The following is a 70,889-nucleotide window of genomic DNA, read 5'->3' as shown; positions in this document are numbered from 1 at the left end:
TTGACAAGCGTGAAATGAAAATTATTGCTATGTTTTGCACACAAGTGGAAAAAATAAAGATTTAAACTATATTCCAATCAAAGCTAGTTAAAATAAACATCTTTCATTCAAAGAAATTAAGTTGTTTTTAACTTTTTTCTTTTCCATTAATCAATTAGCCACCAACCCCTCAATCAAGTAAACAAAGTAGTACCCCTTGCCTCAAATCTTAGCTCTAAATAACTAACAAAACTTATACTTTTAGTCGCCTTCCAACCAATCTTCCAATGTAAGATAATTTTCCATGCGCATGTAAACAATATAGTTGTATGTCAATGGGTGATTCACCTTTGCATGCAGCTCTTTATCAAAATTAGTCATCAAATTTATTTGAAGCAGCCAACTAGAGTTAGGGTTGTTCACATTTATTGAACTGAGCTGAACTATATAGATTGGAGCTGAGCTAAGTTGAACTCAGCTGAAATGAATATTTTATAAGAGAAGCAAATTAAGAGCTGAACTGAACTAAACTAAACTGAGAAATAAACTGAAATTAAGCTGAAGTGAACAGGCCCTTAATTCAAGTGGTAAGCAACTTGATGCCGCATAAGACTATTTTGACCATTGACTCAATTGGTAAGCAATTTCATATAAAAAAATTGTTGTGAATACTAGGGTGGAGATTAGCGGATATCCACATACCCGCTGTGGGCACTGTCCAACAAAGTCGTTGCCATACCCGCTCCAACATAAACGAACGCAAGGCAAAATAAGCAAACAAATGAAACAATGCCTGCTTGGCATCCCTAAACCATAGTTGCTAGTTCATCTAACTTTTATACCTTAGTCAACCAAGTCTTCTTCAAATCAACGCAAGTAAAAGAACATTGTACATGGATATACTATGTTTGTGTACACTTTTTCGCAACCTATCTAAGACGAGTGGAAATCTGATGAAATCTTCTTCAAACTCATTCTCACATAAGCAGAGTTGCACAACAAATCCTTGGAACCCTTGTTTTTTAAACCCAACTTGCCATTAATGGAAGAATCCATTGAACTTTAGTAGGGAATCAACTGTTTTGACGGCAGTGATCGAAATCCTTGCCCATAGAATTGGATACCCAAATTTAGTAGTGGAGCTTTTTTTTTAAAAAGTTAACTTGGTACATTATGCTTCAAAAGTTCAATGAAGATTGAAAAAAAATAAGAAAGTATAGAAAGCTCGACAATTACTAGGCCCGTTCTTTTGGACTAAATGCATTCTAATTGAACTGGACTACAAAAAAGTGAGGAAACCAACTAAATTGAGCTGAAAAACAGAATAATAAGTCCAAAAGAACAGAGCCTTCGACCAACAGATGTACCTGAAAGTGTTATATTCCCATAAATTGTGAGAAACAAAGGTCTGCGTATAAGCGTATACATTGGATGGATTCAGGTTTCCAACAAGTCTAAATTTAGTCCATACTTTGGAATATTGGCAATTGTGGCTAATTAGCATAAGTTACATTGTAACCACTCAACTAATACCCATTTTAAATACACAGTTGTCTTGAAAATTATTAATGAACTATAAAGCTGATATACATACAGGATACAAGGAAAAGAAAACAACAAATGAAAAAAAAGATGAAATTTTACCAAAGACTTACAACAAGTGACGGAGGATGAAGTGGGTCATGACTGATGCTCAACTTCAAACCAGAAAAGGACAGAAGTACGACCATAAATGACTCGTACACTCTGCAACACAAGAGTGCCACTGGTCAAAACAGCCTTGGCACCACCTTCAATCCTAGTACGAGAAACAGTAACACCATCTCCGCGGGAGTTTGAAGAAAGAGATGGTAACTTCTTTGGCCCCGTGGCTGTGCTCACTATTGGGCATGAAAGATAATCCAGAGGATCGGTTTCACATTGGAGGAGACAACTGTCTATAATCAACCTCCCACTCCTATGAAGCAAGCAGCAGCCGAGCTCAGCCTTCACTGTCAAGTTTGTAATTTTGCAGGTGGAAAGGAGCTCCAGAGCACTGTTTAACAAAAAGAAACAATGCACAGACGATACTGTCATTTGCATCCAAAAAGAATATAGGGTCACTACCCATAAGCCCAAATGCCCAACCAATCAAGCCTAAAATAAAAAAATTTCCGATCACTTAATCTCTCTAGCATGAAGGTTTATCTCAATTGTCTGGCTGGCACCAATGAGTGGGAAAATGAGAAAATATCTCAATCAGATTGGTGAAAGGCTTCAACCCCACAGGTTTAGTAGCAATGCTTGTACTTAAAATGCTCAAGTTTGGCAGAGATTCATCATTTAGAAAGGCCCATTCAATAAAGCCCAACAGTAGAAGGCACAGCAAAGAAATTTTGCGAACCTGTCAGTGCCCCGGGAACAAAGAAGAGTGGTTTCTTCAGGAAGCTCACCTCCACCAATCTGAGCAAAAATAATCAAATTAGAATATTGAAAAGGCAACAATAATGCGCACAAAATTATGAGATAGCAAGGATACACCTGACCTATTCCTCAACTGAGAAAAGCATGCTTTAAAGACATGTTTAATTTGCTGTATTACTTAAATAAGATACAAATGGATGTGAAGTGGTGAAAAGACCAAAAACAAAAGATCAATCTATTGCACCATTACCATCTAAATCTAAAATTATGTGCTGCACAAACACTACTTAGAGCACGTATTTTGGGGTTCTACAAGTAATTCTTCAAGTAGTACTTAGAGAAAAGAACTCAAGAGCCAACTCTACCACAACAGTGGGGCTCATGAGTAAGCCCTAAGGTGGGTCTCCACGAAGAGTCACTTCAGAATGGCTAAAGTCATCAAAAAAAATCGGAGAGCTGCTTCTATCCCTTCATTAAATGACATGAGTCCATGGTTCTTTGAATTTTGTTGGTCTACACTTAGGTGTATCCACATAAAGACACACTTACCATTGCTGGGGTTTTTTTGGGTAGAGATCTTGAGAGTGTCTTGAAGCGAGAGAGTGGAGATCTAGTTCTACCAATGTACCTGCTCTAAGTGCACAGTTGTGCACGCATAAAAGTGTAATTTACCCGTCCATATGATTCTCAGGTAATTTTGAGAAACATTCAGATTCTCCTAGGACTTGCTCTAAGTCATTGAGATTTTTTTTTCCTATATGGTCTAACATTATTGATTTACCCCACAGGCCCACAACTAATAAAAGAACCCACCTCCTAAGGAATGCTAGCGAGTTTAATCATATACGATTATACGAGTCTTTGACCAACAATACTCAACAAAAAAATAAGACGATACTTGAGGCTATTAAGCAAAGTGTGCCTGATTAGATATACTTTTTCAATAATCACTTTTACATAGGCCAATATCAAAAAGAAAAAACCAGATAAATAATCAGTGGTAACATAAAAGAAAGAAAATGTGCATGTGGACAAGTATACCAACATCCAACCTGTACTAAAAGGAAGAGATAAAAGGTGAGGGATTGAAGCAAACTAAATTATACATCTACACTGACACTGACACTGACACTGACACCGAACTCCCTATGCATATGCATATGGCTATACAGAGGGACACTCACACAGTCACACCAAGTTGGACACAAAGCACAAATAAGAATCATCAAAACATTTGAAAAGGGCAGAGGCTCTGGCCTCTGGGGGTGTGGAAAAACTGTTACAAGAGCTCAATGGTTTCTCTTAATAAGTAAAACAACAGTAAATATGAAATGAAGAATATAATTTGGAGAGATTATTAATATTACCAGGCAGAGAGGCTTCTTGATCTGAATGTTAGAGGTAAAATGGACCCCTCCAGCAGCAATCAAGATGGTATCACCAGGCCTAAAAGACAAGAAGCCTGTGAGATTAATTGATTTGTATTAAGAACATATGACAGCCACTCGGGCAATTTATTTTGTACTCACTTTGCAGCGGATACCGCAGCATCAATACAAGAGAATACACCAGGTTCTGAAAAATCCTTAATAGTTCGGTCAACTCTCAACCATAGGCGTGGGTGGCATGCCAAGAATCGCCATCTGTGGCAAACGAGGGCGGTGTTATAACGATCTGCAAACTCAAAAGTAATAAGTGACAAAAGCTGATACCCACAATAATACGCTGAAGCAAACTAATAAGACAATAAGTCCATACACCATCAACACAAAACCTCATCCACCTGAACTATAGCACTACCAATAAAGATAATTAACTACTATATGATTTATAAAGTCCTATACAATCTAAACAAAAAATGTTCAGCAAATTAAAGGGAAAAGACGAATAAGAGGAAAGACAAGCAAATATCAAGCACTTCTTTCACAGCCATAAGCCAAAACAACCCCCTAAGTCCCAAATTTGAATGTAAAAGCGAGCAAACATATCAGGCACGGCTTCCAGAACCTATTGGCCCCATCATTTCTATAGTATTACTTCTTCGATAGACTAAATCAATGACAAGAATTCATGGAGGAAACTCTTGAAGCAGACCAATACAATGACAGAAGTCAGTGCCACGAAATCCATTCAACTTAACAAAAACTGATAGATGTATATCCCATCACATTCAAATTTCAGCTCAATCAATGTTTAAAGGCAGCAATAACCCCCACAAAGGCAAGCATTTTGTTTCTCATACTATTTTTAAAAGTCTCAAGATGCCACCTTTCAATTCGTAGCGTAAACAATTCATCCAGAAATTAATCATTTCACAACAATTTGACAAACCCTAAACCAGCAAAAGAATCCAGTAAAACCCAATTACCAAAATCAAAACTTTCAACCTTCTATAACCTCAATTTCACAATTAAGCTCAATTAAACAATCAAATTCCACAAAATACGATATGGGTCTACCTCCAATCAGAATAAAATGATCCAAAATCACATCAAGAGGGTAAACAACCACCAAATTGAACAACAAATTAGGGTTTCAAAATCAAATTGAAAATTGCAAATTGGGGAAAATGAAAATAGGGTAAAGTAACAAACCAGGAAGAGGAGAGAGAAAGCTGAAAATGTGCATGAGGCAATTATCATCCAAAGAGTTGATTAGGGAATCTGAGGTAGTGGATAAATGCTTCGAAAGCCGCCTCCATTTGTTCTTACTCCTCTGTTTTCCCCCAAATTTAGATATAGAATTAGCTTCAGAAGCAGGGTTTGCTTGCTCCTGATCAGCTATAGACGCCATAGAAATCAATTTTCATGAAAAAAAAAAAAATTCTGGGATTTTTTGGGTGCTGCAATTCTGGGGGTTGAAGAAACGTTGATTTGCAGAATTTTGTGCACCTCAAACCGACGACATCAACGATAAATTAAAAAGTTTGCGTGTATATACTCTTTTCATTCAAGCCCCGGTCCACTAATGTCTAATCAGTAAACAGTAATCAGTAATCAGTAATCACTTATCATAGACTCATACAGAGTGAGGGGTAACAAGTGATTTAGGCTCTGTTTTAATTTAATGAATTGAGCTGAGCTGAATTGAATTGAACTAAACCGATTGGAGCTAAACTGAACTGAATTGAACTGAACTGAACTGAAATAAATAGTTTATATGAGAGAAGGAAATTAAGAGCTGGACTGATTAGAGCTGAACTGACTGAACTGAAGTCGATTCTCATCTTTGTTGTTGTTGCTCTCTAAACACCATTTATATATATGTATGTATACATATATGTTTTTGGAGGAAATTGACCAAACCTTGACCCAATTATATGGAATTTTTTAAATTTGTGGGATAGATATTTATAGAAGTAAAAATAAGTTAAGTTTAGTAAAATAAGTTCAATTTAGTAAGAATAAGTTTTGCAAAAATAATAATACTTTAGTAAAAAGAAATCTCAATTTTGGCAAATATAATTTCATTTCAACATAAAAAGGGTGAAGAGGATAAGGTTGGAGTAAGGGTCTATTCTCTTCAGATTATTTTCAGTTCAGTTCAGTTCTTAATTTCCTTCTCTCATAAAATATTCAATTCAGTTCAGTTTAGTTCAACTCAGTTCAGTCAATCAGAACAGGCCTTAAGATCTATGGAGAAAGTAATATACAAAATAATAACCCAAATAAAGTAAAGATGATCTTTTTTTTTTCATAACATGAACAAAGAGGTTGTAAATGCACAACATTGACCATTAATATTTGCACTATATATTAAAAGGCGTTCCTTTTTAAGAAATGGTGCCACGTGGTCCTCTTCAAATTATATGTGCCATGTCACAATGCCACATCACATCCAAAGTACATGCGCCACGTAAGCTTGTCAGCTCATTCAACAAAATAAAATATGCTTTGCACAAGATTCGAACCCATAACCTGCGATGCATATATTTAATACATTTACCATCTCAACTAACCTCTATTAATGTTTCAAATTTCACATAATATTAAATTATATATATTCCTTTAATTTACTTAATAAATTATATATATTAAATTATATATATATATAACATATTCCTTTAATTTATTAAATAAATTAAAGGTAATATAATTCATTATTTTTAACAAGATTATAATATAAATACATATTGTAATCCCCCGTATTTTTAAATATTTTATAAATGAAAATTTATTTTATTTATAATATTTATTTGTTATTTTTCATAATTTAATTTCAAAAGTTTCAAATTATTAATCTGGGTCGAAAATTATTTGAACAAATTATTTTATGCACCTTTATTCTACAATTTATGTCCAATCACACAAGCCTAACCCATTTGTTTACTTAATCGACCCATTATTTTTATGAGGCCCAATCTTTCTTTTTACCCTACAATAATTCTCTCCTATAAATACCCCATGAATCTCCAAAAATTTCCCACACAAAAAGGTTAATTATTAGTCTTATTTTCATCTTTCTTTGTTTCATTATTTTGCTTAATGTTAATTTAATTGTTTTGGGTTTTGATTTTAGTATAAAGATTATATTTTTAGCATCAAATTATATTTTAATGGTATAAAGATTATAAATTTCAGATTATATTTATGTTATAAATTTCATATTTTATGAATTATAAACCTAGGGTTTCAATTTATTGAAAATCATGATTTTAGGGTTTTTATGAACAATTGATTTAGGACTTTTATAGTAATGATGTTTTGAAATTTTGGTGATTATAACTACTGATTAGTTTAACTTGATTCCAGATTATTTTGAACACATAGATTCGTGTTTTAATTTTTAGATTTCCGTTCGTTAATATTAATCCCGTTTTAATCCCGATCAGGTTTTAAACTCATCCGATTTTGACAAAAAAAGTAGTGTTTTCCATGTGGAAACAACGTTTTAAGAAAGGCTCACTACCTTTGGTAGTGAGCACCACCCTTTCGTGGCCAAATTCAGCCTCTAAATATGATTTTCGGGCAATTTTTGGTTTTTAACGAAGTTTTTTTTAAAATTTTATCCTTGAGTTTAGAGGGTAAGAGATAATTTAATTTTTCTATGGATAACTTAAGTATAAAGATGTATTTTGATGAAGTTTTGAAGTGGTTTTCGATTACTTTAAAATGCTGGAATTTTATTTAAAGTAGTATAATTGTGATTTTAAAACAAGGGTGTGACTACCTATTAAAAGGGAGATTTTTAGGGGTTTTTTATATAATTTTTAGATTTTTATTTGACTTTGAACTTGCTGTAATTTCATGTATAAGAGTGTATTTTAAGGTTTTTATGAAGAAAAATTTAAAGAACTATATATAAGCCTTTAATTTTAACTAAAGGGAAGATTTTAAAGTGTTGTTTGATTTGGATTTTGAAGGTTTTAAAGTAAGTTAGTATTGCTGTAAATTTGATTGATTGGGTATTGATTGAGATGTTATTATTTGGCTTAGGAGAGGAGTTTATTGAAGGTGATTTCTAGTTAGTAAAGTGGCATACCAATTTGTTTGCTCAAGGTACGTACAAGTTACGAAACCTTTCTTTTAGGTGCATGTTTAAGGACGACGGATCGAGAACTTAGTACCATGTATAGGGATGACTGAGTTAAATTGTTTGGTTATACATTGTGAATTTCGTATGACGTGCACTTTTTTATATTGCAAGTATTACTTGTGCTCTAATTATGCAAGGTGCGCTTAGAGGCAAAGGTATATGATTGGTGTAATGATTAATTTATTACTCATTCATGATTATGCAAGCAGGATGAGTAAAGGAAGAATTTAAGTCTTCTAAGACGAGGTTGAGGTTTTGGGGTGCCGAATAAATAATAGGTGTTGCTTGCCACTAATAAATCAAGAATTGAAATTGAAAAGTTGTTTTACTTGATTGAATTAATATTGGATTGATTGTATTGTTATGCATATGAGTCATCACCAAGTCTAAACCTGTAAATCACGTAAAGTGCAAGATGGATGAGCAATAAAACTCTGGATTGGTGCACTTCTGGAGTAATGACAATTAGGGGTTGGGGTACATGGGGTATTGGCCGTGTACTTTTCTCGAGGCCGTTTGATCTACGAGTCTCTTATTTCAAATATTTTTCAAAACTAGGAGTTAGGTGAGATCTCATACTAACTACGGTCACGGAGTCGCGCCCGTGGTCGTTGGATGTTTATTGATGTTTTCGAAAGGAGGCATGGGGTTTTTCTTTAATTTTATTGATGTTCCAATCAAATGGAGCATGGGTTGGACAACCTTGTCTATTGCGTAATCCAATGAATAAAAATAATAATTTACCTATTCTTAATTAATGGAGTCTTAGTAATATAAATAGTTGAGTCGTGTGTTGAGTCTATAATTTAATGATGCATGATGATTGATTATTAGTAGCATGTTATGGATTTCTTAATTTATTTTGCAGCTTGTATGTACTCAGCTTTGCTGATTGCGTGCTTTGTGTGTCTTTCTTTGGTCATGGTCTTCGCCTTTTAATGACCCTGTGACGATCCAAGTTTTACACTTGTAATATTGGGGAGCAGAATTATCACAGGTTCTTACACATGCAGCATTCATCAGGGTTGTGGGATCTTGAGTAGAGAGTTGGTTGTTTGCATTTTATTTCTTTTGCAAGTTTGAATTTATTTTAATTTGATTTTATTCGACACTATTTCTTTTGGGTTTGAATTTATTTGAACACTTAATTTAATCACTTACTACTTTTATTGGGTTTTGAATAAGGGCCTTAATGGTTCCAAGTTGTATGACGTAATTTGGTTTCATTCGTTGGTTTTAAAACTTATTTACAACTGATTTAGTTTTTCCGTTGCTATTTTCTGATAAAGCCTTAATGTTTGAACACGTGGCGGTAGCTGACAGGCTAAAGTCGTATCACCTAATCAAAAATAATTACCTAAGTCCACTAACTTATGCAGATAGGGAAGTAGGGTCGAATCCACAGGGAAACTGGTCTTTCTATTCCTAATTAATTATTATAATCTAAATTATTAAAGTAACCAATATTTTTGTGAATAAAAGTCAATACTACGAAGAATATAAGTAGGGAGAATAAAGGATAGAGAAAATCAATGAATTAAATACCTAGGGTATAGGTTCACCAATAAATAATACTCCAGGGTAAAACATAATAATCAATCATCAATGCATCAATTAACCAGATTATAAAGGGCTCTCGCTACGTATTACAATCACAGAATTAATCTACCGGTATTAAATCTCATCTCTCGAATCTCGACTTAACCATTTATAAATTAACCTGCCTATTGAAACTAAACCTAAACATCAATTCTCATCTCTCGAATCTTGAATTGATATTGTCAAACTCATGCATAAAAGATCAGGCCTAATCTAGTCACAGAGCATTAAATCAATCAATAGGAAATCAATCTAGCATTGACAATCAATAATAATAAATTACCCCTTCATGTTATTTATGGATCCCCATAAACCCTAGAAGGAAAACTATTCAGACATAATTAAATATAAACTAAACATAATAATTAAACAAGACATGAAGGAAAATGGAAAGAAATAAATACTGAGATTAATTAAGAGAGAAATCGTACCAAGACGGCGGAATTACAATAGTGTTAAGGAACAAGAAAGAAAATAAAATCTAGAGAGAGAAAGTTGAGTAGAGAGAAGGAAGAGAAAATAAAACTAGAGTAATAATAACAAAGAAGAGATGTGTCTAATCTTGCCTAATAATAACATATTAATACTAAGCAAGTATTAAACGCTAAAACAAAACTAATCGGAAAGCCAAAATCCTAAGCTACACTCGCGCCCGGTCGGGCAGTGGCTCGCCCGACCGGGCCCGCCTTTTTTTGACTCAGGTGACTTCTCGCGCCCGGCCGGGCGCGTGCTCCGGGCGAAAACTCCTTTGGCCCGCCCGGCTGGGCGCGCCTCCGGGCGGAGAGGAAAGCTCTTGGGCGATGCTTTTAGGCCTCGAATCTTCAACACTTGGGCCTCCGAACTTGGATCTTCATAACCGAGCCCTTAATCACCGATTTGATCCCTCCAATCGGCCTTGGGCTATCAAACGCGGTCGCGGTCTTCCAATACTTGTAGATGCTCCTCGAAAAGCCCGGGAAATTGCTCCAAGTACGCAAATTCCTACAAAACTCAAGCAAAACTACCAAAGCACTGGAAAACACAAATTAGTAATAAAAGTGGCTCGTAGGAGCCAAAAACACTACTAATTACGACAAAGGGACGGGGATAAATATATATATAAAATGAACACATCAGTAGCACGCCAGTAATTCTCTTGAATATTGTTCAGGGTCCTCACAGGTTTAAAGAGAGAATTATTGGGGTGTTACACATATGATGTTAAAAAAAAGTGATACCCGAGGCAACGCCTAAACCACTACATACAACTATGTACAAGTAGTCGAACATAGTTATTAAATTAAAGAAGTACACAAACTAACAATCAAGGGTATCACCCGGGGTATACACTAGTTATGTATTAGTAAGGACTAAGGAGTATCCGAATATTAAAAGTTAGGAAAAATTGCTCGGAATAATCCGACCTTTTGCCCGTCCGCTGAAAATAATCCCACCTATCGATTATTTTTTAATAATCCGACCTTTAATGTCAATCCGATTCAAATGGTCCCAAGTGACCGGTAACCTGTTAAATAAGTTTTTTTTTTTTTGGGTTTAAACTACACGTGTCACTCTATGATTTGTCTAAAATTTTAAATTAAAGAATTGATTTAAAAAAAATAAACAAAGTTACAAAAACTGCCCCAACCACCAGTGAATTGCATCTTCAACCACCGCCAAATTGCAGCCCAGCAACCGGCAAATTACAGCGCCAGCCACCATCGCTGAAAGGAAGCCCCAACCACCGCAGTCGATTTGCAGCCCCGACCACCACAGTTCAAGCTTCGCTCAACTCTTCCTTCCCCTGCTTTTCTTTTCGATGTAATCGAGGTTCTCTCGCCAAAAAACACTTCTTCACTTTCTTTCTCTCTCTTCTCTAATCACACTCAAAAAAACAGAGCATGAATTACAGAGCTTTCAACAATGGCGAACATCCTAAACCTCAAAGCCACAACATTCCTCCTATCATCCCATTCTCTTTGCCACACTCAACGCCTTCCCATCCACCTCCTCACAACCCGACCCACAACCCGAATCCGGGCCAAAATCCGCGAAATCTTTATTTGTTCGCTCTACAATTCACACCCGAAATCTAGGTGGGGAAGGTGAGGGAGGACGAACTGGAGGCGGGGGAAGGGGAGGGAAATCGGTATCGGGATTAGGGAAGAAGGGGGCCGAGATCGGGATGGGGAAGGGGATTTCGACGGTGATTTAAGTGGGATTTCGTGGGAGAGGGAAGGGAGTTGGTGTTTCGAGGGAGGTGGAGGGGGCGCCGACGCTGGGAAAGGAGCCACCGGCGACCGGATCTGCGGCGGTGGGGAGTCAAGCAGACTGGCCGGCGGGATGGACAGAGGTGGCTGATGGTTTTTTCAATAATTAATTTTTTAAAACTTTTTTCTTAAAAAAAAACTTTTTTTTTTAATTTTTTGGCCAATTATAGGCCGACACGTGTCATCTAACCTGCTATAACAAGTTAGGTAACCGGTTGGGACTAGTTAAAGCGAATTAACATTAAAGGTCGGATTATTTAAAAATAATCGAAAGGTGGGATTATTTTGGGCGGATGAGCCAAAGGTCGGATTATTCCGGACAATTTTTCCTAAAAGTTAATATAATGAAAATGTACATGAAATAAATTCAGAAATAGATACGTTTGTTAATTTTTATGAGTTATTAGTAAAAATAATATAATTTAACTTTCCCTTCGTTTTTTTTATGTAAGTGAAATATTTTAACTTTTGAAACTATTCACATAATTCACGTTAAACTTTGACTAATGTTAGTGATTTATACATAGAAAAAATATAAGTCTTGTAGGTATGTGCTGGAATCTTCTCAATGAATGGATTATCGATAGTCAATTGTTATGGTTTCACTTGTTGATTTAAAGATATTATTGGTCAGAATTTTGCATTGGTATATGTGCACAAAAGAAACATTCCACTTAAAAAAATTGAGGGAGTTAAAAAGTCAAACTATGGCGACTAATATGAAACGGAGGTAGTGCTTTGTAATGAAATACGGAGTATATTAAAAAATTATTGTAATTAGTGTGATGCCTTTATTCTAAAACGCGTTAAATTCAAGAGGGAAAAAAACCTTTAAAATTTAGAGTGACTTTGATACCATGTTAAACTCAAGAGAGATTGGAAAAAACAACTTAAAATTGTACTCTCTCCGTCCCTTAATACAATGTCTCTTTCTCTTTATTATGTGAGTAATAAATGATCGAAAGAGACTTTGTATTAAGACGAAGGGATTATTATATTCACGATATAATATATATATATATATATATATATATATATATATATATATATATATATATGTTAATACAAGGAAACCTAATTTGCCTAAAGCTTGATAAACTTCCTAAATGATAAATATACCCCCTCCGTTATTTTTTTTTTTGTAAAAAAATCACTTTGACAATTGCACTATTCATATACCATGGTTGACTTAATTTTTTCACCTCTAAAAAATGAATAAATGTTATTATGTTATATATCATTAGATTCGTCATAATGTCTAGTTTCATAATATAATTTTGTTACAATTTTACTAATACACAATTGAAGATATTTTTGGTCAAAATTAGAGTTGTTCATGGACGGGACGACCCGCTAAGCCCGCCCAACCCGGCCCACAAAAAAGGCGGGCTTGGACAACCTTTTTTTAAAAATTGGATTTTGGGCGGGCTAGGCCCGGCCCGTTAATATAAATGGGCGGGTATGGACAAGAAAATATGTGTCGTGGGCTAGCCCGTCCGGCCCGTTTATAATAATAATAATAATTTAATAATTTTATTTAGTTAGTGTGATATTTAATAATAAAAATAATATTTTGTGTATTTAAGAAAATAAAATAATTAGTACAAAGAGACTATAATGAACTATAAGCTTTTATTAGTTACAATTATTTATTTTAATTTTATATAATGACATACTTTGTGTGTTTTTAATTTCTACTATCATTATTTGTGGATAAAATAATTTAAGACAACTCTACCAAAATAATTTTAGCACATGTAAATAATGAATAGATTAATTAGTGTTATAAAATAAAACAAAAAATTAAGGCCCGTTAGCCCGCGAGCTAGCTAGCCCGGCCCGTTTAGTAAGCGGGCATGGAAAAAGTATCAAGCCCGCATAAAAGGGTTTGGACTTGTTACATGAAATCCGTTGGACAAAAAAATAAGCATAAGCCCGGCCCGCAACCTGCCCAAACCCGCAAATGATCACCTCTAGTCACTCAAAATAGCGTTTCGGCAAATGTGCCGGTCAAACTGAGGCATATAAAAAAAAAAAAAACAGAGGGAGTACAATTTTATATAAACCAACCGACTTTTAATACAACGATCAAATATAATGCATTTACTCCATAAGTATTTATTACTTCATCCACTTTCCTTTTGCAACCTAATTTTATTATTCCAGACTTGCTTCATTTCTTTTTAGAAAACTTTTAAGAAGATTTTATTATTTTCCTTCCCAATAATGGTCTCCTCATAATATAAAATAATATTGTTTACTCCGTACTATTTACTCTTAAAACTTCGTGTCCGTGTCCAAAAACTACGGAGTAAATAAAAAAACTCCTTGTCCAAAAACTAAAATAATCAATAAAATACGGAAAAGTATTTAGCTATATAAACGTTTAAAAACCATTTCAACTAACCAAGCTAGTTGTCATCCAATCGTAATACTGTATAATGAATGAGGTACCTAGGGCCCACCTCACAACCTTAGCGTGCTAAATACAGCTCCCACAGTCCTACAACTACACTACTAGCGTACGTCCCTTCTTCTTCTTCCATACCTTATAAACCTCCTCTTTTCCCCCTTTTTTCATCCCACACCAAAAACAGCAGCAAATTTACACTGAAAAACCACCAAAAATGGCTGATAACAATGGCGAATTCAGCAACTGCTTAACCCACTTTGTAGAAACTGGAAGCGTCGAAAGTCACAGGTATTATCTGGCACGTAAAACCCTCTTCGAACTTCTCAATGACAGGGGTTATGCTGTTCCTAACTCCGAGTTAACTCGCTCTCTTCCCGAGTTTCGTGCCGAGTTTGGCCAGAAACCTGACCCTCTTTCCCTTCGCATTTGTGTTCCTCTCCGAGTTGACTCGTCTTCTAAGGTACCCTAATCATTGTTATACTCTGTTTTTATAATAATCCCACCATTTTTATGGGGTTGGAATTATGTTGGTAATGGTTGATTTTGATTATATGTATGTTTGATTTAGTGTATTGGGATTGGTAAAGTATGCAAAAAATGTGATTTTTTGGGGTACCACATTGTATGGGGGTTGTGGGTGCTTATTATTTTTAAATTATTCTGTAAAAGAATTATGCAAAATTGCTTGTATTACTTCCTTGTTTACTAGTTATTTGATTTTTGGTTTTTATTTATGGTTAAATGAAAATATGGTTTTGGGTTTTGAATATTGAGTATGCTACGTTTGGAACCCTAAGTTGCTGAATTTTGGTTTTGAATGAGATGACGTTGGCTGTGTTTTGAAGTAGGATAATCATTATATTTTTATTACTATTCATTTTTCGGTTTGATAATGCACGAGAAAAATGCGTAGATTGTTATACCATCATGTTGGGGGTCATTCTTTTGCTTTTGATTTTTGAGTATGTTATGGTTGATTATTTGGAATGGGGTGTGGCCGAGTCAGTGGTTGTGAGGGTGGCGAGGTTGCAAAGATGGGGTGGTAAAGGTTTATCTTAGTTCCAATAGGGGTGTAGTGAATGACAAAGGCTATGTTCGATTCATCTTATCTAATCCGATCTAATTTCTACGTTAGGTCCAACTCTGATCTCTTGATTTGACTAAAATTTGATTCTAATTGTGCCTTAATCCATAAGAAAAGAATGTGTCATATACTCATATGAGATGTTGTAAATTCGTGTTAACACTTAATTTCCAAGTATGAAAGTTCCTTAACTTCTTTTCTTACAAAGTCAGATAAAAGCAAATGAAAATATTTGGTGTGCTTAATTTTGAAATTAGCAACTATTTGATTAAATAAGTTGTACTATACTAGCGAAAAATGAGTTATGGGAACATGGAGTAAAAAAAGATAAATAGATTTTAAATAGCTCACCCAAACAATCAGCAGGGGATAGAGTGGTTTTAATTCCCTTTCCATCACTTCATTTCCCCCAACCAAACGCCCCCTTAAATTTATCCTTTGAAATCATGTTTTTTGTTGACATGTCTTGGCTGATTTGTTTACACTCTATGGTTTTATGTTATGCATTTGGAGGAGGAGGATCTTTGTCGATGATTATACGGAATAATAAAATTTGGTTTATGTAGCCGACCCTACTTATGGGATTAAGGCTTGGATTGATTGATTTGTAGAGAATTTACATTTTCAAGCATGCAACAATCAATGAGTTGCTTGCAAAATCCTGAAATGAGACATCCATGACTAAGAAGAGTGTTTTTGAAAATTTACATTAGGTGGAAGTGTGCAAATAATGTGTTGGCATCGGCTTAATACCACATTGTGCAGCCATTCTGTGTTGTATTGAGAGTTTGAGACCCAAAGACCCTTAAACATGTGTCTCATACTATAAATGTCATGTGGTCATTGTGTGCTATTTCAACCTGTAGAGGCATATATTTCCCATTTTGTTGATAAAAAAAGAAAAAACATAAATTACATTTAGTTTTGGTCTTTGAGGTTATATACTAGGGGGCACTGGTCTGGAGAGTGGTTGTATCTGAATATCTTAAGAAACTATCTTTGCTAGCCTGTGCTATGTCCTAGGGTAATTTTACACTGCTATTGGAAAGGGCATATGTTGTCCATCACTCCACCCCGTTTTGCTCCGAATCATTAGGGTAGCACGAGAGTTGGTATACTGTGTTTAAACTAAATTTGTTTGGTATACCTATAAAGACTTTGTACTCATTGTATTATTAATGACTTGGCTTATTTGAGACGTAGTTAGCAATCAGAACCATTTGTCGTCAACTTTTGCTGTAGCATTATATGGACAAGTAGTACTTTCTTGAGCATTTTTTCTGGTCAGTCATGGTCAGCAATGTTTACTTGTATATTGTCAGCCCCCCATGAATAAAAAGACCCTGCTTTTATGTTATTTGCTTGTTCATTCCCTATGTAATGGATTCTGATTCCTGAAATAACAAGGATGCCTGAAACTGAGTAAGCCTATTGTTCTGTCATCTAGTTTTATAGCATCCATGTGAAACTATTCTTGAGCATTCTTAAGATTCTTTTGGTGGAAGAGAGGTTAACATATTTACAGTTAGGAACTCTAAGGCAAGTTGTTATGGACATATGGTTGACATAAAAATTTCAAGTTCAGGCACTTGAGAATGGCAATAAATTATTTTCTTTATTTTTGAGCTGTTTTTTTTAGTCTCATTATATCTAATACAGTACCACTAATTTCTTGTCCTGCAGATTTTGGTCATCTTTTGTGGAACCGAGGAAATTAAAAAAGGCAACATCCTTACAATTTTCAGCCAAGTCATCAACAAAGAGAGCTTGCACCGGATTATTTTAGTCCTGCAAAGCAAAATGAATCACCATGCTCGAAAAGTTGTGGATGAATACCCAGTCAAAACAGAGATTTTTCAGGTCATATTTATAGGCAATTTCAAGCCTTTGTTTCAAACTTCTTATGCAATTTTCCCCCTTTAATCTCTCCTACATGTTCTGTTAAATACATCTGTGGCTGTTGAATGCTCTAATTTTCCTGGAAAATCCACCTTATCTTCTTTGGGTATATCTCTTATCTGTGCTGTGACTCTGTGAGGGATTTTTTTCCCTCTGAAGGTTTTTTTTTTGTTTTGGGTGTTGGGGGGGGGGGGGGGGGGTTGTTCTTTCGAATGTCTGTGCCAGACTTTATATCTTTGTTTCCAACAACATCACTAGGTTTACATGCTTGGTTGAAGAAATTTTGTACTACACTGTTTCTTCAAAAGCAATTGATATAGTACTTCTATTGTCGGCATGAATGGATTTTTTCTGTTGGATTCCTATCATGATAGCTTATCTTCTGTGCTTATCTTGTTATTCAATTATGTATAAGCTGCTTAGATTCAGAGTTAGGAAGAACTTTGATAAAATATAGGCTGATCCCTGCTCTAAGTGGCATGCATTTTCCTTTTAAATATCCACTTGTGTTTTTATTTAGAATTGCATTTTAGGTTTTCTTTAACAGGGTTAGATCATAAATAAACTATATAGTCAGTTGAACCGTCAATTTTGCTGTTACCTTGATGGTTTGATGTATGCTTGGTGCCAGCTTCATTGTAGTCGCTCATCGAATGGCCTAATTGAGGTGCTTGTGTCAAGATGTGACATTGCGCTACTGTCTTTCTTTGGTTATCATCCTCAATTCAACTTCTTTCAAAGTTTAAACCTTTATCTTCTTTTCCTTGTAGATCAGTGACTTGTTGGTCAACATCACAAAGCATGTCCTAACACCAAAGCATGAAAAGCTGACTACTCAGGAGAAGGAACGTCTACTACAGAAGTATCAGGTTAATAAACACCAGGTAATTCGTTATTTCCCCCCTTGCAAGATGCTTTGCACTCCCATCCTGGTGCACTTGAACTTGCAATTCCTGTCTATACACACGAGCTAGAAGGTATAAAGTTAGGTTGTTTGGGCCTTTACTGAACTAATCCACATGTCTATTCTTTGGCTGTATATTTTCGTTACTAATGCTGGTTTTTGGTGCATGCGATATACTCATTATTAAGTTCACATTCGTTATACAAAGTACATTCATAGTCATAATGCAGTCAGTATGGCCTAAAGGAGCAGATCTATCTATAGATTGCATTAGATGTGTCTCTCTTCTGCTGTAGGTTGCATAAATTAGAGGCTTCCCGATTCTAATTTTTTCTTGTCACTTGCAAGCATGTGTTACACCTGAATTCATGCATATCTACAGCAAACAAACTTTTTAGAACTTGACTCACTAATCATAAAGCTTTGATCCTTATCGGTCCATTTAATGGCTGTAGATATTGTGACTGGACAGTTACTATGGAATTTGAATGATATGATTACCTTGAGAAAATTTATTTACTGCTATCATCTTCAGAAGCATGAAAAAGCCAGCGTTTAGTAGTATCATTTTATAACTATTATATTGTGATTTTCTTGAGCACAATCTATGATTTTGTCCTTTGAGAATTTTGTGTTTCTCAGGCTCACATATGCAGGACATTGTTTACGCACCATAATAATTTTATTGTTGATTGTGACTAGTGAAACAATAAGCATGCCCCATAATTCTTGGATTCTATAACTCAAGTTATATAACATGGTTACATGTTTATTTTCAGTTGCCACGCATGCAGGAGAATGATGCGATTGCACGCTACCATGGACATGAGAAGGGGGAAGTCATGAAAGTTAGCTACACTGCTGGACTACCAAGTTCCCTGGTTACTTATCGGTGTGTTCTGTGATGACTGGAGCTACAAATTCGATCAAAATTCACTAAAACAGTTAAAATCAGACTTCTTTATAATATTATGACATGAAAATTCTCATCTTATGCCACAAATTTTTGATTGTTTTGCTGCAAGATGCATGCATGAAACATGTAAATTTGGTGCTGGTGATATGAAGTACATAAACAACAGAGGATTTGATGCGTTCTGATTGGATTCGTTGCTTTTGTCGATTTCACTTATAATAGAAGGTTCAATTACTTCCGAATATTAATTCTCAATTCACATTATAGCTTATATTCATTTACCATATCAATTTGTATTATAATGCTAACACTTGTAGCTGCTTTTAAGGACATGCATACATACTTCCTATTATATGTCTTTTTAAAATATAATTCAATTATATATCAGAACATAACCTAAAAACAATTTTGCTCAAAAAGTCAGGAAAAAAAACCTTAGGAATGTAAGTTTCTTGTAAAGAGAATAGCAAACCTTGTCAATAAAAATAATAGGACTTTTATTGAATACAGGTCTCACTCTTGATCATTGTTTCATTATTGTTGTAGTTTTACACCCACTTTACCATATTTGTTGTCCATTCTCCTTGTTTAAGAGTTTGTGATAAAACATATTCCATAATCCCATATAAAAATGTACTCCTTACAAAACTAATTACAATGATTAACTTTGTTATCATAAATTTTATTGAGAAAAGAGGTGATTTATTATTGTTATTGTTATTATTATTATAATATTCAAGCAGGTTTTTAACTAACAGATATTTGAATAAGAAAAATACTTAAATAACGAAAAAGAAGTAGATATAGCTTAAATGTATCAAAAAAATACTTAAATATCAAAGTAAAATGTATCCAAAACTACATAAAATGATAAAAGATATAACTTCAACATGTATCTCAGTAGTAAATAACACACTCTAATGACAAATTAAACTCGAGTGGAGATGCCTTGAACAATTTGCTTGAATAGGTCTTTGGCCATGACTCTGTAGGCGTGTTGAGTCATGTGAACTCCATCCCAGCTCACTAGTTTAGAGGGATCACGACAAACTGGTACTCCATTGTTTCCACACATTCGAGTAAGGTTAAAGTTATACTCGTTGTCACCAATTCCACAACATGTCTTTTGTACATCATTCTTTTCAAATCCTGCATACATTGATAAGTACATGTATCAGTACTTACTCTAAACAAAAGAATATAATCAAATACTTCGTATTAAGAATTGATAAAAACTAACCATGTGAAGCAGCATTTTGAACGAGTCCCTTCAATGCGTTGAAGTAATCAGCATAGACAATTGCAACATTTGGATACTGTCCTTGAAGCTCCTTTAGAACTTCTTGTAATCGATCATTTTGAAACGTTGCGAATTCGTTCAAACCCTTTAAACAATGGAGTTCATCATACATATTCGAGTCATTCACCTTGAAAGTGCTTAGATAAATTGGCATACAACCAATTGCAAAGTTGCCAGGAACTACAACTTTAGTGGCACCAAGATTAATAACATCCTGCATTATTATGTATGTAATTAGTAATCCATAATTATTTTATGAACAATCTAAAAACTGTAATTAATAATACGTTAGAAAAACAAACCTTCACAGAGTTAATAATGGCTTGAATTACTTGATCCACCATTTGTTGCACTTCTTCCATTGTTTTTCTTCCAAAAAAAGCGTAGTTAAAGTCGTTCCCTCCGGTTTCAATGATAAACAATGCGTTTGCAAGTTTAGTCTTACAATCTGCATACACATATATGAATAAGAATGATAAGTAACTATAATCTTGATCGTTAATAAAATCCTTCATGATCATTAAAACATAATGATAGTCATATTTCAAACAACTAATATAAATTTTCATTAATATATAATACTAAAATTTATTTGATAGTTTCATGAGAATTTATATTTAAACAAGTCCAATAATATTTTGCGTGATATATATCATCTTTTTTTTTTTTTTTTGATGTAAAATATCATCTATTTTGTATTAGTACAATAATTTAATTAGTATAGAGTAAGATGGGAAGTATAAGTACCTTTTGGGTCGTTAGGGCAGAGTGATTGAAGGTGAGACCTAAACCAACCAAGTTGAACGGATAATGAACTTTGGGTGACCGGCGATGTAATATTTTTAGCAGCTAAGGTTGAAGAGTCTAGAGCCGTTGAACCCGCGACAGCAAAGTTCACACCATGAGCGAAGTTGCCAGCTTCATTAAGATACGCATCAAGAAAAGGTAACTTGAAGTATTTGGCTGCAAGTTATACAACACAACAAAATTAGTTACTAGGGTTACATACATATATTATACTGACTTATACAAAAAAAAAAAAAAAAAAAAAAAAGAAAAAAAAGAAAAAAAAAAAGAAAAGAAAGAAAGTACTAGGGTTACATAATTAAATTAGTTGACTAGTTATACTAGTCCATACTACGTTGCACCAAAAAAAAAAAAAAAAAAAAAAAAAAAAAAAAAAAAAAAAATCCATACTACGTAGTACTTAATTATGTATCATTGTAATAGTTTTTTGGCATCGGTTTTTAATTAGAGGTTTAAATTATAAAAAACTGATGATGTTTTAAAAATATACTTCGTACAAAATAAAACTAATTCAACTACGATTCTTTATATACGTTATTAGTTTAATCTATGATCAAAGAATACAAAATATAAAACAACTAATGCAAAATCGTTGCAATTTTTTTGAAATAATGGAGAAAAATATAAGTGGATATATATAAAAGTTAAAACATTAAAAGATTGTATATTTAACATAAAGATGATTAGGAAGTCTAGCAAAGTGACACATACCAATAAAATCGATCATAAGAAGACCATTGGAACAACGACCGGTTGGCTTATGGAAGAAAGTTTGTCCATAAGGAAGTCTTGCAAAGGTTGTATGTTCTCCAATGGGGGATTCACGTACTAGGTTACCGGTATCTGATATCGAATCACCAAACTGATAGATTGCATCTACTTTCGGTATTTGTTGAGGGAGTGCATTGAGGCGAGGAAGGGAAGAACAAAGAGCAAGAACAACAAAGAATACTAGTTTTAGGGAAGCCATAATTTTCTTATTACTACGCACTTTTTTTTTGTTTTTTTTTTGGTTGTGTTGTGAATGAAATTGAGAGGGGAAGTGAATATGAATTTATAGGCTTAATGATCTAGTCGGCTTAACTTTCTAAGAAGATTAAGTTCTACTAGGAATAAAATTTCCTAAATTAACGTGTTGTACTAAATCTTAGATTATCTGGAGTAACTAATTAGGATTAAGGTTGTACTAATTAACTTGCATCAGAAGAAAAACTATTGCTAATAATTAACTATTGTATATATTCGTAGGATATTAGGATTAATGTTTCCTAAATTAACATATATATTGTACTAATTAGGATTATAAGGTCTTGCTAGTAAAGTTGACTTGCATCATAAGAAAAACTATTGCTAATTTGCTTTTGTATATAATTCGCATGATATTAGGATTAATGTTTCCTAAATTATCGTATTACACTAGCTTCTTTCAAATTTTGCTAAATTGGTCATCTAATAGAGAATGTTTAATGTTACAAAATTGGTTCTAATAATTCTAGTTTTACTACATTTAATTTAATAAACCCAAATTTGCAATAGGTCTTAGGTGCATACTTATGCATATTATAGCTGGAACAAGGGAAGACCCAAAACATGCGGCTCGATTCAATAACCTAGACAACATATCCGCGATCCGCCAAAATCAACGCTACACTCTACAAAATGAACATTTAGTAAAAAAAAATATGAACATGAAAAATAAATAACATTTAATAATAAAAAATAAACACGTAAAAAAAATGAACATTATTTAATACTTATAATGCATATGTTTCATAATCATATTATTATCATTTCTATCATTTTTATGTTCATAATTAAATTCATTTTATTCATAATAATATTTTATACGAAGTATGTTCATAGATAATTTCAAATATTCATAATGTAAATATGTGTTGTTCATGAATTATTTTAATTTAATCTGTTTATACTTATGTTGTCTTTCTTAAATGTTTATGCTCGTATTTTTTTATGCATATGTTCACCTTTTAAATGCTTATATTCACTTTAAGGAAACCAATGCTTACGTTCATATTTTGAATTGTTATGTTCACTTTCTGAAATTCATATGTTCATATTTTTATGCCTATGTTCACTTTCTGAAAAGCTAATGTTCACATTTAGGGGAACCTATGCATATGTTCATATTTTGCATGATTATGTTCATTGATAAAAAAAACAGAAAATCAGATGAAATTCATACACATATGAAATTGATCGAAGCTAAAAAAATTCAATTCATATGAATTTAAAAAATCAGATAAACTTAATCAATCAAAATTAAGCACAAATTCACCACATGATAAATTCAATTGAAAAAATTGAAACCAAAGAGAGAGAGAGAAAGAAAAAAAACCCTCAGGAGAGAGAAATTAAAGAAGGAAGGAGAAAAAACAAAGGAAAAGAAAATCATAATGAAATTTTTATCGAAAATTTTGATGAGAATTAGGAAAGAAAAGAGAAGAGAGAGAATTGGAAAGAAGGAAACCAAAAACTTTTTTTAATAAAAGAAACAAAATAACGAGGGAAGAACGTTAGAGTTGCGCTGCGTTTCATGCAAGATGTGCGTTTCATCTTGTTGCATCTATCTTACATGCATGTATGAGGATGCATGTAAGAATATGCACATAACTTGAAAAAATTTAAATTATACAAACCAACTTAAAAATAGAATGGATCGATTACTTTAGGTCCAGTCTCCAGTCCATAAAATAACATTTACTCTGGTTTTTCTATCAAGTCCGGTCCAAGTACTTAAATCCAAATTGGAGGCCTGAAATTAGGAAGTTTAACTACGAAAGTATGAAGTACTAGTAATTTAGTTAATAAGCTTAGGGCCTGTTTACATTTACTTAATTTAGTTCAGTTCAGCTCCAATCAGTTCAGTTAAGTTAAGTTCAGTTCAGCTCCTAATTTCCTTCTCTCATAAAATATTCATTTCAGTTTAGTTCAGTTCAGTTCCGCTCTTGATCTTATCAGTTCAGTTTAGCTCAGTTCAGTAAATGTGAACATGCCCTTAGTCTAAATCCCAACAAAATTTTGATCGTTTAGCTGCAAGATGCAAGAATGAAACATGTGAATTTGGTGCTAGTGATAGTACATAAACAACTAACACAGTATTTGATGCATCCTTCTTAGATTTGTTGCATGGTAGATTTCACTTAAAGTTAAAATATATAGAAATTAGTTCAAGTACTTCCGAATAATGATTCTCATCAATAAGTTATATGAATGAACATAACCTAAAATACAATTGTGTTAAAAAAACCAATATTCGGACAAGCATATATGTTATATAATTCCTAGTTCCTATTATATGTCTTAAATTAATAAAATTTAATAATTTATTAGAACATTAACTCAAATACAATTTTGTTCAGAAAAATCAGAAAACAATACCTTAGGAATGTAATTTTCTTGTAAAGAGAATAACGAACCTTGTCAATAAAATTACTACTAGTACTAGGAGTAGGTGATTTTTATTGATACGAGACATACTAGGCGACTAGGCTCACTCTTGATCATTATTGAAATAATTTTACACCCACTTTACCATATTTGTTGTCCATTCTCCTTGTTGAAGAGTTCGTGATAAAACATGCAAATTCCATAATCCCATAAAAAATGTACTCCTTAGTCCTTACGAAACTAATGACAACTATTAACCTTGTTACCATAAACTTGTTGAGAAAAAGGGTATTATATTTTTTAGGAAAAATTGTAAAAAAACAACCTTTTATAACACCTTTTTTGTGAAAAAACTCCTTATAAAAAATTTCTTGTAAAAGCACACCTAAAACCATTTTTTTTTTTTTTTTTTTTTTTTTTTTTTTGCGAAGTAACACCTTTACCGGTTTCCGGTGTTTGACTCAGTTTCCCGGCGTTGACTTTGCACGTGTGGGTCACGTGATCTTCTTCCTTTAATTTTTTTTTCTCTTTTCCCTCACCGTCACCACCTCACCGCCGCCACCTCACCACCACCACTAATTCACTACTACTCTCACCAACACCATTTCACCCAATAAGTTTAATTTGCTCCCATGAAAATTCCACCCCTTTTCATTCAGCCCTATCCACCCAAAAACCCCACTTCACCTCTTCATCCCCTTCTTTCATTGAAGCCAAATAGAGAAAGCACATACAAAAAAAAAAAAAAAAAAAAAGAATTAAAGACCACATTGGTGTTCATTAATTGTCCTCTCGAAATTACTCCTAATTTCATCATTTGTGGGAAAAAACGAAGAACCCTAATTTTCAATTACAAACCCTAATTTATGAAAATACGAAAAAACCCAACATAATTTACAAGAAATTCAGTAATTATAACAACTTACCCTACTCGAAATTAGGTTAATTGCAACAGTTCATGCTTAAAAATGGAGATTTCTTCATCAATGGTGAATAATTGGGACTTTGTTGGAGAAGAGGGAGGAGAGAGGAAGTTAAATTGGAGATATTGAGGGTAAATTGGGAAAAGGGGGAAGTCACCGGAACACGTGCTTCTCACGTGCAAGTCAATGCCTGAAAACCAAGTCAAAGGACTATAATGTTTGACTATAATGTTTGCTGGCATACAAATTTGAACATTAAGTATAATTTTCCATTCGAAAAAATATTGAAATTTCTTTTTAGAATTCTAGATTATATCCAACAACATGAACAATTTATTGTTGGACTTAATGATTTTGATGATGACACAACCTCACTTACTTACATACTAATAAAGGCTTGATTGTTTAAGTGTGTGATCAGTGCAAAGACTAGGAGAATTGAGTGTCGAAGCAAAGATACCATGAGGAACAGGAAGGCCAGAAACAAAGTTATCCAAAAAGAAGAGTTCCCTCACAGGAACTGGCGCTTCAGAAATGAAGACTTGAGAAGAGAAGGTTCCCTCAGGGAACAGAAGCTTCAGAGAAGAAGCATCATCAGAGAAGAGAAGTTCCTTCCAAGGAACAGAAGCCTCGGAGTAGAAGCTTCGTCAGAGAAACATGAAGACTAAATATTTTACATATTTTAGGATTTATGTAAGTATAAGAAAGTTAGTTACACTCGAAAATTCAGTATGGAATTGGTCTTAGGATAGAATATTGTGCATGCTTAATTTTAGGAAAACTGTTGCAATTTAAATTCTATCTTTTTCTTAAATTAAAAAGATTTTATTTTCTTTTCTTTTTCTGATTTTCGGAAAATACTTTAACAAAATAAAATCTTCACGTTTTCCAAAACTTACGCTCTACTCTCCCATGATCTTAAACAGTCATGGTCTTGCACATTGAGGAGTTCATGGTTCCTTAATTTTAGGGACATGAACTTGTTAGTGGGTATGAGTAATGGCGTGATGGAATTACTGCACAATTGAGTTTTTCCAAACGTGTTTTATGAACTATAAATAACTCTTGATTTCAGTTGGAAAAATTAACCCTTGCTCACATAAGTTTTAATCTTTTATTCGAGTTAAGAGTCCAATTCCATACAAGTCCGTTTGAGTGTTCTTAATGTTCTTATACTAGAGTTAATTTCTTTCTTTTGAGTTGTAATTTGGGGAATGGGGAAGTTTGAGTGAACTTCTGTATTGTGAGAAAGAGAAGTGAGAAAGAGAAGAGAAAGAGAAGAGAAAGAGCAGAGAGAAGTGAGAAGAGAGAAAGAGAAGAGAAGGAGTAACAAGTTGGGTGACTTGTTCCTCGGGGCTTCAAGTTTGTTGAGGAACTTGAAGTAAGAGTCTTTAGTTTGTAATAGGATTTTCTGCCCTATTCTAGTGAAGATTCTTTTCCTAAAATCCCAAGTGGTCGTGGTTTTTCTCCTTGATTAGGGCCAAGGAGTTTTCCACGTAAAAATCTCTCTTGCACTTTTGTTCCTTCATTTTATCTTTCTGTTCCTTTAGCTTACTTAGTTTTAATTCCGCAAAAAGTTTAGCTAATTTCTCATACTACAATTCAACCCCCCCTTCTTGTAGTATTCATTGAAACAACATTTATCAAAGAGATAGTAAAACCTTTTTTCATTATTTTATTTTAATGATTAGGAAAACTGTGTAATATATTCGCATAATACATTTTGTAAATAAAAAACATGGAAAGAGTAATCTGTATTAATATTACTATAAGAAAAATACTTAAATACCGAAAAGGAGTTTATCAAAGGTATGTATCAACAATGAAACAATACATACAAATTACGGAGTAATATATAGGTTCAACACGTATCTTAGTAGTAAATAATACACTTTAATAAAGATTGAGAATTAAACATAAATCTCTTTCTCTCTTCTCTAGAAAAGAATTATACTTAAGTGGAGATGCCTTGAACAATTTGCTTGAATAGGTCTTTGGCCATGACTCTGTAGGCGTGTTGAGTCATGTGAACTCCATCCCAGCTCACTAGTTTAGAGGGATCGCGACAAACTGGTACTCCATTGTTTCCACACATTCGAGTAAGGTTAAAGTTATACTCGTTGTCACCAATTCCACAACATGTCTTTTGTACATCATTCTTTTCAAACCCTGCATATATCGATACATGTATTAGTACTTACTCCAAACAAAAGAATATAATCAAATACTTCGTATTAAAAATCGATAAAAACTAACCATGTGAAGCAGCATTTTGAATGAGTCCCTTCAATGCGTTGAAATAATCAGCATACACGATTGCAACGTTTGGATACTGTCCTTGAAGCTCCTTTAGAACTTCTTGTAATCGATCATTTTGAAACGTTGCGAATTCGTTCAAACCCTTTAAACAATGGAGTTCATCATACATATTCGAGTCATTCACCTTGAAAGTGCTTAGATAAATTGGCATACAACCAATTGCAAAGTTGCCAGGAACTACAACTTTAGTGGCACCAAGATTAATAACATCCTGCATTATTATGTATGTAATTAGTAATCCATAATTATTTTATGAACAATCTAAAAACTGTAATTAATAATACGTTAGAAAAACAAACCTTCACAGAGTTAATAATGGCTTGAATTACTTGATCCACCATTTGTTGCACTTCTTCCATTGTTTTTCTTCCAAAAAAAGCGTAGTTAAAGTCGTTCCCTCCGGTTTCAATGATAAACAATGCGTTTGCAAGTTTAGTCTTACAATCTGCATACACATATATGAATAAGAATGATAAGTAACTATAATCTTGATCGTTAATAAAATCCTTCATGATCATTAAAACATAATGATAGTCATATTTCAAACAACTAATATAAATTTTCATTAATATATAATACTAAAATTTATTTGATAGTTTCATGAGAATTTATATTTAAACAAGTCCAATAATATTTTGCGTGATATATATCATCTTTTTTTTTTTTTTTTTGATGTAATAAATCATCTTTTTTGTATTAGTACAATAATTTAATTAGTATAGAATAAGATGGGAAGTATAAGTACCTTTTGGGTCGTTAGGGCAGAGTGATTGAAGGTGAGACCTAAACCAACCAAGTTGAACGGATAATGAACTTTGGGTGACCGGCGATGTAATATTTTTAGCAGCTAAGGTTGAAGAGTCTAGAGCCGTTGAACCCGCGACAGCAAAGTTCACACCATGAGCGAAGTTGCCAGCTTCATTAAGATACGCATCAAGAAAGGGTAACTTGAAGTATTTGGCTGCAAGTTATACAACACAACAAAATTAGTTACTAGGGTTATATACATATATTATACTGACTTATACCAAAAAAAAAAAAAAAAGAAAAGAAAGAAAGTACTAGGGTTACATAAATTAGTTGACTAGTTATACAAGTCCATACTACGTTGCACCAAAAAAAAAAAGTCCATTCTACAGAGTACTTAATTATGTATAATTGTAATAGTTTTTTTAGCACCGGTTTTAAATTAGTGATTTAAATCATACAAAACTGACGATACTTTAAAAGTATACTTCGTACAAAATAAAACTAATTCAACAACAATTCTTTATATACGTTATTAGTTTAACCTATGATCAAAGAATACAAAATATAAAACAAATAGTGCAAAAATCGTTGCAAATATTTTGAAATAATGGAGAACAAAATAAAGCGAATATATATAAATTTTATAAAATTAACAATTCAACATAAAGATGATTAATTAGAAAGTCTAACAAGCAAGTGATACATACCAATAAAATCGATCATAAGAAGACCATTGGAGCAACGACCGGTTGGCTTATGGAAGAAAGTTTGTCCATAAGGAAGTCTTGCAAAGGTTGTATGTTCTCCAATGGGAGATTCACGTACTAGGTTACCGGTATCAGATATCGAATCACTAAACTGATAGATCACATCTACTTTCGGTATTTGTTGAGGGAGTGCATTGAGGCGAGGAAGGGAAGAACAAAGAGCAAGAACAACAAAGAGTACTAATTTCATGGAAGCCATAGTTTTCTTGCTTCTACGTACTTTTTTTTTTTGGTTGTGTTGTGAATGGAATAGAGAGGGGAAGTGAATATGAATTTATAGGCTTAGTGATCTAGTCGGTTTTTTGGTTTAGGCGGCTTAACTTTCTAAGAAGATTAAGTTCTACTAGGAATAAAATTTCCTAAATTAACGTGTTGTACTAATTCTTAGATTATCCGGAGTAACTAATAGGATTGAGGTTGTACTAATTAACTTGCATAAAAAATTATTGCTAATAATCAGCTATTGTATATAATTCGTAGGATATTAGGATTAATGTTTCCTAAATTAACAAATTGTACTAATTTTTTAGATGATACGGAGTAGCTAATTAGGATTATAAGGTTTTACTAGTACAGTTAACTTGCATCATAAGCAAAACTATTGCTAATTTGCTTTTGTATATAATTCGCATGATATTAGGATTAATGTTTCCTAAAATTGTTCTACTCCGTAATAACTCTAGTTTTACTAGATTTAATTTAATAAACCCATATATTCAAAAAATAATAATAATATTGCTAATTTTGATTTTTAACACCACAAAAAAACGAAAAAAAATGGTTTTTAACACTACAAAAAAAAAAAAAAAAAAAAACTTTTATTTTAACACCACAAAATTTTACAAAAATTGGATTGTACCACCACTTAACTCATTTAGGGATGAAAACCGTTAGTGGGGCCACAATGCCTACGTGTCAGCATATTATTGGTCTAATATAATAAAAAAAATAAATAAAAAAAAGAAAACCATAAAACTACCCCAGCCACCCCACCTCCGGTAGGCTGCCGCCGCAATTAACTCACTTCGGCAGCCCCGTTCCCAGCCCCAGACCACCGGTAAATCCCCTCCCTCCTTTAATTCCCTACCCCAAAATCGATAAACCCTCCCAAAGACCACCTTGAACGGCTGCCATTTTTCAAACACCATGAAATTGGCGATCGAAAACGGCCGCCAGTGGTCGAATTTGGCCGATTAAGGGCCTGTTCATATTTACTTAATTTCAGTTCAGCTCTTAATTTCCCTCTCACATAAAATATTCATTTCAGCTTAATTCAGTTCAGTTCAGTTCAGTTCAGTTCAGTTCCAATCAGTTCAGTTCAGTTCAGTTCCAATCAGTTCAGTTCAGCTCCAATCAGTTCAGTTCAGTTCAGTTCAGCTCAGTTCAGTAAATATGAACAGGCCCTAAGGGATGAAATGGTCGGTTAAGGGCCGAAATTGGCCGATTTTCGCTCGTAAGTGGCCATTTAAGGGCTGTTTTTTGGTTGTTTGAAATTCAAAAGACCTTAGATTGTGGCCGTTGGGGGTGTGATTGTCGATTTTGGGGTGGGGGAAAGGGAAGGAGAGGCTTTTCCGGTGGCTTTGGACTGAGAAAGAGAGGGGAATAGTGAGGCGGAGGTGGCGCCGCGCTTCCGACGGTTGGGCTGGGGTGGTTGGGTTAGTTTAGGGTTTTTGTTTTTTTTTTGTTTTTTTTTCTTTTTTTTTCATAAACTAATAATATGTCGACACGTGGCACAATTGGACCCCACTTAACGGAATTTTGGATGGTAGCCGTTAAGTGGTGGTAAAATCCAATTTTTGTGAAATTTTGTGGTGTTAAAATAAAAGTTTTTTTTTTTTTTTTTGTAGTGTTAAAAACCATTTTTTCGATTTTTTGTGGTGTTAAAAATCAAAATTTCCTAATAATAAACCCAAATTTGAAAAAAATTTAAATTATACAAACCAACTTAAAAATAGAATGGATCGATTAATTTAGGTCCAGTCTCCAGTCCATAATATAAGAAAACATTCACTCCGGTTTTTCTATCAAGTCCGGAATAAGTACTTAAATCCAAATTGGAGACCTGAAATTATGAAGTTAAACTATGAAAGTATGAAGTTAAACTATGAAAGTATGAAGTACTAGTCATTTAGTTAATGAACTTAGTCTAAGGGTCTATAATTGACTGAATTGAGCTGAAATGAATTGAACTGAATATTTTACTCCCTCCGTGTTTTAATAAGTGTTACACTTATCAAATTTGGCGGTGTTTTAATTATACTTTCTTTTTTTGGCAAAAAGCTACATTAAAATATTATATCTCTCTCCTCTCATGGTCCCCATCCAAACCCATTACTATTTTTTTTATTATATATTTCCTCTTACATTCATTACTTTTAAATAGACTATTTACCCGACTATATTTCTTTTACAATTTTTTAATACTCCAACTACCCCACTTAGGCACTTAGCTCTTACTTTATTTATGTCAATTAAATTGCCTAAAACTATATGCCGGTCAAACTGTAACAATAAAAAAAATCACGGAGGGAGTATGAGAGAAGGAAATCAAGAATTGAACTGAAAATAATATGAAGAGAACATGCACTAAGGGCCTGTTCTCATTGACTGAACTCAGTTGAACTGAACTGAACTAAACTTAGCTGAACTGAACTGAACTGAACTCAGCTGAACTGAACTGAACTGAAATGAATATTTTATAAGAGAAGGAAATTAGGAGCTGAACTGAACTGAATTGAGCTGAACTGAACTGAACTCAACTGAATTTCAACGTAAGAGAACAGGCCCTAAGTCCCAACGAATTTTTGATTGTTTAGCTGCAAGATGCAAGCATGAAACATGTGAATTTGGTGCTGGTGATATGAAGTACATAAACAACACAGTATTTGATGCATTCTACTTAGATAGTTGCATTGTAGATTTTACTTTTTTTTTTTTTTTTGAAACCTCACTTTTATTTTTTATTATTATGATTATTATTATTATTTTTTTTTTTTTTTTTGACAACAGCGAAACAATTTTTTATGAATGATCATAACCTAAAATACAATTGTGTTCAAAAAATCGATATTCGGACATGCATATATATATATATATATATATATATATATATATATATATATATATATATATATATCATTAATCCTATATATCATATACTTCCTAGTTTCTATAATATGTCTTAAATTTATAATGAAATTTTATAATTTATTAGAACATTAACTTAAATACAATTTTTGTTCAAAAATCAGAAAGCAATACTTTAGGAATGTAATTTTTTCTTTATTCAAAAAAAAAAAAAAAAGGAATGTATTTTTCTTGTAAAGAGAATAACGAACCTTGTCAATAAAAAATAATACTACGTACAACGTACTGGCAGTAGGTGATTTTTATTGATACGAGACATACTAGGCGACTAGGCTCACTCTTGATCATTAATTCATTAAGTTTTACACCCTAGTTGTTCAATATTTGTTGTCCATTCTCCTTGTTTAAGAGTTCGTGATAAAACATACTCTATAATCCCATAAAAAAAATGTACTCCTTAGTCCTTACGAAACTAATGACAACTATGAACGTTGTTACCATAAACTTGTTGAGAAAAAGAGGTATTATATGTTTTATTGTTTTTTATAATGTGTTTCTTCTTGTGCTTCCTTAAACTACATTTTTTTTTTTTTTCTTTTTGAACATTAATGTATTACAACTTTTCCATTCGAAAAAATATTGAAATTTCTTTTTAGAATTCTAGATTTGTATCCAACAACATGAACAATTTACCAAAGAAATAGTAAAACCTTTTCTCATTATTTTATTTTAATGATTAGGGAAACTGTGTAATATACCCGCATAATACATTTTGTAAATAAAAAATATGGAAAAAAATTACATGTAATCTGTATTAATATTATTATAAGAAGAATACCTAAATATCGAAAAGGAGTTTATCAAAGGTATGTATCAAACAATGAAACAATACATTAAAATTAATACATAGCTTCAACATGTATCTTAGTAGTAAATAATACACTTTAATAAAGATTAAGAATTAAACTTAAGTCTCTTTCTCTCTTCTCTAAAAAAGAATTAAGCTTAAGTGGAGATGCCTTCAACAATTTGCTTGAATAGGTCTTTGGCCATGACTCTGTAGGCGTGCTGAGTCATATGAACTCCATCCCAACTCACTAGCTTAGAGGGATCGCGACAAACTGGTACTCCATTGTTTCCACACATCCGAGTAAGGTTAAAGTTATACTCGTTGTCACCAATTCCACAACATGTCTTTTGTACATCATTCTCTTCAAATCCTGCATTTATCGATAAGTACATGTATTAGTACTTATTCTAAGCAAAAGAATATAATCAAATACTTCGTATTAAAAATTGACAAAAACTAACCATGTGAAGCAGCATTTTGAATGAGTCCCTTCAATGCGTTGAAGTAATCAGCATAGACAATTGCAACGTTTGGATACTGTCCTTGAAGCTCCTTAAGAGCTACTTGTAATCGATCGTTTTGAAACGTTGCGAATCCGTTCAAACCCTTTAAACAATGGAGTTCATCATACATATTTGAGTCATTGGCCTTGAAAGTGCTGAGATAAATAGGCATACAACCAATTGCAAAGTTGCCGGGAACTACAACTTTAGTGGCACCAAGATTAATAACATCCTGCGTTATTATATATGTAACAATTGTATGTAATTAGTAATTCATAATTATTTTATGAACAATTTAAAAAATCTAATTAATAATACGTTAGAAAAACAAACCTTTACAGCATTAGTAATGGCTTGAATCACTTGATCCACCATTTGTTGCACTTCTTCCATTGTTTTTCTTCCAAAAAAGGCGTAGTTAAAGTCGTTCCCTCCAGTTTCAATGATAAACAACGCGTTTGCAAGTTTAGTCTTACAATCTGCAAACATACATAAGAATAAGAATAATAAGTAACTATAATCTTAATCGTTAATTTCCTTCAAAATAATTAAAATACTATGCTAGCCATATTTCAAACAACTACTATAAAAATATTATGATGGTAGTCACTAGTGTACAATACTAAAATTTATTTAAAAGTTTGATGAAAATTTACATTAGAACATGTCCAATAATATTTTACGTGACATTATCTATTATTTAATAGTTTGATGAGAATTTACATTAGAACAATTTAGTCCAATAATATTGTACGTGATATTATCTATTTTATATTAATACAAATAATGTAATGTGAACACCTTTTTTTTTTTTTTTGAATAGAAAAAAAAAAAAAAAAAGTTGTTCACATTACATTATTTGTATTAATAAAAAACAGAGAAATTATTATAGAATGGGATGGCAAGTATAATTACCTTTTGGGTCGTTAGGGCAGAGTGATTGAAGGTGAGATCTAAACCAACCAAGCTGAACAGATAATGAACTTTGGGTGACCGGCGATGTAATGTTTTTGGCAGCTAAGGTTGAAGAGTCAAGAGCCGTCGAACCCGCGACAGCAAAGTTCACCCCATGAGCGAAGTTACCAGCTTCGTTAAGATACGCATCAAGAAAGGGTAACTTGAAGTATTTGGCTGCAAGTTATACAACAGAAAGTATTTAGTTACTAGGTTACAATGTTAAATACATATATTAACATACTAACTTATACAACACAAAAAATTTAATTACTAGTGTTACATAATTTAATTTACTAGTTCGTCAAGAAGTTATAATAGTCCATACTACTTAATTATGTACATAAATTAACTTACTTTCTCTGTTTTAGTGGTTTAATTATACAAAAATAATGATATTTTAGATTATTTACAATAAAACTAATTCAACAACAATTCTTTGAACACTTTATTAATTAGAATAAGAATAAACAGTGCAAAAATTTGCAACTAATTTGAAATAGTAGAGAAATAAATAAGCGGGTATATATTGAACATATGAAGATTAACTATTTCATAAAGATAATAAAAAAAATCTAACAAAGTGACACATACCAATAAAATCGATCATAAGAAGACCATTGGAGCAACGACCAGTAGGCTTATGGAAGAAAGTCTGTCCATAAGGAAGTCTTGCAAAGGTTGTATGTTCTCCGATGGGGGATTCACGTATTAGGTTACCGGTGTCGGATATCGAATCACCAAACTGATAAATCGCATCTACTTTCGGTATTTGTTGAGGGAGCGCATTGAGGCGAGGAAGGGAAGAACAAAGAGCAAGAACAACGAAGAATACTAGTTTCATGCTAGCCATGGTTTCTTGTTTCTACGTAATTTTTTTTTTTTTTTTTTTTTTTTTTTTTTTTTTTTTTTTTTTGTTTTGGGTTGTGTTGTGAATAATGGAATAGAGAGGGGAAGTGTATGAATTTATAGGATTAATGATCTAGTCGGTTATTTGGTTAAGGCGGCTTAACTTTCTAAGAAGATTAAGTTTTACTAGGATTACAATTTCCTAAATTAACTTGTTGTACTTCTTAGATTATCCGGAGTATTGGAGTAACTAATTAGGATTAAGGTTTTACTTATTAACTAAATTGCATCAGAAGAAAAGCCATTGCTAATTTGCTACTGTATATACTTCGTAGGATATTAGGATTAATGTTTCCTAAATTAACATTGTTCTAATACCATAGATTGTACGTAGTAAGCAGACACTAGTAACTAATTAGGACTAAGGTTTTTTTTTTTTAATTAACTTGCATCATAAGGAAGCCATTGCTAATTTGCTATTGTATATACTTTGTAGGATATTAGGATTAATGTTTCCTAAATTAATGTATTGCACTTTTCTAAAATATGAATTAGTCATCTTATGGAGAATGAATGAAGTATTTAAAAGAAAAAATTGGTTCTAATGGATGAATTCATTGAATTGTGTCTCAAATTATGTCTAAATGAAATAAGTCGAGTTTTGAGTTGTTAATGGTTCAAGTGCAACTACAGACGATTTTGCAGTTACGGAGTATCAAATACCAAGTCCGCGGGTTTGTAAAGGCTTAATTTAGCTGGTAATAGATTGGGTTATTAGTATCTTAGATTAGTAAGTTATATAAAATGTCCGGTTAACTTTTGTCGATTTTGTGTCAATTAACCCAGTCGAGACTACATGTTCCTAATCAAGAGTTTAATTTGGCCAAATTCCAACTTATAATCAATTTATTAGATGTCTGTATATCCTAATTTAGTCTTACCTTACTTTTGAAGTTATGGGGCATTAAATTAGGTCACAAGCTAGTATGCGTTTAAAATAAAGATAAAATCAAGGTTTAGGGGCCTGTTCTCATTGAGCTGAACTGAGCTAAACTGAAATAAATATTTTATAAGAGAAGGAAATTAGGAGCTGAGCTGAACTTAACTGAACTGAGTTGAGCTGAACTAAATTTCAACGTAAGAGAACATGGCCTTAATTTGTGTGAAACTTGATACTTAAATATTCCCTCACAATGGCCGTATATGCACGTTTGTCCACGTATTATTTTAACCAATAATAATTTTTAATTGTATATTAGCCAAAAAAAGAAAAATAATAATAATAATAATAATAATAATAATAGTAATAATAATAATAATAATAAATAAATAAATAAATAACAATTTGATATTTATAAACTACTTATTGAGACGAATCAAATAAACTTAACATGATTATTATATGTTGTACTACGTAGTAAACCCTATACGAGTAAACCCTATCTCTTCTTAGATATCTAAATCCTTTACCTTGAGAGGCTGGTAGTTAGAGATCTAGGTTTTAAATGTACAAATGTTACTACAAAGATAAATTGCCCCCAACTTTTCTGAACCTAACCCCATTAAAATGTTTTTGCAGAGTAAAAAATGTTTTGATTTTTGATTTATTTTTTCTTTTAATATTATCAACGACATATGTTTGACTAATTACTACTGTAAGAGCTTGTTTGATTTACCTTATTTTTGCTTATCTGAATTGATTTAATTTGATTTGATCTGGTTTGATATGATCTAATTGTCTATTTTGACCAAACTTTAACCTTAAGTGTAAGATAACTATAAGAAAAAAAATATAACAAGTGGGGTCTTATTATAATCGTAATAATGTATATTTATTAATATGTAATTTTAATAAATTTTTTTCATAACGAAATTAAAGATATTTAGCGATTAGAAACTACACATAAAACAATGATCTTATCTGAACTTTTTTTTTGTAATCTAATCTGAACTTTTTTCTGAAATAAGTAAAAATTAGTTAAACTAAACAAGGCCCAAGTCTTGTGTGTGGTCTCATTTTTTTACTTAACTACAATAATCATTATTTGTGAATATGAGTACTTCAATTAATCAGGTAGGTAACCTTAATATGCTCATAAGAATAACCCCAATTAATTATACAAGTAACAATTAATTAAAATAGTTCGACGATTAAATGAGTAATTTTTTGCTTGTTGATAAGAATAACCTAATTTTTCCAATGCCATTACCCTATATATGCCGAAATAACCCTATCTAACCATCGGTGTAACACTATAAACCTCAATACTATATTAATTGCTTATATGTGAATTGGCGGCACCATGTGACTAGCCACGTTTAAAAATTTGTGTCGGCCAAATGGGTTTTCAATACAACCTTAAATGGTATATGGAAACCAAGGTTGAATTTCTCAACCAAGATTTTGTGACTTTGTCACATATGAATTTCATATTTTCATTAGATCCAATACAAGATCATTTCACTCCCCTTCGATTTGGACCCTCATTATAAATCGAACAATCTCTTAAATTGATAAGCAAGCACAACACTAGAACAATGAATGATGACGAGAAGAGAGCCTATTGGGTGCACCAAATAAAGACATGCTGCCAAGTGAAACGGCATCAATCCAAATTAAACAAATCTGCCTGTACTAATAAAGTTTACTTTTTCAATTTTCTTGGTGCACCTTATTATAGTGTTTGTAAGCAAGAGAGTACATGAATTACTACACAAAGCTACATATCAAATGAATAAAGCACCATAACAATCAAACCTGAACAAAGTCAATAAAATATGAGAACATCAGACTCGAACAAAATAAACCACAAGAGCATCACAAGATCAAATCCAGAACCTATGAGGTCATCTAACTTGGTAAAAAGTGTAATGCAGAAGACATCATATATTCATATTAACCTTATCAAAAGAGTTAGACCGAGACCTGCCCAGCTAAACTAGAAAATCGATGATCATATACAAAAACAAGATTGTATCATGGATTTAAGGGAAAGACCACAAAAAATTATGAAGTAGCCATAATGCCCTATAAAGAAAAACAAAGGGGAACAAAACAATCCAAACTTTCCCATGGAGGGTGTATTATTACTTTGCACAGTATAACTGTATAATCTATCTGTTGGTCTTTCCCAGGGAGGGTGTTCACATGATTTTTCCAAGTAAATCTCCACCCTAAACATAAAATACACCCCTAAAGGTCCTCTTGACAGTTCCCCAACCTATCTATCTCTAACATCTTTGAAAATCCAAGTCGATTGCCATAATACTCCAAGGTTCGTTGACAATAATTATCATAGACCAGCAGACACCATATGCAGAAGAGACAACCTCAAATTAAAAAGACACCTCACTGCAAGCTTAAGGACACCTAAATCAACTGTGCCCAACAATTCATCCTTCTCACAATGGTTTATGGTTAAACTTGCCTAACACAGTTTGCTTGAAGTGGTAAGAATTTTGGATTTGAGCAAAATTCACGAGACATCTTTTTAAGCTGCCAGCCAACATAATTCCCTTAAGCTGCCAGTCATGGTCAATTTTATGAAAGGTATGGGTGAAGAAAATAAGAAAAAGGGTGTACTGGGAAACATGTTAGCAGTTCTTAAGGGCTATGTAACATAGCACCTCTTTTTTTGAGGAGGAGTGGGGAAGGAGGATTCTGTTCGATTGAAAAGCCAAAGGTGACATTAGTTAATCTTTGGTATTACAGATCCAAGGTAGCATAGAAGAAATTTTTTCCAACCAGTGCACTTCTTACGAAACTTCATTTTTATAGTGGGACAAGAAGTAGGTACAACAATCTTGTATGATATAAGAACTGACATTTGCAAGTACTTGCATACCTGTCAGTCTTCTGTGATGGAACTTATGAAAGGCTGTACCCTCACAGCACTCAAATTGAGTACCATGATAAACCTAAAAGGTGATAAAGATCATACTGAAAAATCCACCTGGGCAGTTTAACTAATTTATTAGGTATCAACAATCTATATAAATCATACATATCATTACCAAGACGGAGCGTGGACTTACTACCATGAAGTCAGGTAGCTTCATTTGAAACATAGCAATGCCCACAAGCAATCATCGGCAATAATGATGTTTTGAAAGATAGAGATGACTACGTAGATATACTGGCTTAAATTACTTAGACAGATGGCTCTGTCAGCAGCAAGAAATTTATAACCTCCATGACATGCGCCTTGCAATGACCAAGTTGGCTGACAAACAAAGAAAACCACCCAATTACAAGTAATCCGGTAGATTAACTTACAAATGCAAATTTACTAACCATTAAGAGATAAAGGAAGGAATTACCCTTATCATCCTGATTAAAATCTCAACAATAGCCAATAAAGTTCAGTCTGCATGCTCTGCTGTAGTTTGTTTTATTAGTGGATTGATGCTCATCTCGTTTAGAGAAACGTCATTAGATACATCTCCCTCATTGGAATCCACAAAATCATGAAGACTTTTTGATCCACATGGAGAGAGAATATATTCATTTTCAGAGTTCTTGGGCAACAAACCAATTGGCTGGCTGCTTGGAGCAGGTGGTTCTGGTTCAGTTGAGACTTTTGTTGACGTGGATGACTCCGGTGTCTCAGCATACCTGCTTGAGAGGCCGATGAAAGAGCAAGTGAGCCACAGCTCGGTCGATATGGTTGGTCTCAGTCTCCACATTTGCATTTCCAACAAATCTGAAATTACACGTACATAAATATGGATGGGGTTAAAATAAATTTAATTCATAAAAAAAATCCCAGTAAAGTATCTCTCTTAATATCAAACAAAAAAGCAGTTGTTCCAATATATAATGTCAATAATTTCTTAATAAAACAGTCTCTGGCTTAAACGCTAAAAGAATTCTGATAGTTTAAAGATTGAACCACATCCATATACCAGGCCAATGTCTATCAGTCAATTACCATGGTTATGCATTTCCTTTCCATAGAAAAGGCCTTTTGGATAGAAAGGGGAAAAAAATTTAAACAAACAAAATAAATCTGGCCAGGGACTTAGTGTAAAGGTCCAATATATCTTACATAGCTCACAAGAGTAAATTGCAAACTTGTTGCTCATATAACACCTTTGAGCATCCTAAACATATTTCTTTTTGGGTGTCAGCATGATCGGCATAGTTTTATGTTGATTTGACCAATGGAAATAACGATATATCCCTGATTCATTATTAATTTTTAGCCAGAGAAAATAAATTTAAACTAGATTCAAATCAGACATCTCTGAGATCCAAATCATTCTTTTCATTTTCATTATTTAAAAATAGACTAATAAATCCCGCTTACATTTTTTTATCCAGTTCAAGCACAATTCAATAATACGAAGCCATTGCCCATAGCTTTGATTAATATGAACTATATAACAATTCGAAAATTATAAAATCATATAGGATTAACTCCCTAACCTGTCATGATTGCTTGTCTCTTCCTTTGCAATATCAGGCTCAAAAGTGCTGCTCTTTTTACTGCTAGTATCACTAACATAGAGTCTTTGTGTAGCACTATGAGCCAATCGATATAAGCTATCTCTTATACACAGCCTTATCTTCATATCCAACTGCATAATAAGAAGGGAGCTTCCTTCAGATTTACTTCACATTATGCAGAAATCAAATGCAATTAATTGCATCATTTTATCAGAATACTAAAATATAAATACCAAAAAAAGGGGAAATAGGCATTTCTAACTCGCACAAAACATATAATTGAGTCCAGTGTAATTTCCAGCATATTTTGGGATGACTCAAAAAACTACCAAATTTCATGAATCAAGGCAAGAATAACATGGACGTACTCTTGATACAATATCTTGCAGTTGGTAGAGAACTGTGTCCTCTGCTGAATAGTCGTTGATGTTGGAAATCATACTAGAATCATCCCCTTTGTTTGGGGAACCAGGATCATAGCATGGTACAATGTTCAAGATATCATCGACTTCAAGGTCAGAGTTTTCCATATGACGGACAGGATCCTCTAGGCAGCTCTTACGAGATCGGGAGTAATCCCCACTTGAAGCTTGTTGACCTAACCGCTGCTGTTGTTTCTGTATAGCAAGCATTGCTCGCATTTGCTGACGCCGCCTCAGTTTTTCAATCTTCTCTTGGGGTGTCATTTTCGTTTGTTTTGTTGTAGTCCCAAGACTCCCAACAGGTTTGTTAATTACATCTCTAGGACTTACTTCAGAACTTGACAGTATAGACTGATTTTCAGCATGCGCAAGGCTGGATGACTGCTGAAATTCCCACAAGCATAAGGAGCACCATATGGGGTTGAGAAATTTTGGTATGAAAAAGGCCTAAATTCCTGGGACAATTGATGTTGAACAGGGACTGAGGCCGAATGATTTTCTACTGTACTTGTAGCACATTGGCGACTGAACTCTGGAGCATTAGCTGCAGATGATGGCCAATTGTCATATACATCCTGCATTAATTTGGAATCAGTTAATCTATCAGTTGCCAGCTCATATTTTGACGGAGTTCCAGACCATTTTTCCTGTAGGAAAGATAAAGAAACATCAGTGGAGAGGACAGATTTCTTAAAAGTATTGCAGTCAGGAAATTTATACATTGTAATCATGATGACATATTGAAGATAGCATATAGGAGGATACATCTTGCAACAAATTTTACAGAACACAGTTTACAACTCCAGAAAGTAAAAATGAGATTTATATCTGCTATTAGTTTTATAGTCAGAGGCCATGTAAGAATTTAGATGCCAAACTATGTAGTTCTATCTCTATTCATTAAGTAAAAGCTTTAGAGTCTTCTCTTAGGGATTCAAAATCCAGAGATATAAATATAAATATACAGGGTCTCATCATCAATAGGAAAATATAGCTTGTGTAGTTGTGTGTCATTCTCCTATAAAGATTCACTCTCTGTATTGGGATATTGATATGATTCTTTCTCAAATTGTCAGCACTTTTAAAATAATCAATTCCATAACCTATAGGGTATGACTAACAAAATGGAAGATTATACAATTCATTTGGCTCATCATGCCAGACCTATTGTTAAGTTGTTAGTCATAATAATTTTCCTTTCCTAATCTTACCCATAAAATTGTTCAAGACTAGAGAGGTTTGAGTAATTTTTTGTCAAAAAAAAATGATATTCTTATGTTATGTTTCTTTCAATAAAATAATATTTTTACATGTAAGAAAATTATTCAAGATGGATGGGAAGATTGTCCAAGTTTCTGAGGTCTTCCTTGGGAATCTATAATTCAAAAGGATGGAAAATTGGATGTAGATGTAGCTCATAGGATCAACGCAGGTTGGTTGGAAAAGTGCGACAGGGTTTTCATGTGATCCCTGCATACCTCTTGGATGGGTATATTCTACCAAAAGCAATAAGGCTTGCTTTGTTATACGGTACAATATGTTGGCCGTAAAGCATTGCCACGTGCAAAAGATGAATGTGGTGGAGATGTGTATGTTGCGATGGATATGTGGCCATACAAGAATAGACCGATTAAGGAATAAAATAGTCAGGAAGAAAGTAGTAGTTACATCAATTGAGTACAAGATGAGGAAGAATCGCTTAAGGTGGTTTGATCTAAGAAGGAGACCAAGTGAGGGTCCAGTAAGAAGACTCAAAGAGTTGCAAAGGGTTGGAATCGCAAGGTGCAGGGGAAGGGAAAACCTAAAAAGACATGGAAGAGGGTGTAGAGAGCGACTTCACACTTCAGTGCTTTGGGGATTGAGGAAACATGAGAACATTCACGTCAACGACGTGTCATGATTAATATTACTTTTGTTTATGATATCTTAGTATATTCTTGTTTTATTTTACAATTCGTGTTATACAAACTTTGTTGATTTCCTTTGCTTAAGTTTTCTCAAACCATTGTTTTTTTTAGTTTTTATTCACACGTTTTTACCACTCTTTTAAAACTTCTTCAATTTTATTTTTGGTACTCTTATAAGTTATAAAACTCTCTTAAATTTCACTTGGATGCTCTTTCTTTTTCTTAACACAAATTTTTATCAAACAATTTCAATTGGTCATCTTGTTATGTCTTTTTTTCTTTGTCGGACGATTCATGTTAGACGACGCCAAATCATTTTGGGACTAAGGCTTTGTTGATGTTGTTGTTGTTGTAAGGAAATTATTCAAGGTAACTCATAATGGTTGAATAAACCCTGGGTGTTTTTCTAAAATAATCCTAAAGTGCCAAAATCTCTCCCAAAGAATCTTAATTATAAGAGAATTATGATTTCAAACATAGAAAAGATTAGGAATCATTATTAGTGGGACTTTATGACAACTCATATCAACATCAAACCATACTCCATTAACAAAATTATAATTTCATTACAAGTAAGATTACTGTGGAACAGACTTTGGCACTTGAGTCGTTTTGGAAACTCCCAATAAATCAGGGTTATTTTGGAAAAACACCATAAGTTCAGGGTTACCTCGTTTATTTCCCTCGAGGTTTTCTAAACCTCTACCTACTTGATACCACTTTGGTCTCTACCAAGTGGGGACCAAGTGTACTTTTGCCGACACTTTTGTCTTTAGTGATTTGGTTCTGGTTTCAACTTGGATGGTATACCAACAATAGCCAACTTAAGCTTAGATGGTACTCTTATTTGATACCTACGAACTCTTAGATGGTATTTCTTTTTAATACCTTTAGTCTCTTAGATGGTACCTACGATTGATACTATCTAATACCTTTTCAATACCAACGAACACCTTACTAGTACTTACAAATTTATATCTAATATTATATCAACTAATTTTAACTTGTTTCTTGATTAATGACTTTTATCGGTACTAGTTATCACAACTCTACTACTTATACATCAAAATAAGTTATTTTAACAGCTTAATAGCCCACCATGCTTCGCAATAATTATTATTTAACTAGAGAGTTTTGACCAATACCTGAACTTAGTCGACAATGGAACCTCCGGCGTTCTGAGCTTCCGGCTTTACCAAGGTAGCTAACCCCAACCCTGTCTTCCTTAGATCAGGCTCAGCACAGATCTATTTCGTTTCCTACCTTAGACCGTAATCTCTAACTAAACAATCTTTACTGTGTTTATGATGGAAATATTTAAACAGAAAGATAACTCATTTGATATATAAGGTTCAAGGGGATAACGTTCCCTTCTTAAACTAAACTTTTTATTTAATTTGAAAAGATTACAACACTCATATATTACAACACACACACACACAAACTGAAAGCTTAAACAGACATAAGCTGAACTAGAGTTTTCTCTACTTTAAGAGAGATGGAGAACCAATCTGTCTCTTAAGGTGAGTATTTTTCTCTAGAGGACTCTCTATTATTTTCAGAGTAATTCTCTAGCTAACTCTTCCAACTCTGCCTTCACTTCTTGATCTAAGCCCCTTTATATAGGGATACAAAGTTACATAGGATTCCTCTCAAGCAATTCTACACCATTTCTTTTTCTTTACAGAGATATTTTTAGACAAATACCATTAGTGAAACGTGGCTACAGTGAAGATTCCTTGCATTATTGCTGGTGTGGCCTCAGGTTTCCATCCTTCTTTCTTCATAATGGACATACATTTGATTGTCTTCTTCTATTCCAAGATCCATCACACATTTGGCAGCATAGGATTCATCCCACGTGACAAAAATCTCAAATAAGTGCTCTTATCCCTCTAAGGATAAATATTCTCCAGCTTCAACTTGTTCTAGATAATCATACACTGATTCGCCATGTAATACTCCTTCCTCTAGGTAATTCTTCAACCATTCTGGTGCCACTATAGTAGTATTTCCCACATGTATTATGACTGGTGGTTCTTCCTTTAATGCTATGAACTGGTTAAGATACTGAGCAATATAGAAAAATCCATAAGCTCTTGCTTCTGTAGGATCTTTTACTCGTTTCTGCTGGATACAGATTGGATCTTTGAGTTTGCGATGAACGTCTTCAAACATGATCAGGAAATGAGGAGAGCTAATTTTTCCTTCAATCATTTCGATGTTTGCACTTTGTACTTGGACTTGTTCAACTCTTCCTTTGTATCTTGTAGTCTCGTAAATTCTCCTAAAGACATACTTCTGGAATTTTGTGAGTTTTTCAAAGAACGTGGTATTACTATCAGGAAATGGCACAATACTATGGACCATCCCGTAATCCCAAGCTCTGTAGTGCTCCGCTACATAAGGTGCCCTCCATTCAGGTGAATGTGGATGAATTGACACAGTACCCACTCTGGAATTGGTTTTGAACATTATTCTACTTCCCCATAAATCATAGACATCATACATCTTGTATGACCTTGATACGACTAGATCATACCAGAACTTAAAATTATTATCTTGTATTTTATTTAGTATAATATCCTGAATATCAGGAATGAGCCTCAAGATTATGATCATTACTTCATACATTAGGAATCTTCGAACAGCTACATGACAACTTTTAATCAAACCATCTCGGGATCTCTTTTTTGATGAAACAATCATGGCCTCCATCAAGGCCCAAGTGGAGGGTGAAACCCGCTCCATTATCTTATCAGTCTCTTCAATAAGAGTTTTTCTCTCTGCCTCCATCTTTTCTATTTGATGGGCAGGAGGTTTTTCCGATGTCTTGTGCTTCTTCGTCATCAGCCAATTCTCTGGTCAAGCTGTCTGCTAAAGAATTCTTTGTTCCCTGTATATGTTCAACAGTAAAAGAGAATTGGTTAAGCCATAATTGCCAACGCAGGAGTCTCCCTTGCGCTTGCATATTAGACAAATTCTTTTTAACAAAACCGAGTATGCCTTTGCAATCTGTTCTTATTAAGAATTGTTTAGGGGCTAAGAAGATTAAGAACTTCTCGATCCCTCTAATAACTGCAAGGATTTCCTTTTGCATTGTAGGATAATTTAACTCGGCTTTATTAAAACTTCCACTGCTATATCTGCAAAGTTTTTCTCCTTCTTTTATTTTTAACACAGCGCTCCAGTGCTCATTACTAGCATCTGTTTCAAGGATTAAATCATCTTCACTAGTAGGTAGTGTTAGTACAGGAAGATCTTTACACATAGCCTTTAAATTTTTAACAATTTTAGAATCACAATCCTTCCAGCTCCAAGTTAACTCTTTCTTGAGTTTTTGTTGTAATGGTTTTCTTAATAGAGCAAGATTTTCTATGAAATCAGAAGCATAAGTTAAACATCCTAGAAATCTTTCTAGTTGTTTTCTATCTTCAATTTTATCAGGGAATTTTTCAATCTTTTCTAGGATATGCTTTTGCAATATTATTTGTCCTGCTTTAATTTCTAATCCTAGAAACTCAATTTCTTGTTTAGCATATACACATTTATCTCTTCCAAGGATTATTCCATGTTCATCACATTTTTGAGTTACAGCCTTAAGATCGTTCTTATGCTGTTCTAAATCCTTTGAGAAGATTAAAATATCATCTATGTAAACCAAACAACAATGATTAAGTTCTCTAAAAATATTATCCATTCTTCTCTGAAATATTTGTGGAGCATTTTTTAATCCAAAAGGCATGACTAACCATTCATAATGCCCTTGAGGAGCACTAAATGCAGTTAATGGAATGCTTTCTTCTTCCATTTTAATTTGCCAATAACCACTCTTGCAATCCATTTTAGAAAACCATGTGGCTCCTTGTATTCTATTAAATAACACAGTTTTGTTAGGAATGTAATAGCCATCAAAAACAGTATTGTCATTTAGTTGTTTATAATTAATGACCATTCTAGCCTTACCTCGTTTTTCTTCTGCATGGTTTCTAACCATGAACGCTGGACTGTTATGAGGACTCTTGCTATTCCTAATTAACTTCTTATTCAATAATTCTTTTATTTGCTCATTGAATTCTAATATGTCTTGGTAGGTATAAACCATTTGTCTTACTCTGATAATCTTATTAGGATTTGTTAAAGTTATCTTAGCAAATGCTTTATCCTTTTCCCAATGCTCTAAAGGATTTGTTGAATATAATCTCTCACATAACTTTTCTTGTTGCTTATTAATTTGATCTATTAATGATGATTCACACTCAGAAATTCTAAGTGCAACCTCTCGTTGTGTAGGTGTAACCCTATCACCACGCTGGCTGCGCGTAAATTCCATAGTCTGATGGGTATAAGCCTTTGATATTTTTTGTATAGGAACAGAATGACCATTAATAGTAAAGATTATCTGATCAATTGTTTGAGTGCATGGGGAGTATAATCTTTGAAAGTTATTTCCTATTATCATATCATGACTTGGCTGATCAGTAGCCCATAAAATAGGAATAACACATCGAACTCCTCCAATTTCTATTTTTAAATCTTCAATTATTTCCGTATGCATCATGACACTATTATTAGCGATTCTAACTTGCATAGGATTTTTAGCCTTTTTCCATAAGAATTCTGGAAATAATGATCTCTTTCCAAAACACGTAGAACAACCACTATCAATATACGCACATAATTTATATCTATTATAGTCTTCAATGCATATATCAATTGGAATATAAATGCTATTAGGATTAGTACTGGTTACTTCATTACAAGCTTCCATTTGCATATTAACTTCATCTTCATATACTGGTTCACTCACAGTTTTAGTCTTATATCCAATTACTTTTCTTTTATCAATAGGATTATTTAAATCTTCATTTAACTCAAAACTAGAACATGATCCCATATCAATGCTATGTCTTGCAGGTTGTTTTAAAGCCTTTTTACTCTCATATTTTTCATTTAGTTTCTTTAGTAAAACTAATATTTCTTCTTCATCTTCTTCTGACTTCTCATCACATGGTTTCTTTAATTTTATAATCGTAGAGTTTTGCCTACTTAGACTTGGTGTTCTAAGACTCATATTTCTCTGTATCTTAGGTCTCGTAGTTATTCCAATATGGAGTAATCCTGATTCATCAATTAACATTTTACTTGATCTATTACTGACTGCAGGATTCATAAAGAATTCTTCCCAAGTTTTTTCAATTTCGATTTCGTTAGGATTTACTTTTATAGGTGTAATTTTCTTCTTAGGGCCTCCCCCTTGCTCATACTTCTGAGCATCGACTATTTGTTTTTTAAAAGATGTGTCTATAGTGTTTACCAACTTATAAACCACCTTCCATTTTAATTGTATGGGTCGTGTTCCTTTATGCATTTTTACTCCTTCTGTTAGTAGTTTGATAGCTAAAAACTTAGACGCAAATGAGTCTTCTAAGCTCACATAATATCTAGGTTCACATATGTAGCTTACCGTTCCTTGACTTAAATTACATGTGATACCACTGATTATTTGATCATAAAATTCTTGATGTCTAATATCACAAATAAAACTTAAGCACTTAACATCTTTGCCAAAGTCTTGTAAAGGAGTTATGTATACTTGTACTGCACCAATACAGATGTAACTATAATTTCCTTTTTCTTTATGTTTTTTAATACTTTTCCAGTTTATGATGTTAATTTCAGCTGCTTTTTGTTCACAATCTTCGATTACTATACTTCCTTCCATTTCTTCACATACATATTTAGTTCTTGTTTTAAAGAAAGAAGTCTTAAATATTTTATCCTTAGTAATCTGAGGAAAATTCCAGCTTTCTTTGTTTTTCTGGTCTAGGTCATTATCTTCAAATGAATATTCAGCTCTTTTTAATTGACCTATAGTCATTTTGCTTTTATCCTCATCATTGTCATCTGATTCTGAGTTTTCTACTTCTTCTCCTTCCATCATATTATTTATTTCTTCGTAATTTTCATCTTCAAACTCACTGTCTTCAGGTTCTTCATTATACTCATTTTCTTCTTCTATTATTTCTACTATTCCTTTATTATTACTTAAAGCTAATTCTAAAGCCTCGTCCTCTGGTATTTCTATGTAATCCCAACTACCTAAGGCTTCCATTAATTTATGATTCGCTTTTTTACATTCATTAGCATAATGTCCTAATTCTCCACAAGACCAACACTTGCATGTTTTCTTCTTCTCAGGACAATATGTTGCTTTTCTGAAAAACCTACTTGGTTTTCTATATTTATGTTTATAGTACTTCTTTTTATAGGTTTCTCCTCTTGATCTGTCAAATTTATTTTTCTTATAATTCCTTCTCTTATTATAGTTTTTTCTTTCACATCCATAGTTATTTGGGAAATCCCAACAAGTGAGAAATTGTCTCTTCATTTGTTGAGTTCCTGCAACTTCTCTACATTTCTTTTCAATCCATTTTCTTAAAAAGGCAATTCTGTTTCCTAGGGCATCCCTAGCTAAGAATTTTTCTTTCCATTCTTGATACTTTTCACTAATTTCTTCATTAAGGGGACTTGGTAATTTATCATAGAACATTCCAAGATTTGTCTCATTTTCTCCAATTTTATAATAATATGTTTCAAACTCCATAATGTAACTCTCAACATATTTCATATTACAGATGGACAAATTACTTAATTTTCTTTGATATTCTATTCGTTTTCATTAGGATCAGCTCTTGGACCAATGAATTCTAACTCAATGAATTGACATAACTGCCTAAACATTCTAGTAGGAGTTTCACTAGTTCTTAATGTAGCTTTGACTTCTTCATCTATTCCATCGTACCAATCTTCTACACAGCCATAAAAACTATGTTCGATATAGTTTAAGAAATTCTCAGAAGTCCAGTCAGTATTCAGGTTGAGTACACTACTCATGCTCTTTTTCCACTGATCTAAAACATTTTGTCTATCTCTTATTCCGTCTAACTTAAGCTTATATCCAGTTTGACTTATGGGTTCAAGAGATACTTCTTCTTGTTTTGGAATTTGGTTTGGCATAACCTTGACACTAAACCGGGTAGTTTTCCCTGGTATGTATCTTGGTCGTGTGCAACTTCCTTCACCTTGAAATCTAGGTTTTTGGATAACATTATTTACGTTAATGTTTTCATCAATAATTTCTTCTCCCACATCATTATTGTCCATTATTCTTTTACCTAGTTTATTTTCAATCTTTTGTTGGACTACTTCTATGGGTAGAAAATCCAGATCATTTAATTTCATTAATCCCATTTGTTGATATAGGTCTTCTTCTAAAGTAACATAATTATTTTCTTCTATGGAAGAAATCCCTTTTTTAGAAATTAAATTCATGATTTCGTTAAGTTTATTAGGGTCTTCTTCCTTATCGAATAAGACTTGTAATTCTTCAAGTGTTTTCTCCTGAAGATGATGGCTCATTTTTAGTCTCTTGATTAATAGGTCTTTTAGGAAGTGATACAGTAAACTTCTTATTTTTATCTAGATTTTGAAAAGGATATTTATATTTATATGGAACAATCTTTTCCTTACTAGGTGATACTTCTTTGTTAAACTGATGCCTAACCTCGTTTGTCAAAGCAAGTTGTACTTGTTTAACTTGTTCTTTTAGCTCACTTAAATTTTTATTAATCTCGGATATTTCTGTTGATAGCTTATGCTCACTGCTTATGCAACGACAATGTATACTACCAACTTCTACTTTAAGCTCACCAATTTGATCTACAATATAATTAAGGACTGGGCCAAGATTATTAGAATTTTCTGGAATATGATAGTAATGCTTAAAATCAGGCTTTTTACACTCAGTAGATGGTCTAGTATTCTTCAGTTTTACCTAATTATTACAATCTAATTTAGCTCTTAATAGTATGGCTCTGATACCAATCGAACGCAGCTAGATACCAACAAATACCAACAAATTTTTAATAGGATACCAACTATAAAGCTAATTACACCAACAAAAATATTTGTTTAATATTATACCAACCGTAGTACTATGATGATACCAACAAATTATAGGATGGTATTTTGATACTACTCAGGATGGTATTTTGATACTACTCAGGATGGTATTGGCTATATCTATCGTTGGCACTCACAGATAAGGTACTCTTTTTTTTTTTTTTTTTTTTTTTTTTTTTTTTTTTTTTTGTCTTTTCACTAAATTACGGAAATGACCTTACTAGAGACCACCTTGGTCTCTAGTTACTTGAGACCAAGAATTCCTCATTTCCCTCATTAACTGTCCCCGACAATAAAGACATTAGTCTGCCAACAAGAAAACAAAGATGTTACTGGAAAGGCAAGACAGCCTTAACAGGTATAAATTACTAAATCCATTTCACAATACTAGACAAAGAACAAGCTACTGATGATTTTCATAAATTTCCACAAAGTGAAGCTCCTCAAACAAAAAGACCACTTTGATTTTTGTAAACGATCCTCAAATTTCAAATGGAATAGTCTAAAAGGTATGAGTGGGGGAAAAAAAAAAAAGCATAGTCATTTCTTTAACCTTGAAAGTAAAACAATGATGCCAATACCAAAAATTATCAGAATACTAGGACCAGATTCAGGGTGTAAAGGAATATCTGTGGATTTCAACTGTCTCTATTACCAACAATAGAATTAAAAAGTCTCAACCATTCTCTTGGGCTCCCTGGACTCCTCATGACATTCAGATTTTCAACAATGATATTGGGATTCATATAAACGAAAATTACTTGGCTTCACATATCACCCTCTATACCAGTCCCTACAAACATCCTAAAGCATCACCAACCCCTGCACGTGTTTGGCAGTTTGATGGAAATGTGAAATTCGCGCCAATGTAACAATCACCCTTTCTCTACCACCTATCTGCTCTAACCAACTATATATGAAATGTCTGATTTACGGGGAATCCTTCACCTGAGATCTGGTTTTGATTTTTGAATATTATTGACAGATTTAGACTATCAAGAAAATGACAAATCCCATTGGAGTTACTTGATTTCTTTGCAGGGTAAATGTTTTTCTAAATCCATTATGGTATTTCATCTCATGCAGCTGATACATGGTTTTGAATAGAATAAGAGTTACAGACATACTTCGTATTAGACGACAATTGATCTAGTTGGTGTTAATTGGTTCATGTGAAGGACCAAAATATATCAGATCGACATTCTGACCAATCATAGTATTTCACTTCATGCAGCTTTTACAGTGTTAACCATCTCAACCTCAATGTTGTAACATATCTAACTAGAGTGAATGGCCAAAATCCATTAAATGTCATTTCTTTACACTCATTTGGCACAAATTCAGCAAGAAAGCATACAATAAAGAAAAACATACTCCATATATAAATTCTTCAGTAAGAAAATGTTTTACCTTTACTGTGGGCTTGTTTGGAGATGCAATATTTTCAGCAGCAGTATGAGAGTCAATTGGTGTCTTTAGAGTGATGCCCAAACCTATCTGTATAGTATAGTGACCAATTACAGCATTCTATAATAAACCCTGTGGAATGTGAAGAATAATTACAATCAGTTTGACACTAATAACGGTTGTACCTTTTCCTCAACCAAGCCAGTAGTATCCACAGCATAATCTTTATGTTCCACATGTCTGTCGATGGTTCGTCGATGGCAAGGTGAGATGCTGCCGGCCTTTCGGCAGCCAGTTGTTACAGAGGAGTCTTCATTGTGCAAATATTCTGAATTTATTTCAATATTGGTAGAGGCACTTCCTAATGCTCCAAATTCCCAATGTGTCGAGCGTAGAGCTGCAGATGAGGATTTAGCTGCCCCACTTAAGAGACCCTTAGGTGATGACCATAGTTCATCTGTGCTTCCAAGACTTGTGCTTCCATCTATGTCATCGTTGCTGCAATATCATCACTTGTGAGAATACTTTGTTAGATGGATATTTATCACAAAATTTCGGAATTTCGTTTTCTCCACCAATAAAGATTTAATCAGGAAGGGCTTCAAATTTTGTTGTACAAAACAATGAATGCATAAGCGTAAGTCAAGAACTAAATGTCGTGCACATATGGAAGATAAAACCAAATAAGTACAAATGACTACATAAACAAATAAAGACAAGCAGTCTTAATTTGGGGCGTGCTACAGCAAATTATTTGGTCCCTGATGCTCTGTACTAAACATTCCCAAACTATCTAACCCAATGTTAAAATCTATCCTTTTCTAACTCCCACCGGCCAGCTTAATAGCTACTATTTCTATACATATGCCTAAGCCTAAGCCTAAGCTTAAGACCTTAAGAGTAGAGTTTTGCTGCATGCAAAGGTTGGTGAAGTTGCTACACTTCATAGTCCCACTTTACAACAATGTAGTCAAGTTATTTCTGACAACACTCTTTATTTCCAAAGCTGTTAGGCTATTGAATAATGAACCCCTTAGCCTTATCCATGGCATCTATGCACCTTAAGGATGACTCTCTATTTATCCACCAATCTAAGAACCATATATAGAAGAGGTCACATGTAACTTGAAATTTTTAGTTGGATTATTGTAAGGTGGTGTTGGTAAGCGAATTTGAGATGTTGGAATTGGGCAATTATGAGGTGGTGTTGCGAGCAGTTTGAGTGAGGTAGCGTGTTGGAATTTTGCAAAGGGTGAATGAAAGGGTAGTGAAGGGGGGTGAGGTCGATGGTATAGTTGGCAAGTAGGTGAAGGAAACAATAATGTGGTTTTGAAGTGAGTGGGGGCTATTTGGTGCTTGTCAATGATAGGGATAAAATTAAGGCATGGTGGAGCATGCAATTGGTTACGATTACGGGGTGATGGGGTTAGTTAGTACTACGTATAGTTTAAAAGTCAATTCGGGTTATTAGGGATAATTAGGCGGGGGGAACTATGGGATGATGTAATACCCCCTTTATCACCAATTGAAAATTCCATTTCACTAAAAAAATCTTGTCCCTAAATAAAAGTATCATTTCATATTTTTTTCCTTTATCTAGATTTTTTTCTCACCTTTAATCAATCAAACCCCATTAACTTCTTTTTGTATTCACTTTTAATCAATCGAACCCCTTATCTTGCATTTTTATTCACTTTCCTAAAAATGTGTGCAAAAGGCAAATGGGACTTTTATTTGGAGACAGCAGAGTAATGCTTTTCACTTAGAATTGGTTTTGGGAATAGTGGTACTACTTTGGGGTGGTTTTAGATGTAAAAGCCCTTAATACTATGACCGTGGGATCCATGTTGTCTCTACTAGATATGAAAATAAATAGTATTCAAATAGTGAATGAGTGAGTTCAAACAAAGAGAAAACTGGCCAACAAAATATAATGTTGAAATTATTGGATCTTTTTAAATTATCTTTGGGAAGATCAGACACCTCATTTCAATGTGAATGTCAACCATTGTTGAACAATTTTTTCAGAATTATTTTGCTCATTAGTAGAGGACGTCTTCTATATCATAAATTCTCTCTAAATTAGTTTAGTGTTTCTTTATTACTCCGTATATAGAACAGCACAAGACATGAACACAGGACACATACAAAGACTAGACTTGTAAACTGGGTTAGTAATTTTGATTGAGTTTTCCATAGAACAAATGTAGACCATCATAGACATGCATAAATATGTACAACCAAAATCCAGCAGGAGCAAGGACATTTTTTATTACCTGAATATCCTATCAAGATCATCAAAACTTCCAATGCTTGCCCAACTGTTGCCTACAAGATCACCAAGCTCTTTGTCCTCGTGATGAATTTGGGAACTTTGAGGAACACCATCTAGCTGAATTTTCTTAGCTCCAACTACAAGGAAAATATTATCTTTCTGTAATCAGAGATAGTGTATTAAAGTATATTTGTGAAAACTAAGATCAGCACAATTTCTGTTTTAAGGGATGACAAAGGGGTGAAAGGGGTGACATAAATTGTTTTTTATAAAAAATAAATAAATATATAAACTAAGATATTATCAATAAAAAAAAAATTAACAGAGGTACATTAAGGAAGTACCAAGTGTCGGGAATTTTTTTATCACAAGAAGACGCCTAGCATTAGCTCATGGAATAATTTTTTTTTTTTTTTTTACAAGTGCCCAAATACTCAAGTTTCTTACTTCATAGGACAAAAAAAATTTCAGATACAAAATTACTTAGTAAATCTTGTCAAACCAGCAATCTCATTGTGTTATTACATATATAAAAAATTGCCAAAGGGTTGAAGAGATGATAGCCCTAATGGACCTATCATTTCCAACCAAGGAATTCCATCTTAATATATCACAGGCTTTTATAACTCACTTCCTATATGGATCTTTGAAAAGGTTAATATCTAATGTGTACACATCAAACAAGGTAAATTGCATGCTCATCCACTCTTTTGTCATTCGTACCACTATCACAGTACTACTGATGAAATACTACATTACATTAATACCTATACCACTGCCGTCAGATTTTGAAGCACTGAATGAAGGCAAATCGAGTTGAGAATCCACAACTTCTCCTGAAGCAGACAAACCATCACTCTTATCTCTTTTACATCCATCTATAAACAACTTAGAGGTACATGCGTTTTTTTCAACAGCCTCCTTTTTAGAATTCTTCTCAGTCAATGTTTTTTGGTCATTATCACCAGAATCTGACAAAACTTTCTTCTCAATATCTTCTGGATAAGGCACAATGTGATCATCAGCTTCCCTACCTTCACCCCATATAATATTAGCAAGCTGGAAATACATTAGAGCAATCAATTAGTCCTACAGCATTAATTGGAGAAAAGAAAAAGATAGCTTACAGCAGCAATTTCAATCCATAACTGAATAGAGAAAGCTTAAATCATGCAAGATGAGGAAGACTCTCTATTCCTTCCTTCACAAAAAAAAAAAAAAAAAAATAAATAAATAAATAAATTGTGCCTAGTATTTTGAATAATCCTATAATGGTGTTTCCATTAAATAGACTCATAATATCATCCTCACAAGTCCTCCAAAAAAATGTCATGACTTTGAATTCCCAACAAATAGGTAGCATCATGAGATTCATAAAAAAAAAGTGATTCTATGGGTATCTACTAACATGGTATTTAGTGTAGTCATTGTCCTTTCAACTCCACCATTAGCTTTATGCCTTTATGTCATGTAAAGTGGTTTTGTGGTAATGGAAAGATTTTTTTTTTTTTTTTAAAGTAATAGAGAGATAAATTAAGTTTAATAAATATATATAAAGCAAATTGTAAGGTATCTAAAGTTCCATACATAAACTCATTCGTTAAGAACAAGTAACGAATAACAATAACCGAGATAATGAATATTGAGCACTCCATCATACATAGTAGTATAGTACATACCACAACACCCATAAAACCTTGAAGGCATAAAGGTCATCTTTATATTATGGCCAAATGTTATGCTAAAGATCCTTTCCCTACCACACTCTTTTTATGATGACAAACTAAGAGAGCAAATAGTGAGAAGACACTAAGGAAAATGCTAGATACTCAAGAGCTTCACTGGATGAATAATCATCCTTGTATCAAGCAAGAAAATAAAGTTCTTAAATATGGAAGAAAACATTACAGATTAAAAAATTTCTCTACCTTAGGAACATGCTGAGTATCAAATCAGAAAACAAATCCGAAAAGGCCCACATTGCTAAGAAAACAAATCTATAGACAATAGAGGTGCAAAGGACAGCCCAGTAGCCATCGATCTATGTAGAATACTATTAAATTTTGAGATAATATGGAATTGGTATAGTAAAATAGCCAATATTAGTAATTTGATGTTAACAAATAACATTCCATATTACAATAGTATTGTAGGACCTATATTCTGGATCAAAAGGAATCAGAACAGCATTTTTTTTATTTTTTTGGCTGGAGGGAGAATCATCACCATCGTAGATTAGTCCTGAATCCCCTTTCAGATTTTCACACACAGTGGATGAAGTCGTTGCTAGCCTTCCATGCTATGTTACTCGGACACGGGTACGGGTATCCGATATTGGTACGGATCCGAGTGTCCGATACGTCATTTTTAAAAATTTATGACACGGGGACACCGGCTAAACTTTGGACTCGGGTACGGATACGGCAATAAAATTTTTTAAGGAAAAAAACCGGATAATTAGTGCAACAAAATTAAAATATTCATGAAAATTGATTACATAAACTGATAAACACATAACAAAAGAAGTCTTAGAATAAAAACTTAATATCCCAAACAATACGGACTACATAACAAAAGAGTGAAAGACCAAATGTACTGAACAATATATCAAAAGATGTTCTTCAATTCTTCACTTCATAGTTTTAAACTTCCAAAATTCCTTCAGCAGCTCAAGGATGACTAAAAAAAACACTTCTTCTCAAAGGTCATTAAATGATATAGCTTCAAATTCTGGTTCATTGAGGGAAAGGTCAGCAACTTCTAACAAGCTATCTCCATCAATATTATCTCCCCCTTTAAAACCATGCAAACAACAAAAGTTAAAATAAATAAAATGAGACGTTATTTACAAGTTGAACATGAAAATAATAAATAAATAAATGTTACCAACTTACCAATATCCCAATATTTGCTTGGTCCCTCTGTGTAATCCTTTTGCTTTCTAGAGAGCAATCGTGAGTTGTTGTGAATATAGACAAGAATTTCCAAGCGTAGAGTATTAAGCTTGTTTCTTTTGATACTTTGGATGCCCCCATATGTGCTCCAATTCCTCTCACAACAAGAAGAAGAAGCGGGTTGTGATAGCAGCTTGAACGCAAGGCTTTGCAACATTGGAGCACCTGAGCCATAATTGGACCACCATGACATGGGATCTTCATATGCCCTTGCTGCCATGACATGAGGTTCATTAAAGAACCCTAAACCCCCAGAAAAAGCTCCATATTCAAGAAAGACTTTCCGAGCATCATCGGCATTTGGGAAAAGCCTTTGTAAACACGCGTTTCTGTTTCTTGAAACCTCTTCATCTTCATTAGGAGGTACTCTTGGAGTGCTGCCTCCCCCTTGAATCCATTCTTGAGTGTAGTATTTAGGAACTAAAGAATGTGCCAAGCAATGTAAAGGGGTATTGCTTTTGTTCCACCTACTCTCAATGACTTTTTGAATAGCATCATAAAATGGAGACTGCCCTGTGAGAAAATCAGCATCTTCATGATCGAAAATAACTTTTTTCACTTGTTCGATCATCGTATCCCACATGTCATACACCAAATGTAAGACACATGAGTCTGTATCAGCAGCCCTCAAGAAGTTCATCATGGGTAGTGTAAATTCAAGAAAATAATCAAGTATATCCCACCATCCATCACTCACCAACAAATCCTTAACCTCCCTCGCCTTAAGTTCAACATAACCCTTCCCATTGACCTTAAATTTCTTCCAGTCAGCATCCATCACAGTTTTTTCAAGAGCATCCTTTACCTTTCTTAGCCTAGTTGCCATCACTATCTTAGACCCAAACCTAGTTTCAGCAACCTTTAAGAGTCTTAAATCAGAATAACGTTCAAAAATTGTTTTGGACAAACTATGATTTTGAATAAAATAATTAATTTCATCAACTTGCTTCACTAAATCTGAAATCCATTGACACTCTTTGTAATGGTCAGCTTTCTCACTAGGCTCACATATAGATTTCAAAACCAAGTTTAAGCAATGAACAACACAAGGTGTCCAAAAAATTTTAGGATATTTTTTTTCAATCGCACGACCAGCGGCTTTATAATTGGCAGCATTATCAGTTACAATCTGAACAACATTAGATTCTCCTACATCTTCAATAATTTCAGAGAACAAACCTGCCAGATATTCAGCGTCTTTTGTAAGGATTTCGCTTGCATCAAAAGCTTTCAAAAACATAGGGCCAGCAGCTGAGGCAGCCATTATGTTTATCAAAGGCTTTGATGTTAGATCTTGCCAACCGTCTGAGCAAATTGAAACTCCTTTCTTTACCCAACTGTCTCGAATTGGTTGGAGTAATTTGTCAACATGAGCTTTCAATTGAAATAGTAAAGTTGTTCGGAGTCTTTCATAAGTAGGAGGAACAAACCCATGCAAGTTTCCATTGGCTAGCCTTTGACAAAATTTTCTGAAGTAAGGATTTCTTGCTAAGTTGAAAGAGAGCATACCCGTATAAAACATCATAGCACATTCTTTGTCAGCTTCTTCCCTTTCTAACACATTGAAGGATAACTCCAATGTACCTTTTCTTTTCTTTGAATGAGCTAAATCCGAACCTTCGGGAAGAGAGATGTAATCCTGCTTTTGTTTGGCGCTTAAATTACGAGACCTTTTCTTCTGTTCAGCTTCATCATTTTCCCTCTTAATCTCTCGATATATGTCGTCTGCGATTGTGCAAGGTGAAACACCCAGGTTGGGAATTTTAAGCAAATGCCCTTTCACTTTAGAATAAGAACCACTGACTTCTTTGTTGCAATACTTGCATCTCCACTTCCTGTTACCACCTCCACCAGCAGACAATTGCAAAACTTCGACATGACTCCACAACGGTGTATCGTCAAACCCTTGATTCTTAGTTGGTCGAGGCATGAATGCTGGATACAATTATAAATTATAAGACAAAATTAAATTAATTAAATAATACAAATAAATAAGAAAGTATAAAAATTGATAATATATTTAGAAGATAATCATATATGTAATTAAAGATTATCAAAAGAAAATTAATCAGGGGAATTTGATTCCTATGTACCTTATTATAATTGTAGATCTGATAATTTTTCTGGTAATTTCTCAATTTTGTGGAATGTTTCAGCATATCAAATTTGTGAAACATTTTATTTTGATGGGGTGTTTTATATAGAAGACTATGGAGTAAACTGTAAACCAGTAGGCAGTAGTTAATGAGGGAAGGGGAAGAGTCAAGGAGGAATAAGCATGAGTAGTCAGGGAAGAAGAAGGATTAGAAAGAATTTAAGACCAAAACCTTTTATTGTGCATTTGTGCATCACACGTGGGCTTTTCCCAAGGTTTTGGTCTTATCAAGATTTTTATTTTATTTTTAATTTTCAAAGTAAGGAAAAAAAAAACGTATCATCTATTTATCTATTAATCAAATTAATGTATTACCGATTAATCAAATTGATAATCAATAAATAATTTGATAATCAATCAATAAATTGATAAGTTATTGATCTTGTAACTTAGTAGTTAATCAATCGATAAATTGATAATACATTGATCTTGTAACTTCGTTCGACTTGATTCTAAATAGGTTAGCCAATAACTTAATATGAACAATTCCTTAGTTATTGATCAATCTAATCAATCAGTCGTAATACGATCGATCGATCAATAACTAAGGAATTATTCAATACTTAGTTATTGATCAATAAGTTAACCAATAACTCAAAATAAATAATATCTTTATTGTTGATTGTTGTTCTTATAGTCTTATAGATATTATTCACTACTTAGTTATTGATCAATCGATATATCGTGTTACATTGATTCGATTATTTCGTATTACATTGATTCTCAATAGGTTAGCTAATAACTCAATATAAACAATTTCTTTGTTGTTGATTGTTCTTATAGATATTATTCAATACTTAGTTTGATCAATCGATATATCGTATTACATTGATTTGGTTATTTCGTTCGACTTGATTCTCAATAGGTTAGCTAATAACTCAATATAAACAATTTCTTTGTTGTTGATTGTTCTTATAGATTTTATTCAATACTTAGTTATTGATCAATCGATATTCGTATTGCATTGATTCGGTTATTTCGTTCGACTTGATTCTCAATAGGTTAGCTAATAACTCAATATACTACCTCCGTTTCGTATTAGTTGCAACTTTGGGGTATTATTTGTGAGATATATAATATTCCAAAGTTGCAACTAATACGAAACGGAGGTAGTAAACAATTTCTTTGTTGTTGATTGTTCTTCCAGATATTATTCAATACTTAGTTATTGATCAGTCGATATATCGTGTTACATTGATTCGGTTATTTCGTATTACATTGATCTTAATAGGTTAGCCAATAACTTAGTATGAACAATACCTTTTTTGTTTATTGTTGTTTTTATAGAGTTGTTTCAATACTTAGTTATTGATCAATTGATAAATCGAGAATTTGTTGATTCGGTAATTTTGTTTTATTTGATTCTAAATATATTAGCCAATACTTTAATATGAATAATTCCTTTGTTGTGTATTGTTGTTCACTTGTTGTTATAGAGTTATTTGACTTATTTCAATACTTAGTTATTAGTCCATCGATAATACATTTCCTTATAACTTAGCTCGCTATATTAATCTTTAATAGGTTAATTGATTTGGAAAATTAATTGATCAACTATAAATTTTCTTCTTGACTCTACTAAATATTACAATTACTTAATTGATCTAAAGAATAAAAACAAATATTTACAATTGATTTATAACTAATAAAATAAAATCATATAAAAAATAGCGAAGATAACCTTTCTTTTTATGTCAATTGAAGTATAATTTTATAAATTTTTTATTTAAATAATGTATAAGAGAACTGTGATTTTGATTAATAAATTAGATGTGATTTTACCACCAGTAAAGTGTCTCTATGTCATTTGAGCTTTTTTTTAGACTAATAAATTACAATTGATTTGTACAATGGAATGTTTTTAAATTTATACATTAAAGCGTGCAAAATATAAACAATATCCTTTTTTTTGTTTTTTTTTTTTTTACAATTGACTACTACAGTAGTAATTGAAATTCTAATTAATATATGTTCAAAAATTGTTTAAAAATACCTGGTAAAAAACATTCAAGAATTTTGAAGGTTGTTTTTTTAAAGATAAACTTTCTTACTTTTTGTTCGCTATTTTATACGTCATTTTTTTAAATCTGTACTCCATCTATTTTTTATATAGTGTACCATATATTTTTTTTGAGTAATATTTAATTATTTATTCAAGTTGTTATACTTCATTTGGATTTTTTTTAAACAAAATGTATACTCCAGACTCCAGTTATATATACTCCGTATTGAAGTTTTTTCACCATAATATATCAAATATTTTCTTGATAATCAGAAATCTTTTTTTTTATTTTTTTTATTTGGCAAAGATAAAAAAATTTATTGAGTCTATTTTTAACTAATTAAGATAAATAATATAATATTTAATTTACACAATACGAAGTATAAAACCTTGAGATAACTTTCTTAAAAAAAATACTTGGGATAGCTTGTTTGGGAAGCCAAACCATTATTATTAAAAAAACGAGTATCAGTGTACCACAAAACCTTTCTGTACCAATGTATTGGAAACCACAAAACCTTTTAAATGTACAGTACACTTCAATAAAAAATAAAAATAAATGTACATTTGTACAGTACAAAATTTTCTCCGCATCTCTTTCTTGGAAACCAGAAAATAAAACCCTAGATCTTCTTTAATGGCCGCATCTCTTCTCTGAGTTATCTTCTCCGCCTCTCTCCTCTTTCTCCGCCCTCTCTCTCCTCTTCTCAGTCTCACTCTATCTCATTTCGTCTTCATCTCTTCTTTCTTCCGCCCTTTCTCAACTTTCACTCTCATCTCCTCTTTTCCCCACCAACCCGCATCACCATCAACTAAGGTTTCGAGGTTTTTCGAACTCCATAAGGGCATCAACTAAGATTTTTCATTTCGAACACCATCAACTAAAGGGGTTTCATGTCAAATTCGGCCATGAAAACTCTAGATCTAGAGTTTTCATGGTCGAATTTGACCATTAAAACCCAAAACCGACGTTTTTTTGGTGTAATGTGAGGACGTGAGGTATGTTCTCTTTTTATTTCGTTTAATTTGGTTTAAGTTTTGTTTTTCAACTTTACTTTAATGGTGGTTTGTGATTGAAATTGTGGTGGTGGTAGGTAGTTATGGCCTTTTGGGTCGATCTGGGGATGAAGGGTGGTGAAATAAGGTGGGTTGTGGTAGGTGCGGAACTGCATATCTAGGTTAGAGGTGTGGTTTTGTTTGTTTGGTTTTTGATTGGTGTGGTTTGGTTCGGTATTTTTTGCTTCTTCATCTTCTTTTCTGCTCTAGCCGTACCCGAGAGCCAATCGGAGTATCCGGAACGGATTTCATACCCGAGTCCGTGTCGGGTCGTACCGACCCGGGTATGAGGCCAAAAATGGCGTGTCCGAGTAACATAGCACATGGCAGAATAAGCACAGAATAAGTTACCTTGAATGACGCATTTGTGAGAAAGCGAGCAGCAGCAACTCCAGAGATACCACCACCACCACCAATGACAATGACAGTAGGAGTTGCACAGGTCCGCCTCTCAATGCATCGAGCACTTGCGGCTGCAGGTAATCACCAGTAAAGAGTCATTAAATGAGTGCAAAACATAAAGGTACTACAGAAAATTAAGCAAGAAGAGGGATAATAAATAAAGCTACACTTCTGATGTAGCTCTGAATGACTCGATAATAAGTAATGCAAGAAAAACTATTCTTTCTACGGCAAACAAATACTGAAATGCAACAGCATGTATCTTAACTCAAGTGGGTGAGACTACGGAGAACTTGGGATTAAAGACATTAATTCCATTGACCACTCGGGACAATCCAGGAAGAATGAACGCCATGTGAGACTCATATTGCCCTAGCTACTTTGTTCTTAATACTCCCTCCGTCCCTAAATTACATTCCTCTTTGGAAATTTACACGGGAATTAAGGAGTGAAGAATAAGACATATAACAATAATTAGATAATGCAATGGAAAGTACAAAGATAGAGTAGTTATTACTATGACATGTCATCAATCCTTTGCAAAAAAAAAAGGACCAATCACATGCTCCTAATTGAAATTTTTTAACCAATCATATTCATTGTAATTGGCACAAGGATTTTGAGTGAGATTAGGTAAGGATGAGTGAGAAAGCATTAAATATAAACTGAAAAAGAGGGTTGATTTACTAAAAAAAAACTTACCAAAAATAGAAAGAAGGAATGTAATTTTGGAATACCATTAATAGAAAGGAGGAATGTAATTTAGGGACGGAGGGAGTAAGAAATAATAAAAAGAAAATATGGATATTATGATCTAGATAAATTTAAACTTGATACAAAAAAATTTAAGGCAATTAGCTTGTATGTGTGTGTGTGTGTGTGTGTGTGAGAGAGAGAGAGAGAGAGAGAGATCACTTAAGAAAATCAAGGCCATTAGTTTAGGAGAGAGAGAGAACCACCTAAGAAAGATCGCTTAATAAAATCTGGTCAATTAGTATAAAAGAAAGAGACCACTTAAGAAAATTAGGACAATAATCAGTGGTATACCTTGTCGAACTTCTTCAGAATCTTTGTGAATGCTACCAAATTCAGCAAACTGTCAAATGGTAGACCACACTTAGCATTTGGATAGCATTGCAATATGCACCGGCTATATGGAAATAAGGCAATGAAGCAAGAAATAAAAACAAACTTCATAAGTTCATATATATATACCAGTAAGTTTTTATAAGGCCAAGACCCCTGTAAAGTTCCACAAAAGCCCCTCTGATCATCTTTTCAGCACACTGATCTTCTTCCTGTTAATCATCTCTCTAGAGCAGTCCTTGCTAGCACTGTTGGCTAGATCCTCCCATAATGTAGACGTTACAGTGGAGATTGTCCGAGTTGGGGTGGTGGCCAGAATGTCAATCCTCAGGGCCATCTTTGGCGCTCAACTGCCAATTAACACAACCACCATATACCACAAACAAGTACATTTCATCAGATTTTAACATTTTATCCCACCAATTGGTCCAAACCAATCCTTAACAATCAAATTACACACTTATACACTTTATCCAACAATCCCACTTAAATAAGCAAATGTAAAATCATTCCAAAACAACAAAAAAAAATAAAATAAAAATCAACCCATTTTCATCAATAGAATCACTTCAATTTCCAGATACCAAACATCATCAATTAAACAATCTATCAGTAATCACTAACAAAACAATCAAATTAATCAATCTTCCAATAAAATAACAACAAAAATTACAAAGAGTCAATCTTTATTCCCAAGAAAATCAAACTAATTGATGATGCTCGAATTTCAACTGATTAAAGAAGCTAATTAACCAATTAACATCAAATACAAAAACAAAAACAAAAGGGAATCTTACCAATTTTGATTAAAACCCAACAAAGAAAAAAAGCATCAAAATCAATCAAACAACAAGAAAACGAAAGAACCCTGTTGATTAACAAAGAAAAATAGAAAAAGGGTAGGGATTAAATTCACTACCAGATATTTTTACAGGTTCCGGTTCCGTGTCCTGATATTTTTACAGGGTACCTGCTAAGCTCACCCCTACTACTAAGAGGAAAATACACTATCAATCAATCATCAATCAATTTTTTTTTTTAAGTAAAATACAATGGGGAGCTTAGGTACGTCTTCTCACAAGACCGTGACTTAAACTATCTAGGAGCAAAAAATAAGAAAATTTACTATCCAAAAAAGGATCTATATCCTTATGAGTCGGAGTAGAGTAGCCGAGAGAGGCAACATAGTCTGCTGCCCGATTCCCTTCCCGATAGATATGTCTTGCTTGAAAATTCGTAAAAGAATCCAAAATAGCCTTGACATCCGCCATAAGAAGCTGGAGTTTCCAAGGGCAGCTGAAATGACCCTGCAAAATATTAATAACAGTAAGATTATCGCCTTCAATAAAAATATCAGAAATATGAAATTCCTTAGCAAGAAGGAGGCCATTTCGAAGTGCAATGGCTTCGGCAAGGAAGGCCGAACAAGAACCTAAATTATAAGTTCGACTAGTAATATGATTTCCTAAGTGATCCCGAATGACCACACCTGCAGTAGCAGAATTCTGGTAGGAAGAACCATCAAAATTAAGTTTACAAAAACCAACAGGAGGTGGAGACCATGAGACAATAGGTGGAGTGGGAGGAGGAGGAGGCGGCGGAGGTGACACATTCGGTAAGTGAATTGTGTCAAGAAGGGAGCGAGATTCCCATTCTTTAAACATTGAAAAAGCTCGAATAAAAATACTAGGAACAGTAGCAGTAGAGTTCTTGAAAATAACTGCGTTACGATGTTTCCAAATACTCCAAAACAAGATAGCTATCTTAGCGAGGAGTTTAGGCATATTGAATTTAAGAGAGCGAAATAAATCATGGATCTGAGTAAGTTGAGGGATACGACGACCAAGCCACTGAATAACAGAAGAAGAAGACCAAAGAGCCATGGAAAAGGGACAAGAAAGGAAAAGATGATTTTGAGATTCAGAATGAGTAGAACACAACGCACAATAACTAGGGACATTAATATTGCGTGAAGATAAAGTATGACGAGTAGGAAGGCTGTTACGAAGGATTTGCCAAAGGAAAATCTGGATTTTAGGTGGAATATCCAACTTCCAAATCCAACGAAATTCCCATTTAGAGGTAGGAAGGACATGAGAATGGGCTAGCCAAGTAGCAGATTTGACAGTGAACTGACCATCTTTAGGAAGACCCCAACAAGGTTCATCTGGAACAGGGGAGGAGGGAAGGGGGATTCCTCTAACACTAGGCGAAAATACAAGTTGGCCACCGGTTCAAAACCCCCCTATGCCACCGGTTTTGAACCGGTGGTCAGTTGGGGGGTGGCAAATCCTAGAACAAAAGGCCACCGGTTCAAAACCGGTGGCAAAAATAATAATTGCCACCGGTTAACCGGTGGCAATAACACTGCACACATTTTTGTTTTTTTTTTTTTTGTATTCACTATAAATGCCACCGGTTAACCGGTGGCAATGTACAGGTATTATTATTTTTTTTTTTGTTTTTTACCCTTAAAATATCGAACAATTAAAGCAAAATAAAAATAACAACATCAACATATAAATAAAAAAATATCATTCAGTATAATCGAAAATTACAATATATATCAAAAATAAAATATTACAATATTGATTTACAATATATATCAATATAATTGAACAGTTACAACATATAAATCAAAAAAAAAATTACAATATAAATCAAAAACAAAATTACAACTTCAAAATTAAAAAAACCCCATACAACAGCTAAATCAATATTCATGCATCTTGATTCTTTGATTTAAGATGTAAATCAATATACCTGCATCAATTAAAACAAAAAAATAAATCGACTAAATTAAATAAGCTGCGAAATGAACCCATAAACCGACTATGCATGTACCCTTAAGCTGCGAAAATAAATGAATCGACTATGCATGTACTCATAAACCGATTAAAATCAGTTATAAAACCCACAAAAATAAATGCAAAAACCCAGAATTTTCGTTAAAAACCCAGAAATTGATTTTCAACAACTCGACAAAAATGAAAAAAAAAATTAAAAAAAAACCAAACAAACCCAGAAGGAGATCGAATTAATCCCAGAAGGAGATCGTATTAAAATCGATTAAAACTCAGAAAATTACAAAATCGATTAAAATCGAATTAAACTCGGAAATTAAACTTTAACCTCGAATAAATAAACCCACCCACCACCACCACCATAACCACGAATTCCATCAAAAATGACAAAAAAACTTAATAAAAGTAAGAAAATAAAGAGAAATTACCTCGAATTCAACCAAAAACCCCCAAAATTAACTTAAATTTGGGTTATAAAGGTCAAAATCGACCATGAAAACTCTAGATCTAGAGTTTTCATGGTGGAATTTGACCCGAAACCCTCAAATTTGGTGCTGTTGCGGCGACATTTGGTGCTCTTGTGGCGAAGTTAAGTGGTGGCGGCGGCGATTGATGGTCAAAAGAGGTGAAGAGGAGGAAGGAGGGGACGAAAGAAGAGAGAATGAAGGAGGAGCGAGATCAGAGGAAAGGAATGAAGGAGGAGCGAGATTTGAGAGGTTTAAGGAATGAATTGGAAGAGGAGCTAGATCAGAGAAGGAGGAGAGGGGAGAGAGGAGAGAGAAAGAGAAGGATGAAGGAGAAGAGATCGAAAATGAGATTGAGGAGAGAGAAAGAGAATGAGATTGAGGAGAGAGAATGAACGGCTAATGGGTTAAGTTGTAGGGTTTGGGGTTTATAAAGGATTGATTTTGTCTTCCAAAAAAAAAAAAAAGCCGGTTTTTTTTTTTTTATATTAGTAAGCCACCGGTTTGAACCGGTGGCAATAATATCCCTGCCCATTTTTCCCCTGTTTTTTGCCACCGGTTTTTAAAAACCGGTGGCTATTGAGCGGTGCCTTTTTACTTTTTTCTACTAGTGTAATAGATTGAACTATATTATTGGGAAGAACAGTAAGCAGAAGAGGGACGTCCCAAGTATTATCATCAGTAATGAACATATCAACTGTCATATCAATATTCGCAATTTGATCGGGGTCCAATCCAAGAAGGGCAATAAGATTGGTGTGAGCACACCAAATATCAACCCAAATAAAAAAGGATAGAAGAACCATTCCCTACCTTCCACCGTATTCCCCTAATTAAGAGAGGGCGAATTTGGAGAATCTTTTTCCAAATCCAAGAGTCTCTAGGTTGAGTACAATAGGTAAGGAAATGAGATTTACGTAAATATTTAGCAGTGACAGACTGGACCCATAAGTTAGTTGGGTCCGACATAATCTTCCAACCAAGCTTAGCCAAGAACGCAGAGTTAATAGCTTCCGATTTACGAAGACCAAGACCCCCTTGGGATTTAGGTTGACAAATTGTATCCCAAGCAACCATAGGTAAACTTGCCTTTGATGGGGACTGCTTCCAAAAGAACTTTCTATTTAAACTATCAAGAGACGAAGTAATCGAAACGGGTAAACGAGCAGTGGTCATAGCATATGAAGGTATAGCCTCTAGGTGACTCTGAATAAGAACAACCTTTCCAGCCTTGGAAACTAAGTTAGAAGACCATGAGTTCATTTTTTTATCCGCTTTAGTAAGGATATGTTGAAAAGTATCCTTACTGAACTTATTCGAATTAAAGAACACACCCAAATAACGGCCAAGAAAGGATTTAGGTGTCATATTAAAATAGCTTGCCAAATTAGATTTATTGCGGTTGGTAACGTATTTAGAAAAGACTATAGAGGATTTATGAAAATTAATCAACTGACCAGAAAGATCAGCAAAGGTAGCTAGCGTATTTCGTAGGGCATTACAAGATGTTGGAGTAGCTTTGCAAAATAGCAAACTGTCGTCTGCAAAAAGTAAGCAAGGAATGAAAGGAGCAGAAGGAGCAATTTTTAAACCAATACCAAGTGACTTATTTTGACTAAGAAAAAGTAATTTCTTTGAAAGAACTTCCATACAAATAACAAAAAGAGCAGGGGACAGAGGATCGCCTTGCCTTAATTCCCGGGAGGGCTTAATGAGGTTAGTAGTAGTATAATTTATCGCAGGAGAATAAGAGACTGTGGTAACACAAGACTTAATCCAATTAATCCATGTGGGACTAAAACCAAAAGAATCAAGAGTAGTCCACAAGAAGTCCCACTCAATTCGATCATAAGCTTTCTCCATATCTAACTTAAGCGCTAACCAACCTTGCTTACTTTTAGACTTAGAAAACAGATTTAAGATTTCATGAACAAGCAAAATATTATCTTGAATAGCATGGTCAGGAGCAAAAGTATTTTGGTAAGGACCAATAATTTTCTTGAGGTAGGGTTTAAGTCGAGCAACTAGAATTTTTGAAATTGCTTTATACATAGTAGTACAAAGACTAATAGGACTATATTGACCAGCTTTAGTAGGGTTATCAATTTTAGGAATCAAAGTAATAATCATGTGATTCAGCTCTCTTAAAAGCACCCCATTAAAGAAGAAGCCCTTAATAGCTTTACATATATCCTGTCCTATAATGTTCCAGTAATGTTGAAAAAACTTAGGGCCATAGCCATCTGACCCAGGCGCTTTATAAGGGGACATGTCAAAAAAAGCATCTTGAATTTCAGTATCCGTAAAGGGACGTGTTAAATCAAGATTATCGATAGGAGTAATAACTGGTTCAATCCACGGAAGGGAGATAGAACGATCTCGTGGATGTTCAGACTTAAAACGCATAGAGAATTCTTTATAGAAAAGATTTGTAATTTCTGATGGAGTATCAACCCACTGGTTATCATCATTTTGGAGTCTAAAAATTTGTTTTTTACTTGATCGACATTTCATAGATTCATGAAAAAATCTGGAGCTACGATCACCCTTAGTTAGCCATAATTTTCGGGCATACTTACCCCAATACTTTTGACCAAAGAAAAGGAGTTGTTCGCGTTGACGAATAAGACGAGTAAGGTGTTGACGAATATGAAAATTATCTGGGTAGAGAAGCAGCTGAGCCTCTACTGAGAGCAATTTAGTCTGGTTAAGTTTAAGCTTAGATTGAATATTTCCATATTTAACATGATTCCAATGTTTTAATTCAGTTTTAGCATGCTTTAGTTTTTGCAGAATACAATAAAATCGAGAACCATTGAAACGGAGTTTCCAATTTTTAGTAATAATTTGTTGAGCTTCTATATCAGAAGTCCATGCATTTTGAAATCTAAATGAGGACAATTTAGGGGTTGAATTAGTATCCGTAACCAAAATAATAGGAGCATGATCAGAAATGGAAAAATGTTCATATAACAGAGTTGCAGAAGGGTATAAAAAGTCCCACTAAGGACTCACAAATGACCTATCAAGACGTTCATAAATG

The 70,889-nt window shown here is 33.5% G+C and overlaps 9 protein-coding genes across 9 annotated transcripts in view; 1 reads left to right on the top strand and 8 right to left on the bottom strand.

The window, feature by feature from the left end:
• Positions 1-1,457: 1,457 nt before the first annotated feature.
• Positions 1,458-5,268, bottom strand: LOC145595527 (F-box protein SKIP5-like). The gene is made up of 5 exons (XM_081651943.1): positions 4,977-5,268; positions 3,912-4,056; positions 3,750-3,828; positions 2,363-2,421; positions 1,458-2,014 (listed from the first exon to the last, which is right to left on the bottom strand). The coding sequence occupies exons 1-5, from the start codon at positions 5,173-5,175 to the stop codon at positions 1,660-1,662; spliced, it is 837 nt and encodes a 278-aa protein (XP_081508069.1). The 5' UTR covers positions 5,176-5,268; the 3' UTR covers positions 1,458-1,659.
• A 9,074-nt stretch (positions 5,269-14,342) lies between these two features.
• LOC145594355 (DNA-directed RNA polymerase V subunit 5C-like) lies at positions 14,343-18,970 on the top strand. The gene is made up of 4 exons (XM_081650682.1): positions 14,343-14,638; positions 16,946-17,122; positions 17,932-18,045; positions 18,845-18,970. Exons 1-4 carry the CDS (start codon positions 14,393-14,395, stop codon positions 18,968-18,970), a joined length of 663 nt encoding a protein of 220 aa, XP_081506808.1. The 5' UTR covers positions 14,343-14,392.
• Positions 18,971-19,909: 939 nt separating this feature from the next.
• On the bottom strand, positions 19,910-22,058 carry LOC145595862 (acetylajmalan esterase-like). Its single transcript, XM_081652295.1, has 5 exons — positions 21,800-22,058; positions 21,029-21,244; positions 20,584-20,729; positions 20,222-20,495; positions 19,910-20,130 (listed from the first exon to the last, which is right to left on the bottom strand). Exons 1-5 carry the CDS (start codon positions 22,056-22,058, stop codon positions 19,910-19,912), a joined length of 1,116 nt encoding a protein of 371 aa, XP_081508421.1.
• A 5,315-nt stretch (positions 22,059-27,373) lies between these two features.
• On the bottom strand, positions 27,374-29,454 carry LOC145594353 (acetylajmalan esterase-like). Its single transcript, XM_081650681.1, has 5 exons — positions 29,196-29,454; positions 28,484-28,699; positions 28,038-28,183; positions 27,676-27,949; positions 27,374-27,588 (listed from the first exon to the last, which is right to left on the bottom strand). Exons 1-5 carry the CDS (start codon positions 29,452-29,454, stop codon positions 27,374-27,376), a joined length of 1,110 nt encoding a protein of 369 aa, XP_081506807.1.
• A 3,893-nt stretch (positions 29,455-33,347) lies between these two features.
• LOC145594352 (acetylajmalan esterase-like) lies at positions 33,348-35,715 on the bottom strand. Its single transcript, XM_081650680.1, has 5 exons — positions 35,244-35,715; positions 34,611-34,826; positions 34,029-34,174; positions 33,654-33,927; positions 33,348-33,562 (listed from the first exon to the last, which is right to left on the bottom strand). The coding sequence occupies exons 1-5, from the start codon at positions 35,500-35,502 to the stop codon at positions 33,348-33,350; spliced, it is 1,110 nt and encodes a 369-aa protein (XP_081506806.1). The 5' UTR covers positions 35,503-35,715.
• A 3,721-nt stretch (positions 35,716-39,436) lies between these two features.
• LOC145593659 (protein LNK2-like) lies at positions 39,437-41,724 on the bottom strand. Its single transcript, XM_081649956.1, has 4 exons — positions 41,316-41,724; positions 40,927-41,078; positions 39,819-40,201; positions 39,437-39,721 (listed from the first exon to the last, which is right to left on the bottom strand). The coding sequence occupies exons 1-3, from the start codon at positions 41,631-41,633 to the stop codon at positions 40,105-40,107; spliced, it is 567 nt and encodes a 188-aa protein (XP_081506082.1). The 5' UTR covers positions 41,634-41,724; the 3' UTR covers positions 39,437-39,721; positions 39,819-40,104.
• Positions 41,696-56,009, bottom strand: LOC145594351 (uncharacterized). Its single transcript, XM_081650679.1, has 5 exons — positions 55,691-56,009; positions 54,925-55,060; positions 52,834-53,146; positions 52,652-52,738; positions 41,696-42,016 (listed from the first exon to the last, which is right to left on the bottom strand). The coding sequence occupies exons 1-5, from the start codon at positions 55,992-55,994 to the stop codon at positions 41,696-41,698; spliced, it is 1,161 nt and encodes a 386-aa protein (XP_081506805.1). The 5' UTR covers positions 55,995-56,009.
• Positions 56,010-57,621: 1,612 nt separating this feature from the next.
• Positions 57,622-59,807, bottom strand: LOC145594350 (uncharacterized). The gene is made up of 2 exons (XM_081650678.1): positions 57,818-59,807; positions 57,622-57,716 (listed from the first exon to the last, which is right to left on the bottom strand). Exons 1-2 carry the CDS (start codon positions 59,805-59,807, stop codon positions 57,622-57,624), a joined length of 2,085 nt encoding a protein of 694 aa, XP_081506804.1.
• A 5,832-nt stretch (positions 59,808-65,639) lies between these two features.
• Positions 65,640-70,889, bottom strand: part of LOC145594349 (uncharacterized) — a 5,714-nt gene continuing 464 nt past the window's right edge. The window contains exons 1-3 of the mRNA XM_081650677.1: positions 70,869-70,889; positions 68,650-70,733; positions 65,640-66,745 (exon numbers count right to left, since the gene is read on the bottom strand). The exon at positions 70,869-70,889 is cut by the window's right edge and continues 464 nt beyond it. Coding sequence (XP_081506803.1) covers positions 65,640-66,745; positions 68,650-70,733; positions 70,869-70,889 — 3,211 coding nt within the window. The remainder of the gene's footprint in view (positions 66,746-68,649; positions 70,734-70,868) is intronic.

Source organism: Chenopodium album, chromosome 19 (assembly GCF_948465745.1).
Source record: "Chenopodium album chromosome 19, dcCheAlbu1.1, whole genome shotgun sequence".
NCBI lineage: Eukaryota > Viridiplantae > Streptophyta > Magnoliopsida > Caryophyllales > Amaranthaceae > Chenopodium > Chenopodium album.
The sequence above is the reverse complement of the archived record's forward strand: the minus strand, read 5'-3'. Positions and strand labels throughout refer to the sequence as shown.

Bases quoted from the DNA above. Each gene is read 5' to 3' on its own strand.
- LOC145595527 (XM_081651943.1), bottom strand. From the start codon at position 5,175: ATGGCGTCTATAGCTGATCAGGAGCAAGCAAACCCTGCTTCTGAAGCT. The intron at 4,057-4,976 runs GTTTGTTACTTT...TTGAGTTTGCAG, and splicing joins CTTTCTCTCTCCTCTTCCTG to ATCGTTATAACACCGCCCTC. The intron at 2,422-3,749 runs GTAATATTAATA...ATTTTTGCTCAG, and splicing joins TCAAGAAGCCTCTCTGCCTG to ATTGGTGGAGGTGAGCTTCC.
- LOC145594355 (XM_081650682.1), top strand. From the start codon at position 14,393: ATGGCTGATAACAATGGCGAATTCAGCAACTGCTTAACCCACTTTGTA. The intron at 14,639-16,945 runs GTACCCTAATCA...CTTGTCCTGCAG, and splicing joins GAGTTGACTCGTCTTCTAAG to ATTTTGGTCATCTTTTGTGG. The intron at 18,046-18,844 runs GTAATTCGTTAT...GTTTATTTTCAG, and splicing joins ATCAGGTTAATAAACACCAG to TTGCCACGCATGCAGGAGAA.
- LOC145595862 (XM_081652295.1), bottom strand. From the start codon at position 22,058: ATGGCTTCCCTAAAACTAGTATTCTTTGTTGTTCTTGCTCTTTGTTCT. The intron at 21,245-21,799 runs GTATGTGTCACT...TATAACTTGCAG, and splicing joins TCTTATGATCGATTTTATTG to CCAAATACTTCAAGTTACCT. The intron at 20,131-20,221 runs GTTAGTTTTTAT...CAATGTATGCAG, and splicing joins TCAAAATGCTGCTTCACATG to GATTTGAAAAGAATGATGTA.
- LOC145594353 (XM_081650681.1), bottom strand. From the start codon at position 29,454: ATGGCTTCCATGAAATTAGTACTCTTTGTTGTTCTTGCTCTTTGTTCT. The intron at 28,700-29,195 runs GTATGTATCACT...TATAACTTGCAG, and splicing joins TCTTATGATCGATTTTATTG to CCAAATACTTCAAGTTACCC. The intron at 28,184-28,483 runs GTACTTATACTT...ATGTGTATGCAG, and splicing joins CTGCCCTAACGACCCAAAAG to ATTGTAAGACTAAACTTGCA.
- LOC145594352 (XM_081650680.1), bottom strand. From the start codon at position 35,502: ATGGCTAGCATGAAACTAGTATTCTTCGTTGTTCTTGCTCTTTGTTCT. The intron at 34,175-34,610 runs GTAATTATACTT...GTATGTTTGCAG, and splicing joins CTGCCCTAACGACCCAAAAG to ATTGTAAGACTAAACTTGCA. The intron at 33,928-34,028 runs GTTTGTTTTTCT...ATAATAACGCAG, and splicing joins CCATTACTAATGCTGTAAAG to GATGTTATTAATCTTGGTGC.
- LOC145593659 (XM_081649956.1), bottom strand. From the start codon at position 41,633: ATGACACCCCAAGAGAAGATTGAAAAACTGAGGCGGCGTCAGCAAATG. The intron at 41,079-41,315 runs GTACGTCCATGT...CTTATTATGCAG, and splicing joins TGCAAGATATTGTATCAAGA to TTGGATATGAAGATAAGGCT. The intron at 40,202-40,926 runs GTTAGGGAGTTA...GTGTAATTTCAG, and splicing joins GAGACAAGCAATCATGACAG to ATTTGTTGGAAATGCAAATG.
- LOC145594351 (XM_081650679.1), bottom strand. From the start codon at position 55,994: ATGTATTTCCAGCTTGCTAATATTATATGGGGTGAAGGTAGGGAAGCT. The intron at 55,061-55,690 runs GTATTAATGTAA...TTTTCCTTGTAG, and splicing joins ATCTGACGGCAGTGGTATAG to TTGGAGCTAAGAAAATTCAG. The intron at 53,147-54,924 runs GTAATAAAAAAT...ATGATATTGCAG, and splicing joins GATCTTGATAGGATATTCAG to CAACGATGACATAGATGGAA.
- LOC145594350 (XM_081650678.1), bottom strand. From the start codon at position 59,807: ATGCCTCGACCAACTAAGAATCAAGGGTTTGACGATACACCGTTGTGG. The intron at 57,717-57,817 runs GTAAGTTGGTAA...ATGGTTTTAAAG, and splicing joins AAGCAAATATTGGGATATTG to GGGGAGATAATATTGATGGA.